At 48.6% G+C, this 68,245-nt stretch overlaps 4 protein-coding genes and 1 long non-coding RNA gene across 19 annotated transcripts in view; 3 read left to right on the top strand and 2 right to left on the bottom strand.

Moving 5' to 3' along the window:
* The window catches only part of SELENBP1 (selenium binding protein 1), a 9,819-nt gene extending 5,927 nt beyond the window's left edge, over positions 1-3,892 (top strand). For 2 of the 3 annotated variants that reach the window (XM_049880464.1, XM_049880465.1), the window contains 7 exons: positions 644-826; positions 1,101-1,279; positions 1,759-1,837; positions 1,929-2,050; positions 2,316-2,408; positions 2,592-2,710; positions 2,928-3,891. In XM_049880464.1, coding sequence (XP_049736421.1) covers positions 644-826; positions 1,101-1,279; positions 1,759-1,837; positions 1,929-2,050; positions 2,316-2,408; positions 2,592-2,710; positions 2,928-3,090 — 938 coding nt within the window. In that variant the 3' untranslated portion in view covers positions 3,091-3,891. Of the gene's footprint in view, positions 1-643; positions 827-1,100; positions 1,280-1,758; positions 1,838-1,928; positions 2,051-2,315; positions 2,409-2,591; positions 2,711-2,927 lie in introns of all 3 variants that reach the window. The other variant, XM_049880466.1, reaches the window with a different exon arrangement.
* Positions 3,893-17,625: 13,733 nt separating this feature from the next.
* Positions 17,626-23,916, top strand: RFX5 (regulatory factor X5). 4 transcript variants are annotated; one of them, XM_049880459.1, is made up of 10 exons: positions 17,626-17,731; positions 18,604-18,732; positions 18,977-19,010; positions 19,395-19,477; positions 19,734-19,853; positions 20,033-20,152; positions 20,289-20,370; positions 20,671-20,872; positions 21,121-21,221; positions 21,371-23,915. In XM_049880459.1, the coding sequence occupies exons 2-10, from the start codon at positions 18,617-18,619 to the stop codon at positions 22,346-22,348; spliced, it is 1,836 nt and encodes a 611-aa protein (XP_049736416.1). In that variant the 5' UTR covers positions 17,626-17,731; positions 18,604-18,616; the 3' UTR covers positions 22,349-23,915. The 4 variants fall into 4 exon arrangements, with proteins under 4 accessions (XP_049736416.1, XP_049736418.1, XP_049736420.1 ...); XM_049880461.1 differs by having other exon boundaries at positions 17,720-17,791; positions 21,371-23,916; XM_049880463.1 differs by lacking the exon at positions 17,626-17,731 and adding an exon at positions 18,075-18,087 and having other exon boundaries at positions 21,371-23,916.
* On the bottom strand, positions 23,833-30,772 carry LOC126073599 (uncharacterized). 3 transcript variants are annotated; one of them, XR_007516792.1, is made up of 4 exons: positions 30,684-30,772; positions 29,879-30,082; positions 27,924-28,022; positions 23,833-23,921 (listed from the first exon to the last, which is right to left on the bottom strand). It is a non-coding gene; the product is annotated as an uncharacterized LOC126073599 (long non-coding RNA). The 3 variants fall into 3 exon arrangements; XR_007516793.1 differs by lacking the exon at positions 30,684-30,772 and adding an exon at positions 30,293-30,382; XR_007516791.1 differs by lacking the exon at positions 27,924-28,022 and having other exon boundaries at positions 23,836-23,921.
* Positions 30,773-30,815: 43 nt separating this feature from the next.
* Positions 30,816-56,019, top strand: PI4KB (phosphatidylinositol 4-kinase beta). Of its 7 annotated transcripts, none has more exons than XM_049880454.1 (14): positions 30,816-30,947; positions 31,837-32,037; positions 33,219-33,406; positions 37,908-38,811; positions 43,329-43,373; positions 45,841-46,068; positions 46,934-47,161; positions 48,792-48,901; positions 49,503-49,607; positions 49,842-49,965; positions 50,741-51,006; positions 53,449-53,581; positions 53,867-53,987; positions 55,125-56,019. In XM_049880454.1, exons 4-14 carry the CDS (start codon positions 37,936-37,938, stop codon positions 55,304-55,306), a joined length of 2,418 nt encoding a protein of 805 aa, XP_049736411.1. In that variant the 5' UTR covers positions 30,816-30,947; positions 31,837-32,037; positions 33,219-33,406; positions 37,908-37,935; the 3' UTR covers positions 55,307-56,019. The 7 variants fall into 7 exon arrangements, with proteins under 7 accessions (XP_049736411.1, XP_049736412.1, XP_049736413.1 ...); XM_049880455.1 differs by having other exon boundaries at positions 33,216-33,406; XM_049880456.1 differs by lacking the exon at positions 31,837-32,037 and having other exon boundaries at positions 33,216-33,406.
* On the bottom strand, positions 56,015-65,245 carry ZNF687 (zinc finger protein 687). Of its 2 annotated transcripts, none has more exons than XM_049880448.1 (9): positions 65,143-65,245; positions 59,740-61,877; positions 59,405-59,583; positions 58,825-59,001; positions 58,534-58,696; positions 58,073-58,405; positions 57,845-57,957; positions 57,502-57,643; positions 56,015-57,362 (listed from the first exon to the last, which is right to left on the bottom strand). In XM_049880448.1, exons 2-9 carry the CDS (start codon positions 61,858-61,860, stop codon positions 56,868-56,870), a joined length of 3,723 nt encoding a protein of 1,240 aa, XP_049736405.1. In that variant the 5' UTR covers positions 61,861-61,877; positions 65,143-65,245; the 3' UTR covers positions 56,015-56,867. The 2 variants fall into 2 exon arrangements, with proteins under 2 accessions (XP_049736405.1, XP_049736406.1); XM_049880449.1 differs by lacking the exon at positions 65,143-65,245 and adding an exon at positions 64,936-65,039.
* Positions 65,246-68,245: the final 3,000 nt, after the last annotated feature.

The raw sequence follows: 68,245 nt of genomic DNA, 5'->3' as shown, positions 1-68,245 counted from the left end.
CACAGCTAATAAATCACAGAGCTAGAACTCAAATCCAGCAATCTGGCTCCAGAGCCTATGTCCCAGTCACCACACACCTCTCTCGGAGCCTTATCTATTTCATCAGACTCCTCCATCCAAGAGCTTGGGGTGGGACATCAGTTAAAGTCATCCAGCTAAGATTCCTGCATAGTCCCATTCGACTGCACCCTTTGTCCAGGTGATGGGAGGAGGTTGACATTCCTAGATTTAATAACGCTTAAGAATCAGCGTTCAGTTGTATTTGCAGGTGTCAAAATGCCACAACATACCCCGTAAGGGACAACATATTGGGCACTGATGTTGAATTACAATTAAATATGTCTGTTCTATTAAAAAAAAAAAATGTGGTGAGCAAAATGGAGCTTAGACTGAGAGCAATGCCATGCTGAAAGTGGGAGACTAGGTAAGAGAACGGCAGAGTGTTGGGTCTCAGGGAAGGATGAAGGTGATGGGAGGCAGGAACATCAGAGTAAGAACCCCCACTTCCCATCCAGCCACCTCTGGGTGGGACCTTTTGGACACCTGAATTTAAGGTGTCCTCATGGCTATGCTTACGGGTGGGGGTGGGTGGGAGTAGTGCCTCTATTCTTCCCCCTGCCATCTTACTCTCTGCCCTGCTTAGGGGGTTTCGTGCTGCTGGATGGAGAGACATTTGAGGTGAAGGGGACGTGGGAGAAGCCTGGGGGTGCTGCACCGATGGGCTATGACTTCTGGTACCAGCCTCGACACAATGTCATGATCAGCACCGAATGGGCGGCTCCCAATGTCCTGTTGGACGGCTTCAACCCTGCTGATGTGGAGGCTGGTGAGAATCCGCCTGGGGGCCAAGCAGGAGCCTTGGGCCCACGCCCCTGCTTGCTTCTCCTAAGCCCCACCTCCAGCCCTCTGACTTCTCTCATGTGGACCCCAAACTCCTGGGGTGAGGGTATTGGGTGTGCGGAATGCTCTGGCCTGCTCAAACATCTTTCTGATCCCCCCAACCTATCTTCAACCTTCTGCTCTGGTCTGTGCCCCTGCCTTTGCCAATGCCATCCCCCTCCCAGATCCTGAGCTCCTCTTCCGCCCACACCCCACCCCAGGGCTGTATGGGAGCCACTTACACGTGTGGGACTGGCAGCGCCATGAGATTGTGCAGACCCTGCCACTGCAGGATGGGCTCATCCCCCTGGAGATCCGCTTCCTGCACAACCCGGACGCTACCCAGGGCTTTGTGGGCTGTGCTCTCAGCACCAACATCCAGCGCTTCTACAAGAATGAGGTGATATGTGCCCTCTGGCCTTCCCCTTCTTGCAGTCCTCTCTGCACCTCTGGCCAAACTTTTGTAAAGAAACAGGGTGCTGCCTCCCCTTTCCCTAGGAGGGGCCCAGGCCACCTTTTCCCGGCTCCACCAGCCCAGGCTTCTCCAGGACAAAAAATGAGGCCACAGGTCCTGCCCCTCTTCTCCCAGTCCCAGGCCAATTTCCACCTGACCCCTAACTATATAATCGTTCAAAAAATATTTAGTGAGCTTCTACTATACATTGGACCCTGTGCAAGGTACTGGGCATACAGTAGTGAAGAAGATACAACCCTTGTGTTAAGGGGCTTGCCTAGGAGTTATACCCTAGTGGCAAGAAGACCCCGTATCTGCTGTCTCCCTTCCCAGATTTTGGGGAGATCCAGATCTAACCCCCCACCCCCCAACTTGGCAAGCTCACCTCTCTGCCTCCTAACACCACCCTTAACCTCTCAATGTAGGGAGGTACTTGGTCCATAGAGAAGGTGATCCAAGTGGCCCCCAAGAAAGTGAAGGGCTGGATGCTGCCCGAAATGCCAGGTGAGTACCCAGGGAAGAGTGGGAATTAAAAGGTCAATCCTTGGCCTGGGGAACAAGAGTCCTTAAGGCCTCTGAACACCTCCACCCCCAGGCCTGATCACCGACATCCTGCTCTCCCTGGATGACCGCTTCCTGTACTTCAGCAACTGGCTACACGGGGATCTGCGGCAGTATGACATCTCTGACCCGAAGAAGCCTCGCCTTGCGGGACAGGTGGGGCCTTAGCAGGATGGGGAGGAAGGAGGTCAAGAGTCTGGGGATGGGGTGGAGGGGACAAAGTGTCTGGGGCATAATAAGGGAGGTACAGGAAAAGCAAAAGAGGGTGCCAAGGGATGGAGCAGGCCCAGGAGGCTGGGGGCTATGGCTAGCCGTGGGGAACCTGTCTGAAAGGAGCGAGGGGGATGAGGCAAGCTGCTTTTCCTGCAATGTGAACACCTCCCACCACCGTCCTCCTGTATCCCCTGCATCTCCAACCCAGCTGTTTCTGGGTGGCAGTATTGTTAAGGGAGGCCCCGTGCAAGTGCTGGAGGACCAGGAGCTGGAATCTCAGCCAGAGCCCCTGGTGGTCAAGGTGAGGCCTTCTCCTACTCATACCCAACCTTGTATCCTTGCTTGAGGGGTATGTGGGGGAGGGGGTTGGGCAGGGTCTGAGCACGCTGTTGGGTAGGAGTAGTGCCTGTGATCCTTCCTAGGGCCTGTGATCCCTCCTAGGGATCTGTGTGTTACCCTGGGGTTTGCCCCTGGTTTTCCCAAGGGGAAGCATGTGGCTGGAGGCCCTCAGATGATCCAGCTTAGCCTAGATGGGAAGCGTCTCTACGTCACCACATCACTGTACAGTGCCTGGGACAAGCAGTTTTACCCTGATCTCATCAGGTGAGAAGAAGACAATCTAGACTCCCCTCCCCAGTCCTACTCTCTCAGAGGTGTCATTTGGTTTTCTGAAGGCTCCTCGGAAGGCCCACCAGCCCACCACATAGACAGAGCCCCAGACCCTGCTTCCTCCTCAGGAGCCCACTCTTGCACTCAGAATCTTGAGGGAAGAGGGCGGCCACTCTGACTTCTCTCTTACCCCCTCCTCCTTGTCCACCAGGGAAGGCTCCGTGATGCTGCAAATCGATGTAAACACAGAACAGGGAGGCCTGAAATTGAACCCCAACTTCCTGGTGGACTTTGGGAAGGAGCCTCATGGCCCAGCCTTGGCCCATGAGCTCCGCTACCCTGGGGGAGACTGCAGCTCTGACATCTGGATCTGAAGTCTACCCCTCATTGCCTGTCACACGTTCTGAGCCTTTACTTCCAGGTCTCTGCGGGGACCTGGCCTCACTCTGCTCTCTCTTAGCCCCCAACTCTTCATAGCTTGTTCCAGCAAAGCCAAGCTGAGGTTGTTTTAGCATATTGAGAAGTGTCTGCTTTTACCAACCCCTGTTGTGTGTTGCTCACTGCACAGTGTCATTCACATGAGCTTTGGAAGCACTAAGAAATAAACAGTGAACCTGGGCCTCCGATCCTCTGGCTTTGGGGATATGGGGCCTGTTACTCCACTTCTGCTGGCCCTTTGTGTCTTGCATGGGAAAGGGCTGAGGAGGGCTCCAGGGAGGTTGTGGTAACTAGTTCCCGACAGTGATTACAACATGATGGTAATGATGCCAAACTTCACTTTTATGGCCAAATGTACCCTGAAGGCTTTTCTTTTCAAAAAGCTAGGTCAGCTTGAAAACATTATGCTGGGTGAAATAAATCAATCACAAAGAGACAAATATTATATGATTCCACTTTATATGAAATATCTAGGATAGGCAAGTGTATGGAGACCAAAGTTGACTAGTGGTTACCAGGGGTAGGTGGGAAGGAGGGGAAAGAGGTACTTTTAACTTAGGGGACACTGAGCTGTTAAGGGTGACGGGAAAAATTGAAATGGATAATGGTGATGGTTGAACAACGTAATAAACATAACTAATGTCACTGAATTGTACACATGAAGGATGTTGAAAAGGCAAATGATTTTGTTGTGTACATATTTACCACCAAAAACAAAGAATCAGTAGAGGATTCTTCCACTGCATTGCAAAACATACAATTGAATTGTTCTATAAACAATAGTAAATAAAGCCTATCATATTTTTTAAAAAAAAGAAACTAGTTTGGTGGTCACCAGGAGACCTGAGGAGGGGGAATATCAATCAATGTTTTTAAACTTTTTTTAAGACTCATGCTACCTTTGATAAACATAAATCTCACCCACCACTCTTAGGAGAATGTAATGTGTCCCCTCCTACACAGGAGACACCCTGAACCCCAATGTAGATAGTGTAACCTATTTCCACTGCTGGTGAGACTACTGGGGGAACATCCTGTTGTTGGAAGGTTAGGTGTGTCACCTCCTATCTGGAATACAGGAACATGACCATGTGGAGGGCTGGGAACACCCAGGTGGGCCAAGGTGGCACTCTTGTCTCCTCCCCTGGATGGTGTTTTAGAACCTTGCCCAAATCAGAGATTTCTCCCTTCTCTGTGTCAGGTCTCTAATTCTTTATAAAAGGAACAAGATGGAGTCTCAAGAACCTAAGAGAAAGCAGCCAAGTCATAATTCTATTGACTCATTTATTCTCTACCCAAGACAATACCAAGCAATATTCGGGTATCTTCCTGTACTGTTTTCAGTCTTTTGCAGTGGTGTTTTTTGTTCAAAACATTAGAGCAATATAGGCCCCCTGAGATGGCCTGGCCACCCCAAGAATGTACCACACTTTCTTTCCATTTGAGGTCTTTAAACATGCTGCCACCTCAGCTTGAGTCTGGATCCACTTCCCCTGCCTTACTTGCCATCTGGGCCAGGGTATCATGTCCTCTGGAAAGCCTCCTTCCCTGACCCCTCCAGGTTAGGGGCGCTTCTTAATGCCCACAAGTCTCCTACACTTATCCTTATCATAAATACACGTCACATTGAATTGAAACCCTTCATTTATTCCCAGCCTCCAGCTTGGATAATAGCACATAGTACAGTTTAATGAATAAATGAATATAAAGGAGGTGCTCAGGATGATTAAGGAGTTACAGAGAGTCTTGGAATTTACCAGGTCTTACCAGAAGTTCCTTTCTTAGGTCTCTGCCCTGTACTCTTCAGTAACCAAACTTCTTCAGAAAGAGAAAGGATCATACAACTCTACATCTTTTCTGCATACGTCTAAAAGGTTACAATTCTATTCAACAAGAGGAACCTGAAGCACTTGTCATGCCAGAAAGCAAGGAAACTACTGAAGGCTACTGGGATCGTGTCTAAAGGACACGTGATGTATCTGGCAAAGGATTTGTATCTAGATGTCCTGGACTGAATTCTGTCTCCCAAAAACATGTCTACTTGGCTAGGCCATGATTCTCAGTATTGTGGGATTGTCCACCATTTTTGTGGGATTGTCCACCATTTTGTCATCTGATGTGATTTTCCTATGTGTTGTAAATCCTCTATGATGTTAATGAGGCAGTATAAGAGGCAGTTATGTTAATGAGGCAGGAGTCAAATCTACAAGATTAGGTTGTGTCTTAAATTAATCTCTTTTGAGATAAAAAAGAGAGAAGTGAGCAGAAAGACAATGGGGATCTCATACAACCAAGAAAGTAGAGCCAGGAGCACACATCCTTTGGATGCAGGGTCCCTGCTCTGAGAAGCTCCTAGTCCAGGGAAAGACTGAAGACAAGGACCTTCCTTCAGAGCTGACAGAGAGAGAAAGCCTTCCTCCGGAGCCGATGCCCTGAATTTATGTTTCTAGCCTACTAGACTGTAAGAGAATACACTTCTGTTTGTTGAAGCCATCTACTGTGGTATTTCTGTTAGAGCACCACTAGACTAACTAAGACACTTCTAAGACACTAGAATGTATTAAAAACTCTCAAACTCAACAATGAAAAAAACAAACAATCCAATTAGAAAATGGGCAAAAAACATGAACAATCATTTCACCAAAGAGGATATACAGATGAGAAATAAGCACATGAAAAGGTGTATAACATTTTAGCCATTAAGAACTGCAAATTAAAACCATAATGTGATATTACTACGCACCTATCAGGATGGCTAAAAAAAAAAATTGTTAACGTCAAATGTTGGTAAGAACGCAGAGAAAATGTATCATTCATACATTGCTGATAAGAAGGTAAAGCAGTACAGCCATTTAGAGAATAGATTGGCAGTTTCTTATAAAACTAAACATACACTTATCATAAAACCCAGCAATTGCATTCTGGGGCATTTATCCTAGAGAAATGAAAACTTATGCTCACACAAAAACATGTTTATGGATCTTCATAGCAGCTTTATTCATAATAGCTAAAAATTGGAAGTAACTCAGATGTCCTTCAGTGGGTGAATGGTTAAACAAACTGTGGTATATCCATACCATGGAATACTATTTAGTAATAAAAAGAATGAACTATTAATATACTCAACAACTTGGATAGATCTTAAAAGAATTATACTGAGTGGGAAAAAGCCAATCTCAATGGTTGCATATGGTAAGATTCCCTTTACATAATATTCTTGAAGTGACAAAATTATAGAATTGGAGAAAAGTTAGTGGTTGCTAAGAGACATGGGAGTGGAAGAGAGGTGGGTGTGGCTATAAAAGGATGGCAAAAGCAATTCTAGTGGTGATGAAACTGTTCTATATCTTTGACTATGGTGGTGGTTACACATATCTACAATATGATAAAATTGTCCAGAACTAAATACACATACACACATATAAGTGTATATAAAACTGGTGAAATCTGAATGTTTTGTGGGTTATAGCAAAGTCAATTTCCTGGTTGCGATATTGACTATAGTTATGGGATATGTACCAGAGAGGGAAACTGAATGAAGGGTACATGAGATCTCTGTATTATTTCTTGCAACTGCTTGTAAATCTATAATTATCTCAAAATACATAATTTAATTAAAAAAATAAGTAACACAGGAATCAACTTGAAGAAACTTCTACTGGCCAAAGATGGAACAACTTGAGTATCAAAAAGAACAGTAATGCATCGATAAAGAGCAGTGAGGAATCTGTGAAACATTTCATAACATGGAGGAACCTGGAAGGCGTTATGCTGAGTGAAATTAGTCAGTTGAAAAAGGACAAATATTGTATAAGACCACTATTATAAGAACTTGAGAAATAGTTTAAACTGAAAAGAAAACAGTCTTTTGTGGTTACGAGAAGGGGAGGGAGGAAGGGTGGGAGAGGGGTATTCACTAATTAGATAGTAGATAAGAACTATTTTAGGTGAAGGGAAAGACAGCACACAATACGGGGAGGTCAGCACAATTGGACTAAACCAAAAGCAAAGAAGTTTCCTGAATAAACTGAATGCTTCGAAGGGCAGCGTAGCAGGGGCAGGGGTCTGGGGACCATGGTTTCAGGGGACATCTAAGTCAGTTGGCATAATAAAATCTGTTAAGAAAACATTCTGCATCCCACTTTGAAGAGTGTCGTCTGGGGTCTTAAACGCTAGCAAGCAGCCATCTAAGAAGCATCCCTTGGTCTCAACCCACCTGGATCAAAGGAAAATGAAGAACACCAAGGACATAAGGTGATTACAAGCCCAAGAGACAGAGAGGGCCACATGAACCAGTGACTACATCATCCTGAGACGAGAAGAACTAGATGGTGCCTGGCTACAACCTATGACTGCCCTGACAGGGAACACAACAGAGAACCCCTGAGGGGGCAGGAGAGCAGTGGGATGCAGACCCCAAGTTCTCATAAGACCAGACTTAAATGGTCTGACTGAGACTAGAAGGACCCTGGTGGTCATGGCCCCCAGACCTTCTGTTGGCCCAGGACAGGAACCATTCCCGAAGGCAACTCTTCAGACATGGATTGGACTGGACAATGGTTTGGAGAGGGATGCTGGTGAGGAGGGAGCTTCTTGGATCAGGTGGACACTTGAGACTATGTTGGCATCTCCTGCCTGGAGGGGAGATGAGAGGGTGGAGGGGGTTAGAAGCTGGCAAAATGGACACAAAAAGAGAGAGTGGAGGGAGAAAGCAGGCTGTCTCATTAGGGGAAGAGTAATTGGGAGTGTGTAGCAAGGTGTATATGGGTTTTTGTGTGAGAGACTGGCTTGATTTGTAAACTTTCACTTAAAGCACAATAAAAATTATTTAAAAAAAAAAGAAAGAACAGTAACTGCAATGGATTGAAATACATCAAATAGATCAAAATATATAAGTTCATAATAACACACACACACACATACAAAAAAGCAAAACTATTATTGATCATATTTAAAAGATGCTAAGGAACCATATCCTTACTCTGAAAACTTGAAAATGAACGGAAAGAATCAGGTATTTATCTTGCTTTCCTGAGGAACTCACCTTATGATAACCAAATAGTTGATGAGAAAAAGTTCTTTATAGAATTCCAGATAGTTATTTCAGAAGGAATAATAGAATTAGACTAGCAGGAAATTTTAATCTCTAATGAAAAATGGATCTAGGTAATGATCACCAACGGATTCTAAAGCCACTGAATAAGAGACTGACATGGAATTTTATAATGGATCCATCAGGCTGACAAATCCTAGCCAGTAATCAATCTCTACATTACAAACAGAGAGACTACCAGACATTATGTGCCTACTAGTCAGGGCCCTGATGGCAAAGTGGTTAAGTGTTTGGCTGCTAACCGAAAGGTCGGCAGTTCCAGTTCAAATCACCAGCCACTCCTTGGAAACCCTATGGGACAGTACTACTCTGTCCTATAGGGTTGCTATGAGTCAGAATCAACTCGATGGCCACGGGTTTGGGTGTTTTTTAATGTGATATAGTAGGAAGAACACAGCCTGCCCTATGACGTTTTCTTGTCAGAAAATCAAACTGAACCTGATCAAGCCTCCAGACCTAACAATCAGTGTACAGGAAATATGGGAGACAGAAGAACAAGTTTTAAAACAGTTTAGAAATGTAATATTAAAAATCCAGAATGTGGTGAAGTCTACAGAGCAAAGGACCTGTTTCCTTCAACAAATAATTTGCAAGACAGAGAAGACAGCACCTGCAGATTTGAAAGATTTAGGAAACACATCAACTAAATGCAATGTGTGGTGTTGATCCTGCTTGCTGCGCCAAACTGTCAAGCCAAAGTTCATGGTCGCCAGAAAAAAAACATGATTTACACACAGGCACTGGTTGGAACAGTACTTTACTCACGTAGAGAAGAGACACAGCAAAATCAATTTCAATAAAGGGCACTGGTCCCTCTTGGCCAGCTGGTCAGTCTCCACAGCTGATGCAAGGCTAGTGTTCTACACACTTCCCTTTCGTGCTGCCATTGAAGTATCCCATTCCCTCTGCACTGGGAATAGACACAGAAATGGAGTTGGCCAGGTGCCGTATAACACATACACATGGACAGGGTACAGAGAAAGTTTACTGTATACCCAGAACAGACAGGGAGGCTCCCAATAAAGAGAAGAGTCTGGGACAGAGGGAGAGAGGATCAGTTCCCAGCCTCCATTATCAGAGAATGTTCCAGGCCCAAGGCTTCTGATTAGGCTGCCCAGGTGAGAGATGCAGGGGCCATGTCAGACAATCCTCCCAGCATGTGTGCCTTGTTGATCCTAATTTGAATATACCAGTGGGAAAAAAAAATTTTTTTTTTAGGATATTGGGGAAATTTGAACACTGATTGAATGTTTGATAATACTTAGGCATTGTTTTTTAACATTTTAGGTATGGTAGTGGCATTGAGGTTATGTTAAAAAAAAAAAAAGAGTATCTTTTACTCGAACTGAAGTATTTACAGATGAAATGATAGAATGAGTCCCTGCATTAAAATAGTCTAGATGGGTGAACTGGAGAGCAGGGAAGGTAGAGTTAAAATAAGATTGATCAAGTGTTGATAATTGTTCAAGCAAGATGATGGGTATGCATACCTGGGGGGTTATCATGCTATTCTACCTCATTTTATATGTTTGAAATATTGTTATAATAAAAACTTTTTTAAACCCCTATTTACATTCATTGTGATCCTGATCTCTTCTCACTATAACCCTACATCATTGAAACACACTCCAAAAACAAAAGAGACCCTCCTGTCACAGACAACTCAGGCACCAGGAATCAGTGACCCAATCATCACCAAAAAACAAAAAGAACCCATTGCTGTCAAGTTGATTCCAACTCATAGCAACCCTATAGGACAGAGTAGAACTACACCATAGGGTTTCCAAGGAGCAGCTGGTGGATTCGAACTGCCGACCTTTTGGTTAGCAGCCAAGCTCTTAACCACTATGCCACCAAGGCTCCCAATCATCACAACACCTGTTAAACCCACCCTGACAAGATCTCTCTCTGCTATATTCATGAAGATTCTACCCCACTTCCTAGTACCAGGCTAAAAAAATGAGCAAAAATAGCAAAGGTGACTGTGTCACTGGAAAAGTCTAGCCTACCACCTATGATCTTTTGCCAGCACCATGGCCAGCTCCACAAGTTGGTTCACTAGGCCATCTAGAAGGTTCTGGAGTTTGCCAAGCTCAGGGAAACCCTCAGAGAAGATGTAGTACCTTTCCTTAAAAAGATAGAAATACCATACGATTCAGCTATACCCCTCCTAGAAAAATAAGAACCATTACAAGAATAGACATATGCACACCCATGTTCATTGCAGCATTATTCAAAATAGCAAAAAGATGGAAACAACCCAAGTTCTCATCAACAGATGAATGGATAAACAAACTATGGTACACACACATAATGGAATACCACACAACAATAAAGAACAATGATGAATCTGTGAAACATCTCACAACACGAATGAGTCTGGAGGGCACCATGCTGACTGAAATAAGTCAGTCACAAAAAGACAAATACTGTTATGAGACCACTATCATAAAAACTCATGAAAGGCTGACTCACAGAAAGAAACAACCTTTGATGATTATGAGGGAGGGGAGGGGTGGGGATAGAAAAACACTAAATAGACAGTAGATAAATGATAACTTTGGTGAAGGGTAAGACAGTACACAATTCTGGGGAAGTCAGCACAACCTGATCAAAGCAATGTCATGGAAACTTCCAAGACACATCCAAACTCCCCGAGGGACCAAATAACTAAGCAGAGGGCTGTGGGAACCGTGGTCTTGGGGGACATCTAGCTCAATCAGCGTAATGTAATTTACAAAGAAAATGTTCTACATCCTGCTTTAGTGAGAAGCTTCTGAGGTCTTAAAAGCTTGTGAGCAGCCATCTCACAAGATATTCCAGTGGTCCCACCCCATCTGGAACAAGGCAGAATGAAGAAAACCAAAGACATAAGGGAAAGATTAGTGCATAGGACTAATGGACCACAACTACCACACCCCCCCCACCAGACTGAGTCCAGCGCAACTAGATGGTGCCCAGCTTCTGTGTTTTACCTTCACTGGGTTTCTGAATTTCATCCATGTGGATGTTTGTAGCTATAGCATGTTCATTTCCACTGCTCTGTAACATTCCATCATATTAACATACACAATTTATTATTCTACTGTTGATGGATGTTTGAGTTGCTTCCAGTTTTTTGCTAATGTAAGTAGTGAGAGTATAAACACCACTGCCTGTGTCTTCAGGGCATATATCTGGGAGTAGAATTGTCAAATCCTAAGATATGCACATATTCAACTTCACCAAGTAATACCAAATGATTTTCCAAAATGGTTACACCAAATTACACTCCCACTTACAGTGATCCCATCCCTCAATATTGCCAGGCTTTAAATGTTTGCCAATCCAGTGGATGTGAAATGGTATCTTATTGTGGTTTCATTTGCATTTCCCTGATTACTACAGAGACCAAACAACTTTTCATTGTTTATAGCCATTTCTGCTTCTTTTATAAAATTCCTGTTCATGTCTTCTACCTGTTTTTCTACTTGGCTGTTTATCTTTTTATTTGTAGGAGAACTTTATAAATTCCAGATAACAATCCTTTGTTAGTTACATGTCTTGAAAATATTTTTTCCCAATTTGTAGTTTGTCTTTTTACTCTTTTTAAAGTAGTATATAAAATTTAAAATAAAGTTTTTAATATTAACTTATCTAAAAATTATCAATCTTTTCCTTTACGGTTCGCATTTTTGTGTTTGTTTAAAAAATCCACGGTCAGGGGATCCAGACTTTCTGGAGCCACTGAGGCCAGATGAACCCCTGAAACTATTTCCCTGAGATAATCTTTAAACTTGAAACCAAAAATATACCCTGAAGCCTTCTTTAAGCCAAGCAATAAGAAACCCATTGCCATCGAGTCAATTCTGATTCATAGCAACCCTATAGGACAGAGTAGAACTAACCTATACTATTTCCAAAGAGCACCTGGTGGATTTGAACTGCCAACTTTTTGGTTAGCAGCCAGAGCTCTTAACCACTACGCCACCAGTTTCCAACCAAACAATAAAAACCAAAAAAACAAACCTAGTGCAGTCGAGTTGATTCCGACTCATAGTGATCCCATAAGACAGAGTAGAACTGCCCCATAGAGTTTCCAAGGAGCGCCTGGCGGATTCCAACCACCGACCCTTTGGTTAGCACCCATAGCACTTAACCACTACACCACCAGGGTTTCCAAGTTTAGCTTAATTAGTAAAGAATGTCTGCCTTAAGCATTGTGCTCTTTTAAAGCTCTATCTTTGTTGTGTTGTTGTGTGCTATCAAGTCCATTCTGACTCAAAGTGACACTATGTGACAGAGTAGAACTGCCCCATATGTAGGATTTACTAGGCTCTAACTTTTTTACTGGAAACAGATCATCTGGTTTTCTTTCCCACAGAGCAGCTGGTGGGTTCAAACCACCTATCTTTTGGTTGGCAGCCAAGCATTTAACCATTCCACCACCAGGGTTCCTGTATAGGATCAAATTGACTACAGCAACTTGAAAGTTTAGATAGGAAGCTGAGAGGGCAGTGAGTCATGTTAATGGGCGGGGGGGGGGGGGGGAATCATTCAGAAAAGGAGGGTGAGAACAATTGCACAGCTTGAAGAATGCAATCAATGTCAATGAATTGTACATGCAGAAATTATTGAATTGGTGTATGTTGAAAACATACAGCAACAACAAAAAAAGATAAATCCATGATCAGAAACGTATTTTTTTCTGTATGAATAACCAATTGTCCCAACATCATTTATTGATAAGCGTATCTATTTTCTGTTGATTTGCGATGTTGATTGTCATAAATCAATTTTCCATATATGTAAGGGTTTATTTCTGGGATCCCTATTTTGTTTCATTAGTTAATTTGTTCCTGCAACTAATACAAAAAAACATTGCTTTAATTACAAAGCTTTATAAAAACCCTTAATAACTGGAATGGCAAGTTCTCCCACTCTAGTTTAGCTGTGAGGATATCTTGTTTATTCTTGGCCCTTTGTTGTTCCATTATCAATCTTAGCTTCAGGTTTTAAGTTCCACAAACTAAAAAAAAAAAAAAAGCTTGTTGAGATTTTGACTTGAATTGTATTGATTCTAAATTCAGATATCCTAGATCCAGATCCTGGCTCCATCACCTACTAACTGTGTAGCCTTGGTCAGATTATTAACCTCTCAATGTCTCAGTCAGTCACCTCATCTGTAAAATGGGGATACTAATAGGACCTCTACTTCTGTGAGCGTAACATAAGATGTTTAGCATTTAGTGGAGTCCCTGGGTGGTGCAAACAGTTAACACACTTGGCTGCTAACCAAAAGGTTGGAGGTTCTAGTCCACTCAAAGGCGCCTTGGAAGAAAGGTCTAGTGATCTATTTCAGAAACATCAACCATTGAAAACCTGGTGGAGCACAGTTCTACTCTGACACACATGGGGTCACCATGAGTCAGAATTAACTCCATAACAACTGGCTTGGTGGTTTTTTATTTGTTTAGCATTTCGTATGGTATGGGGCTGTTCTACTCTGCCCTATAGGGCTGCTATGAGTTAGAATCGCCTCAGTGGCAAAGAGTTTGGTTTTGGTTTTTTTATGGTTCCTGGCACACAGTAAACACCATATAAATTTTAGCTGTTACTAGAAAACCTTCTTACCAGCATATCCTTATTCCTCCAACTCCATGAGCCCCTCAGTACCCATAGAAGCTGGTAGTAGGTATATGGGGGCTGTAGAGGGCAATGGTGATGAGATCAGACTGTACTGCTGTCCTCTTTACAAAAGCATCGTGCCTGTCCCGACCAAAGGAGAATGATGAAAACCAAAGACACAAGGAAAAGATTAGTCCAAAGGACTAATGGACCACATGAACCACAGCCTCCACCAGCCTGAGCCCAGAAGAACTAGATGATGCCCAGTTACCACCACCAACTACTCTGACAGGGATACAATAGAGGGTTCCAGACAGAGCGGGAGAAAAATGTAGAATAAAATTCAAATTTACAAAAAAAAAAAAAAAAAGATCGGACTTACTGGTCTGACAGAGACTGGAGGAACCCCTGAACTGGGCACCCTGCTAACTCAGAACTAAAGGCACTCCCCTTTGGTGAAGGGTAACACAGTACACAATACTGGGGAAGCCAGCACAACTTATACAAGGCAAAGTCACGGAAGCTCCATAGAGAGACACATCCAAACTCCCTGAGGGACCAAATTGCCGGGCTGAGGGCAATGGGGACCATGGTCTTGGGGAATATCTAGCTCGACTGGCATAACATAGTTTATAAAGAAAATGTTCTATATTCTGCTTTGGTGAGTAGCATCTGGGGTCTTAAAAGCCTGTGGGCAGCCATCTAGGATATTCCACTGGTCTCACCCGGTTGGGAACAAGAAAGAACGAAGAAAACTAAAGGTACAAGGGAAAGATTAGTCCAAAGGACTAATAGACCACATCTGCCACAGCCTCCACCAGACTGAGTCCAGTAGAACTAGATGGTGCGTGGCTACCACCAATGACTGCTCTGACAGGGATCACAAGAAAGGGTCCCGGGTAGAGCTGGAGGAAAACACAGAACAAAATTCTAACTCAGAAAGAAAGACCAGACTTACTGGCCTGACAGAGACTAAAGAAACCCTGAGAGTATGGCCCCCAAACACCATTTCAGCTCAGGAATAAAGTCACTCCTGAGGTTCACCCTTCAGCCAAAAACTGAATAGGCCCATAAAAGAAATCGAGACTAAAAGGGCACACCAGCCCTGGGACAAGGACTAGAAGGCAGGAGCGGACAGGAAAGCTGATAATAGGGAACCCAAGGTTGAGAAGGTAGAGTGTTGACATGTCGTGGGGTTGTTAACTAATGTCATAAAACAATATATGTACTAACTGTTCAATGAGAAACTTCGTTCTGTAAGCCTTCATCTAAAGTACAACAAAAAATAAACAAAGGCACTCCCGAAGTCCACCTTTCTGCCAAATATTAGACAGGCTATAAAACAATAACACGGGGGAGGAATATGTTTCTTAGTTCAATCAACTATATGAAACCAAATCGGCAACACCTGCCCAAAAGCAAAGACAGAAGGCAGGAAGGGATGGGAAAACTGGACAAATGGACTCAGGGAACCCAGGGTGGAAAGGGGGAGAGTGTTGATGACACATTGTGAGGACTGCAAACAATGTCACAAACTAATTTGTGTATAATTTTTTAATGAAAAAACTAACTTTCACCAAAAGCACAGTAATTTTTTTTTTTTTTAAAGTACTAAGATGATAAGACTGGAGGCCATATTAGAAGTCAGGACTGCAAACATGGTTTTGGTTGTAATCAGGGGCAGATTGCAGCCCTGGTGGCACAGTAGTTAAAAGCTCGGTCGCTAACCAAAATGCTGGCAGTTCAAATCCACCAGCAGCTCCTTGGAAACCCTCACGGGCAGTTCTACTCTGTGTATACAGTCACTATGAGTAGGAATGGATTAGATGGCAATAGGTTTTTTTTTTTTTTTAGGGGTGGATTAACCAGTAAGCACAGAACAGGCTTGCATTGAGCAAGGTACACATAGGCTTAATGTATTTACTTGCTAATCTGTGGTAAGCGATTTCACATGGGCTTTTTTTCACCGTATCTTTGCTGTGGTGGGGGACAGGTGAAACTCCACTGCAGATTGGAGAGATGGCACAATTGGGTCTTTGCATACCTTGCTTATTGGGTAATTGGGCCCTGGATGTAAATACATCTGCTGTGCAAACAAAATATATCCACTCAAGAGGCTGCTAACCTGGAGTCTGTGACTTCTCTGAAATTAGACTCAAAATTTGGAGGTTGTGTGTACATATGTGCATTTTTCATGTCCATTGCTTTCACCTGATTTGCAAAGAGATTCCTGACCTAAAACAGTCTTAATTAACAGGGTTAAGAACCCACGATCTATCCAGTACAACATTCTCTAATGGTAAAACACTTGTGTGGGCATCCAGCACCCCCTGTGTGAGTTGGTCAAAATTCCAGTGTTCACAGATGGCAGAACAATGTGAATGTAAAAGTTTAGCAACTCCCTGGAAGGAAATAAAGTTCACACCGGAAACCAAAGCTTACTAAGGGGAAGGGGGGCGAGGGGGGAGCACTTCAGTTTAATGTGGTACAGCTGCTGAGGTTTTGGAGAACTCCATCAACGGGAAACAAGAGCCTGTGTCTGTAGGTTTGTTTGTGTTTGGATGCGTGTGTTTGGGAAAGGAGGGAGGAATGGTTCAACTTGTTTTTCATCAAATTGGGGTTGTATGAGCTTAGAGCAAACATCCATCACTCTAAAAAAAAAAAAAAAAACCAACCAAACTGTCATGGATTGAAATATGTTCCCCCAAAATATGTGTCAATTCAGTTAGGCCATGATTCCTATTATTGTGTGGTTGTCCTCCATTTTGTGATTTCCTATGTGTTATAAATCATAATCTCTGCATAAATCATAATCTCTGCCTGTGGTTGAAAAGGGTTAAGGTGGGATGTAACACTGTTGCTCAGGCTACATCCCTGATCCAGTGTAAAGGGAGTTTCCCTGGGGTGTGGCCTGCACTACCTTTTATTTTACAAGAGAGAAAAGGGAGGCAAGCAGACAGTTGGGGACTTCATGCCACCAAGAAAGACGCACCAGGAGCAATGCGCTTTAGACCCGGGGTTCCTGCTTGGAGAAGCTCCTAGTCCAGGGGAAGATTGATGAGAAGGACCTTCCTCCAGAGTCAATAGAGACAGAAAGCCTTTCCCTGGAGCTGACCCCTGAATTTGGACTTCGATTACTAGACTGTGAGAAAATAAATTTCTCTTTGTTAAAGCCATCCACTTGTGTTGTTACAGTCGTGCTAGGTGATTAAGACAAAAACCCACTGCGTGGAGTCCGTTCCTATTCATAGCCACCCTATAGGGACAGACTAGAACTGCCTCATAGGGTTTCTTTCCAAGCTGTCATCTTTAGGAAAGCAGACTGCCACATCTTTCTCCCGCAGAGCGACTGGCTGGTGCTTTAACCACTACGCCACCAGGGCTATTTAATCATTTATTGATGCTTTTCTTTCCGTAGTTCTGATCACCGAAGGCAAAATGGAAACACAGAAGGGGAGGGAAAAGAAAATAAAGCTCCAAAGGGAACCAAGCTCCAGGTCTTTCCTCCTGCGGTCCCTTTAAGAGAAGACTCTTGGGACAGGCAGTCCCAACCGACCCCAGTTTTAACCGAAACCTAACCCGGACTTCCCCTTCTTGACTCAAATAAGACCAATTTTGGATTTTCCCTCTCCTATTGACCAATCAGATTCTGTTGCCAGGCAGACTTTTGCTGCCGCTAGTGCGAGCCGGGCGCCTTCTGTCTCCGGGTGGCAGCAACGACCAATGATAGAGCAGGCTGCCCGTGTATCTAGGCAGATTGGGGCTGTTACAACCATTCAGAAAAAAGAAAATAAAGCAACGCACGAGCCCGCGGGGCCAGGACCGTGGGGCTGGGCTGGAGTGAAGGTGGCTACGAGGTAGTTTTTCTTTCTCCCTTACCTTTATTGTTGCTTGTGTTGGGAGGCGACTATTCAAAGGTAGGGAGGGGGCAATATGAGTTGGGAGGAGAGCAGAAAAAGATTTGGCCTGTATTTTCAACAGCTTTTTCGCCCATGTCCACGTGCCCCGAATCTGGGACCCATTCCCCCAACCGGGTTTCCTTCGCCCAGCCCGAGTTCCGCTACCCTGAGCCCCCCACTTGGCAGCAGCCGAGGATTGAAGGGAGGGGGAAGAGAGGGAGACGGGAGCGCGCCCGAGGATGGGATGTTGAGGGAGATGACGTAGGGGCCGGCGACGTGGGGAGGGGGAAGCAGCGGGGGAGAGCCGTGGCGAGGTTAAGTAATGAGAACTTGGGCCCAGGTTTCTTCAAGCCTGGAAGGGCGGAATTTGTTCGTATTATTTCTGACCTCCCAGGGAAATTCAATGGCGAGGGGTATAATAGAGAATTAGAGAACTTTGTTTTATGGTCGTTATCGTTGTTTGGGGGTGGGGTCAGAGGCAGAAATGTAGATTTCTTTCTAACGTGAATTCCCAATCCCCCTGTCTCTTCTTTACAGTTTTCCAGATTTAGGAGACTTTAGAAAGGTGGGGCAGTTAGAATGGAGATAGCAAAGATCTCTTTGGGTATATATGGGCCTGGATAAGTAATGGGATGGTTCTAATTTTTGGAGAAGGCAAGTGATGAGAAAAAGACCACCAGGGAAATTCAAAGCCTTTGTTTCTGTTTCTCGTCTTTCTGGGTGGAGAGTTGAGGCGTGCCCTGGGGTCGGGGCGGGGGGTGGGGGGGGGTGGGGGGGAGGGAAGGCCGGTGCGAATTCAGTCTTCATGCCCTGCCTCCTTTCAACTCTAGCCCTCATGCTGGGATGGCAGAAGATGAGCCTGATGCTAAGAGCCCAAAGACTGGGGGAAGGGCCCCCCCGGGTCATGCCGAGGCTGGCGAACCCACCACCCTTCTTCAGAGGCTCGGAGGCACCATTTCGTAAGTACTCATCACCATCTCCACATCTTGTTCCAGACCTAGGGGTAGATCCCTGTAGCGCTTCCTGTGCAGGTGAACTGCCTCTCCTGACCAAGTACATCTGACCAAGGGGAAATTTTTCCTTCATGGAAGCGATTCTTGAGCACCTGCTAGGAATTTCAGTCCTCTCCCCCTCCCTAACAATCAGATAAAGGGATGGGGAAAAACCTGTGTGTGATTGCCACGTTTCTCCTTTTCCCTACAGCAAGGCCGTGCAAAACAAAGTGGAGGGAATTCTGGTAAGTGTTTTGGGGAAGGGAGCAGTAGAGAGATGGAATTGGGGGATGAGGGTGGTGAGGGTAATACAGGGGATATGAAAGGTCAGTGTGGGAGAGGATAATTAGCTTTGACCTTGAACATCTCACTTTCTCTCTATATGATCTATTGTATGGAAGACCAGTACAGGTAAATCAGAGGTGATCCCCTCTGCTCCCTCTCCCACATGGTAGATCATAGGGGTCCTCAGAGCACAGTGAGCATCCAGGCTCAGATCATTCCTGAGGTCCTTTTTTCAGTCTGACAATCCCTAAGTTAACTAGATTTTATGGTAAGGCTCAGAGGGTCCTACCTTGGGCTCTTCTTGGCCTTACTATTTCTCCTGCCTGTGTCCCCTGCCACCTCAGCAAGATGTACAGAAATTCTCAGACAACGACAAGCTGTATCTCTACCTTCAGCTCCCCTCAGGGCCCAGCACTGGAGACAAAAGGTAGGTTTGATGCTAGAGTTCTAGGTGTCAAGGGTTCAGATTCTTGGAGAAAGGCTCATAGGGCTGGGTGAATAGGAAGACTCATAACTACTGTCCTTGATCAAGAACAAAGGTCCCTACCCCAGTTTAGTTTACCAGGGACAGGTGGATGCTGGGTGAACTCATTTGGTCCAGCATCTACTGAAGTGGTAGTTTGGGTAGAACCAGGACAACTGTTTGGTCTTAGTAAGCCTGTGCCTTTCACTTCCCTCTGCAGCTCAGAGCCAAGTACACTCAGCAATGAGGAGTACATGTACGCCTATAGGTGGATCCGCAACCACCTAGAAGAGCACACCGACACCTGTCTGCCAAAGCAAAGCGTTTATGATGCCTATCGGTGGGTGGGTGGGTGGGCATAGGATTACCCCACTCCCCACCCCCACCCCTGGAGAGCTCTTTGCCTTGATAAAGCCTGATTTCCTAAAGGGTTTCCCAAGCTTGATCCCTAGGGACCTTCTGAAGCCACCCCTGGCCTCCTTCTCTGAATATCTCCCCATCCTGTCCTCATTCATTCAGGAAGTACTGTGAGAGCCTCGCCTGTTGCCGCCCACTCAGCACAGCCAACTTTGGCAAAATTATCAGAGAGATTTTCCCTGACATCAAGGCCCGAAGGCTTGGTGGCCGGGGCCAGTCCAAGTATCCTTGATTGGAGAAGTTGGGGAGTAGGGACCTAGGGAGAAAAACTTGGGATGTAGAGAGCCAGGAGTAGAAAGAGCATAACCTTCCTCAGAGTCTTGGAGATCCCCACGTACCGCCCCTTAACTTGCATCAGATACTGCTACAGTGGCATACGAAGAAAGACCTTGGTATCTATGCCACCCCTGCCTGGACTTGACCTGAAAGATTCTGAGAGTGTAAGTAACAACACTTTAATTCCACCCTTCTCTCCCAGAGGTCTTTGGGATATGTTTTGAGGGCTAACAGAGCTTAGGTCATTATAGGCATAGCTTCTGAGTATGTAGGATATGCCCTTCTGCCTACCCTATGGCCAAGGCAGAGAGTGAGGAGAACTTGTGAGTTTCTGGAATGGGATGGGTAGAGTCACTCCTATCCCAGATCTGGTCTGGTCTCAGCTCTGGCCAATATTGGTGTCTGAGAGGGGGCAGAGGTTCTTTGGTTGGGAGTGTAATTGGGCATGTCCTTTACCACTGCAGCCAGAAATGGGCCCAGAAGTAACCCCGGCACCTCGGGATGAACTGGTGGAGGCAGCCTGCGCCTTGACCTGTGACTGGGCAGAGCGAATTCTGAAACGGTCCTTCAGTTCCATCGTAGAGGTCGCCCGTTTCCTACTACAGCAGCATCTCATCTCTGCCCGATCTGCACACGCCCATGTGCTCAAGGCCATGGGGCTTGCTGGTGGGTGCACACACTCTTATGTTCTGGGAAACTCTCAGCCACTCTTGACTTTAAAGGCCTTCCCACATAAAGAGTAGAGACACCTTGGATTTCCCTTTTATTCCTGTAGACCATTCTAGGATGAGCCTCAGGCCACCACCTTTTCTCTGTCTCTATTAGTCAGCCAGTCAGTCAGAAATCACCTCCCTCCTGCATTCCTCAGTTTGCTCCACACTCTCAGTTTATTACCTTTTCTGGTACCTCTGCAGAAGAGGATGAACATGGTCCTCGGGAACGATCATCTAAATCCAAGAATGGTGTAGAGAACCTGGAGGGTGGAGCCCATAAGAAACCTGAGAGACCAACCCAGGTAAGGAGGTTGATTCCCTGGCCTTTACCGCGTGGGCTAGGGAGCTTGCTGTATCCTTCCCCATACTTTTTTTTTTTTTAGCCTACTGTCCCTGTGTTCCCTCCAGTATCCAGTTTTCACCCCTTACTGTGTTCCTCTCTACTTTTTAGCCTCCCAAGGAGCTAGAACCCCGGGCTGGGGCTGGCACCTCAGTGCGTGGAGAGCGGAAGAAGAATGTAGTAGAGACCCCGGCCCCAGCAGCCAATAACCCACAGGTTAACGCCCTGGTGGCCCGGCTACCGCTGCTCCTCCCCCGGACCCCTCGCTCACATCTTCAGCCAGTCCAAGTCTCTCCACCCATCCTGGCCCCCAAGCTTTCTTCAGGCCCCTTGAAAGTGACTACGCTGCCTCTGCCCAGTAGGGGTGGGGGACCTCAGACAACTGTGCCCATCATTAACATGATCTTACCAACTGTTCCTGCTTTGCCTGGGCCTGGGCGAGCTCCATCTGTGGGTCTCACTCAGCCCCGGCGCACAGAGAACAGGGAGGTAGGTATAGGGGGTGACCCGGGACCCCAGCACAAGGGTGTCAAGAGGACAGCTGAAACACCTGTGAGTGAGGCCAGTGGGCAGAACCCGCCAGCTAAAGCAGCAAAGCAGGATATAGAGGATACAGGAACTGATGCTAAAAGAAAACGGGGGCGCCCTCGAAAGAAATCAGGCGGAAGCAGGGAAAGGAATTCTGCCCCTGAGAAATCGGCAGCTGCCATGGACTCTGCTCAGCCCTCAAGGTTAACCCTGGAGACTTGGGGCTCTGGAAGGGAAAGCAACTCAGCTGGATGGTCAGAGAGGCCAGGGCTGATGGGAGAGGCTGAGAAGGGGACAGTGCTCGCCCAGGGTCAGGAAGATGGTGCTGTTTCCAAAGGAGTAAGGGGCTCCAGTTCTCGGCATGCCAAAGAAGCAGAAGATAAAATTCTTGTCACCCCTAAAGTGAGTGTCATCAAGGGCAGTAGAAACCAAAAGGAGGCTGTTCAGTTGGTAAAAGGAGAGGTAGCAACTACAGCACAGGGTAATAAAGACTTCAAGGGGCTTGTGCTTCAAAGTTCTTCACCCCATGAGCATAAAGATCCCAAAGCAGTACCCCCGTGATCAGTGGGGAAGAGTGTTTCTATACGTAACGTCACTTCTGTCTGCCTAGTAGAGCCCTTGTTGCACTTGCTTCTCATTTAGCTAATCTTTCCTTAAGGGAGTCTGTTCTCTGGATAGACAGCTGAGTCGCCTAGTCTTACCTACTGCCTAGTTCCTGCCTCTGACCCTTCCAGCTTGATATCCTTGCCTTTAGCATCACCAATAAATCTGTAGTGACCTTACCTGGATCCCTGTGCTATCCTGTGGGAAGATAGGGATAGGGTAAGTATGATGAATTAGGAATAATTTGGTTTTAAATCATAGAAAACCTAACTGAGACTGGCTTAAAAAATAAAAAGGATTTATTGGCTTAAGTAACTGTAAAGTGCAGAGGTACGGCTAGCTTCAGGTAAAGCTTGATCCAGTGGCTCAGTATGTCTTTAAACACCGGATTTATTTTATTCCCTCTGTTCCACCTTCTGTAGGATCATCTTAAGGCTGGGTCACCTCATGGCTGCCAGCACTCCTAGAGTTACATGTTTCTTCATTTATGTCTAACCAGAAAGAGTGGGCATCTTTTTGCCAGGAACCCTAGCAAAAGCCCAAAGATTCTCTCTCATCAGGCTAGCCTGGGTCACAAGTCCATCCCTAACCAATCACTGTGGCCTGAGAATGGCACATGGTAATTTGCTTACTCTACATTGTCCAAAAAAACCCAAACCCAAACCCAGTGCTGTCGAGTCAATTCTGACTCATAGCAACCCTGTAGGACAGGGTAGAACTGCCCCATAGAGTTTCCAAGGAGCGCCTGGTGGATTCGAACTGCCGACACTTTGGTTAGCAGCCGTAGCACTTAACCACTATGCCACCAGGGTGTCCCTCTACATCATAGACTACGCCTTTCTTAAAAAAGACCAGCCTCTTCAGAATCACGTAGATCCCCAAATGGCAACTGTGAGGGGGAGTTGCTGAGGAGGCTACTACTATGAGTACATGTGACCAGCCAGACCTGCCTCCTTTTTTCATCATAGTGTTCTATTCCCCTTAGTACAGTTGTGACCTCTTTCCTCATTATAGTCTCAGAAGGAACAGAAGGGAATTCATTCTCCTTTAGGGACTTTCTCTTCACCTTATTAAGATGACAATCCTTTTTTTCACCTACATTCTCAGAGATGGAGCTGCTTCCTTTTCCTGTTTCTTAATTTTAGTTTTCTCATTACTGTTATCCCCTACCCTACGGCCACTTTCACCAAGAAAAGCAAAAGATTGCCTGGTTGTTTCATTAAATTCATTCTGTATCCACCAGATGTCAGTCTCTTGTCATCCATGTGTCAGGATTTAGGATTGTGGGGTTTAGGCTAGAATCTGGATGTATGGAAGGAAGCAGCTCCACGTATCAGGGAGCTCCAATGGGGAAAGAATACAGACCTTGGAAATTTGTCCTTGAGAAATGCAGTAAACCAATATTTATTGAGGATCTACTTTGTCTTCTGCATAGAGTAGTTTCTGTCAGGGAATCTTGGTTTTACCAAGAAATAGAGATTTTCTTTCAGGGAGACTTCATTTGTTCACTTATTTCCACTTCAGCAGATTTCTAAAAAATATAACATTTGATATATATAAAGAATATATGTGACATAAATTATGAAGCCTAATGATAAAATGAATACCTATGACTTATCACCCAACTTACACATTAAAACATTTAAAAATACCCCATTGAATTTATTTGTGTTCCTCCCCATCCTGTCCCCCTGCCTCTTCCCTAGAGTTACTGTCCTTAATTTTGTGTGTATTACCTGATACATATTTAGCCATATATGTATATATTAAATATTGTTCTTTGCTTTACAAAAATGTCACATTATTCTAAAGTTCATGTTGTAGATACCTATGATTTCTTTTCATCTGTATAATATTCCATCAAGTACATAAACCACAAGGTGTTTATCCATTTGCTTACCAATTGATACCTGGGTTGTTTCCAGTTTTTTGCTATTACAAACAATGCTGCTATGAACATTCTTGTACATTAGTGCCTTTGTTTTTAGTAATATTTCTAAAAAGGTTTCTAAGATGGTTCTTTTGGTGTGTTTACACTCTGAATTGGGGCCTATTCCCTCTTACTCTCTGAAGAGTTTATATCAGATGGAAATGAAGTATTCCTTCAAAGTTTGGTAAAAGTCACCTGTAAAGCTGTCTGAGCCTGGTATTTCTTTGTGGAAAAAAATTATAAATAGTCAACTTATTTATTATAGGCTATTTGTGTTTTCTTCTGGAGTCAGTTTATGTAAAATCTTTTTCTAATATATTGTGCATTTCATGTCTTCTTTTTTTGCAGGCAGTTCATACACGTTCTGTTTTTTGCCTCTGTTTCCTCGGTAGTCATGTCCTTTTTTCATTTCTAATGTTTGTGTTTTTTTTTTTTTCCTTGATCAATTGTACCAAGATTTGTTTACTTGTCTGTCTCAGATACTACTTTGGACTTTGCTGATCCTCTTCCTTGTGTGTGTGTGTGTTTCCCATTTCATTAATTATTGGTCTTACTATAACTATATATCTCCTGCTTTCTTTAGGTTTAATTTTATGACATCTTAATTTGGACACTTGGCTAATTTTCTGGCTGGCTTCTTTGCTATCATAAGTCTCAAGAACCTGTTTCTCTACACCCCACAAGTTCTTCTGTGTTGCACACTATTGTCATCGTTATTTAGTTCTAAGAATATTTAAATTTCTTTTATGACTTCTTTTGACTCGTGACTTATTTCGAAAAAAGTTTTATAAGTTTCCAAACGTCTGGAGAGTTAAAAACCTCATTTTTTTATATTGATTTCAGCGTAATCACGTGCTTAGAGAATGTGGTGTCTATGATATTCTTTGAAGTTGTTGGGATTGTTATTTTATATTCTGTAACTGATCTTGAATGTCTAAATCTGTTGATTTCTGCTGACACCTGCTCATAGTAATTTGTTTCCTCATATATTTTGTATTTTGGGGTTATGATCTCAAATTTTGTTAAACTTAATCTATGGGAATTCTGAGGGTCTAAATTGGGGGTACTTTCTTCCAGAGAGGATTTGTGTTTGCATCTGCCAAAAAGGGGTGCTCCTGACCTGGCATGGTGTTAGCCCCTTCAAGAATCCAAATTTAATTCAGGAGTCCTAGGTTTTCTCTCCTTCCTTGGCTAGACCCGAGGCTTAAATGCTGTTCCTAGTGCTGATACTGGCATTTGACCCTAGCGCAAACCTGCTTTTTCTACTGCGTGTTACTCACGTTTCATTGAGGTTTCAGGAGAATTTTTTTTTCTTTAGTGATTCCCCATACTTTTTAATGAACCTGACAATATGCTAAAATTATATTTGTTGTAATTCACTCAGGATCTAGTTGTATTTTAATGGGCCCTTTCTCTTATGCATGCTGCCAGAAGTAGGAAGGAGTCTGTCACTGTGGTTTTGAAATTTTCCCTCTTGTTTTTTCAGTGCTAAGCACTGTGTTAGAAGCTGGGCATGAAAAGTTGGTAAGACTTAGACTGTCTTCAAACATTTTAGTTGGGAAGACACACAAGTAAATAATGATCATAGCACAGTGTAAATTATGTTTTAAAAAAGCACAGTGCGCTATGGGAGCCAGAGGAATAACACGTCGGTCAGGCAGGGATCAGGGACAGCTTCCCAGTACAGGTGAGTAGAAGTTAGCTGGACAAGTCTAACTCATAAAGCAATGAAAGAACAGCACAAAAGAGCTAAGTTATGCTACTCACTACTGCATAAGAGCTATAAGCAGAGAGATCAATTTGAGCTGAATAACTTGGGATGGCTTCATGGAAAAGGTAAGCTTGAGTTTAATGTCAGCAGGACTTGGATAGGTGAAAAAGGGGGGGCATTCCAGGAGAAGCAGGGAATAGGGGCATGGGGTGTGAATAAAGGCACAGCAGTACAAACACATTAAAGAGGCCTGTCAGAAGAGATGTGTAGGAAGAATAGTGAGAAATGCACCAGAAGAAAAAACAACACACAACCATTAGAGGTATTTGTCAAGTGAATGAATGAGTGGTATGAGGTTTCCATTAGAGGATGGAAGAACTGGAGTCAAAGGAACCAGCCAGGCCACTGTTAAGTTACTTTTATCCATGTGGGAAGAGATGTGGGACTGGACCAGGCTGCTGACAGGTGAAAAGTATATGGAAAAATAAAGCACTAGTGATGGAAGCATCCAAGAAAATACTATCCTCACTATGATTGGGGTTGAGGATATAGCCATTCCCTTTGGGAGACCAGGACGCTGGATGATTCTGAGATTTGCATGAGTGTTGTGGGGTTCTAAAATAGCTTCTTCCACCATATTTTTTAAATCTGCCGTGAAACAAATGAGCCTGCAGTTTGAGGAATCTTCAGTTTATGAGATGAAGGGCTAAACTGGGATTTGGGGAGCTACCTACTACTTCCCTGCTACCATTCCTCCTCCTCCTCCTCCTCTGCAATTCCCTGTTCCCCACACCCCCCTCTCCCCCCAGTATCATCTTTTCCTATTTTAGCTGTCACAAATACTAAAGATAATTTATAATTTGCTAAAATTTTGAAATAATCTTTTACTACTAATTAAACCAAGACAAATTCTACATCTCTAGTCTGTGGTCCCAAATAATTTGTTTATATTTATGGTTAATAATTGGCTTTCTTTAGAAATCAAAGCAAATGCCACATTCACTTACATACCAAATGGGGAAATTTATGTCATTGGCTATTTGTCTAAGTGTTTTGCTTCATGGTTTGCCAAAAGGCCTACCCCTTCATCTAAGATTAACTTGCTGACTCTATCCAGGGGGATAAAGCTAAGTATAAACATATATAATGTAGTATTTCTTAAGACATGTTCTTCGGGAGGCAATTGTTTACTGGGAAGAACATAAGTTAGGCTCAAATCTTAGCTTTACCACTTACCAGATAATTTTGAACATTTTATTGAGCTCAGTTTTTTCAAACTGCATTCACAGTTTGATCGCAACCCCTTCACGGGTTGTGAAATCCATTTAGCAGGTTGCAAACAGCACTTCAAAAAAATGAAATAGAACAGAAAACACTGGGTTCATGGCACATAGTAAGGGTAAGTATTCTTTCCAGAAACTTTTATTTCAGTTAACACATATGTGTTTTTCAGTGGTCATAATATAAAATGTATTTCTTATCATGGGTTGAAGTAAAACAATTTTGAAAAAAAAAAAATGACAACTATTCTGAAGCTCAGTTTCCATAAAATAGGATAAAATCTATTTCACAGGGTTGTAATGAAGAATAAATGAGGTAATATTTGTACTCAGACACAGTAAGGACTCAAGCAATACCTGCTGCTTTTTCTTTTCCTTGAAAAAAAAGCTCCTAATGTCTATGATTCAGGGGAAAAATTCAGTCTATAATTCCTTTAACCTGTATTATGACATGGATCTGGTATTTTTTTTAACCAACTTTTGAATAATAAGCCAACATCTTTCCCCCATTTGATGCAATTTAAATAAGACAAGTAAATGACATGATCCTGCTCTGTTGGCACTTTCCTGCCCCACCCCTCACCCTAATGTGCCACACATACATACACTTACCCACCAAGAGACTTCACATGCACTCAAAACAGTGTGGGTTCCCCCAGGGGCACATGTCATCCGTGTGAAACCATCTACACGCCTGCAGTGACATCCTACCTAACAGAGGAGAGTGATATTTTTTCTGTCAAAAACCAACTTAAAAAAAAAAAGAAAAAGTTCGGTGGGGTGAGTAGTTATCAGATGCTGTGCTTTTAAATTTAAAATGTAAAACAAAAAGTAACCTTCAGTTTAAAATTTTGACAGTTAAGGACTGAGAAGAAAGGAAGAAAGGTGGAGACTGATGGAAACAGGGCAACGAAAAAAACTCCAGAAAAAGGCAGAAAGACAGTCATAAAGAGATGCAAAGAAACATACATATATAAACCCTTAGAGATATAAATACAGAAAACTTGAAACAAACTCTTCTACTTAATACTCAATGCTTTGGGGGGCGGGGTCTCACTTGGTTAATAAAGGACTTAAAACTGCCTGGACTTATAAAAAGTTCCTCCCTCCCTTGGAACAGATGTTCCTGAAATCTTGTTTTTGTCACTGGAAAATGAAAAGCTTCGTACTATAAAAAAAGTAGGGCTGCCCATCTCTTTGTGCAATGTTTCAAAAGGCTAGTCTTGTAGCCCTTCAGAACCCTACCCCCTAAGGTGTTGTAATATTTTAAACTCTAGGCTAAAGCAGGCTCATCACCTCTTGGTACTTGCCTGACAGCTGGTTGAAAGCTGGGCAAGGGCTGGGCCTGACAGGTGGACTGGTGATTCCCCCCACTCCAGACCAGTGGTGACAAATTTAAACTATCTTTGGCACTCTATGCCTCTTACTCAGCTTATCTTTCATTACTGTACTCCTTCTTTAAACTAGCTAATATCTGCTCACCCTAGCCTCAGGATTTCAGCAAATTTCCATTTCTATTCTTCAACACTTTTTTTGCCTTAGAATCCTCTCTCCTTTTTGTTCTGCTGGATCATATCCAACATCTAAGAAGTGGCTCACAATATTTCTGAGAAGCCTTCCATTCATTAATTCTTTTTATAGTGAGTGGCTAGGCCCTCTGTATTAACTAAAGTCTTCCACGTTCCTTCAGCAATTAGGTACTCCATTTGTTCTACTTTTGTATATGTTACATGTTTTTCATATGTATTTTCAAGCTATTACTCTATTCTGCCTTCCAATTAAACACTGAAGCAGTGGCCCTCTTTCCTTTTTTCGTTCATCATCTTAAAAAAAAAAAAAGAGGCCTGTTGCCATCAGTGATTCTGACTCATAGCAACCCTACAGGACAGAGTAGAACTGCCCCATAGGATTTCCAAGCAGCAGCTGGTGAATTTGAACTGCCAACCTTTTGGTTAGCAGCCAAACTGTGCCACCAGGGCTCCTTCATCATCTTACTGTCCCAGTAATAGTAATATACTAGTAATATGCGCTCTCTTAACCATCACAAAACTCTGTAAAGTATAAATATTACTGCAGCCTCTTTACAGTCATGGAAACTGAGGTTCAAAAAGGTTAAATCAGTCATCTGAAATCACTCAGCCTGTAAATGCCAGGGAAGCATCCAAGATCTGGGTTCAAACAAACAACTAGTCTCAATTTAAATATTAAGTAAAGTTCTACAAGGAGCTGGGATACAGGCTCTGAAGGACAGCTTTCAATCAATGACGCTAACCCGCATTTACAGGTTGTGTTTTTGTTTAGTCTTATTTTAACAGGAGCCCTGGTGGTGCAGTGGTTAAGTGCTGGGATGTTAACCGAAAAGTCCGCAGTTCGAACCCACCAGCCGCTCTGCAGGGGAAAGATGTGGCAGTCCGCTTCCGTAAAGATTACAGCCTTGGAAACAGTTCTCCTCTGTCCTATAGGGTCGCTGTGAGTCGGAATCCACTCGACAGCAAGGGGTTTGGTTTTTGGTTTATTTTGTTTTGAAGGAAGGGTTGTGTCCTCCAAGTCTTTGACATTTCACTCACCTCTCCCAACCTTGCCCTGGCCAGCCCCAGGCCAGCTCCTCCCTGGAGGGCTCGGCGTCCGAGGCTGGAGGCCAAAAGCTGCCTAGGCGGGAGGACCTCGGAGGCAGAACCACGGCCTCGAGTCTGGCCGCTAACGGCGTTAAGACTGACGTGGTTGGACCGCGCCATTCCCGAAGTGATAAGGGGCGTAATCTTGGCACCGTCCTTAAAGATGAGTAGGAAAAGGGTAGTGAGGGTAACTATCTTCCCTTTTTCTCCCCTCCCCTTTTCCATCCCACAACCTGATTTGCTCAGGGAGTCCGTGTAGGACAGGGGAGGGGAGAATGCTACTGTCTGAAGTTACGGTAACTCGGTGGCTAACTAAAACGGGCTCATTTACATATAACTTGCAAGTTCATGTACTCATGGAAGTACCCGATATGTCTGTACGTCTCCTCTAACAGGGGCACGCACTCCCGTTTGTCCACCCGGCCTCTGTCTGCTCACGGCCGGGAGCGCGGGAACCTTACCCTACAAATTTACTTCCCTCTCGGCTTCCTTAGTCTCGGAACCCCTCCCTTAGGGCCGCCTCTCAAAGATTGGCCCCTCCTTCCATCCATAGGCTCCTCCCTTCGCCCGCCTCCCTCTTTAGCTTCCAACTATCTCGTCTCCTCCCCCTTTTAAATTTCTGAACAGGCATGTTCCGGGCAGCTCACCCGACTCTTTAGGTTACTATGGGATCGGTAGGGTCCTGAGCGTCGGGGAAGCAAGGAAGCCGACCTCGGGAAGAAGGACTGGGACTCGGGAGAGGAATCTACATCAGTACCTGCTGGGAATTTTTTTTTTTTCCTTGGTTGTACGAGGCGAGGAAGAGGAGGTTGCGCGGCCCGGTCGAACTTGGGGCTGCGCGAAGGCCCCTTCAGGCAGCGCCGAGGGCAGCCCCGCAGCCAGGGCCTGGTGCAGCCGCCGCGGCCGCTGTCAGGAAAGCGGAGGCGGCCAATGGAGCCCGGGAGCGGCCGCTGCTGCTGAGGCGGGGTGCCGGCAGCCCGACCCCGACCGCCCGCACCCCCTCCGCGGGGGTCCCCCGGAGGTAGGCGACTCCACCCCCGTGAGTTACCCTTGCCCTCTCGGGGGGCTCTCTCACCCTGTCCCGCACAGCCTACCCACCCTCCCCCTCAAAACCTGGATTCGACTACAGAATTGCCCCCCCGGTGGCAGCTGCACCCCGGGTTCCTTCTCCACCCTTTCTTTTTAGGCCTGGGATCCTCCTCTGCTTTTTGGCTTCCTCTTTTAACTCCTCCCCTTGCCCCGGGGATTCCTCCTCCCTCACTTTTATCCCTGTTGCCTCCGTCCCGAAATTATTTTCTTAAACCCTTCCGTATCAGGATGCCTTCTGTAATGTCCATCCTTGCTTGTCCTTCCTCGTTGCCTGTGCCCCTGCCTCAAACCTTTCCCATAGACCCCTCCTTTATCCTTTTTCCTCTTTTACCCCTTTGCTCCGAGGTCTCTGTGCAACCCTAGCACTGGGTTCCCATTTCCCTCAGCTAAAGATGTGGCCCTTTCTTCTTCTGCTTCTTCTGATTCTATTACTTTACTGCCACCCACCCACCCAGCGACTCTTGGTTTCCAAAAGTTACCTATCCCCCTCTCCTTAAGGGATTTAATGCTCTCAGCATCATTCCCACAGTACTGTTAGCATTCTGCTTTGACCATAATCCTCACCCTTCTTCTCCGGAATGCTATCTGATCCCTGTAACTTTATTTAGTTTCTCTTCCCCCTTTTCAATCCCCCAGCCTCTGGAGGTTTGTTTCTGAGGGGAATAAAAGATCTGACAGTGCCCCTGCCCATTCAGGATTTCTAACTTTTGACACCTTCTCCCTAGAGTTTCAGAGATTTTGCCTGATCTTGTGACATTTGGTTCTGTTTTCCCTTTGGTCTCTATGTCTTCTCTTTCACACTCTTTATCTCCACATACCAGTTATTTCAGGATCAGCTAAACCTTGAACTAAGAAGAAAATGTATTGGGAAGAGGGGGAGCCTCAGCTGTCTCAGGCTTTTCTGGACAGAAGGGTGATTCTGAAGGATGGAGCAAATTTTGAAGAAGTCTATCAGATTACACTTTGTTGACTACTCAGGAGCAACCACTGGCAGGGATGAACAGGCCTGGAAACTGAATGAGGTTGTGAGAAATTTTGTTTCGGATTATTTAATTTTAGGCTTGTTTTAAAGGGATCACAGACTAGAGTGCCTTCCCACCCCGTCCAGAGCCAAGAGGAGTCAGTTTACGTGCCTGTGGCTTAGTAGAATAGTTTTGGTTGATTCCCTGAGAGCACAGGCCTGGGGTGGGATGGGGGGGGGGTGGTAACTGGGAAAAGGAACATGGGACAATGGAAAGAGCTTATACATTTGGAATTAGGACTCCTGGGTTCAGCATGTGACTTCCTCACTTGACCTTTAGAATGACCTTTTTGGGAAAATGGCCCACTCTAAAGGCATCACTGCAGTAATAGACTAACAGTAGAATGAGGGTTGGGAGAAAAATTAGACTTGGTTTTTTTGTTTACAAAACATCCTCTGGGTTCATCAGACAAAAGGTATTTGATAGGAGTGGTTTAGTCGCCCTGAGAATTTTCTTTCATCTTGATCTCCGTTGGGTCTTTCTAATCTACAGCCATGAAAGTAAGTCAGTTTGAAAGACAAGCTCTAAGTCTGCTTCTCTCATCTGTCTTTTTTTCCTGTCACATTAGGTTGCTGACCTCCTGAGCTGTCAGCTTAATCCACAATTCCAGATTCAATAGGTAGAAAGTATGTTTGTGGGAAAGCCCTTTGAGGAAGCTGTCTGGAAAAGAGAACTTGGAGTGATCTGGGACTTAGGAGACTAGTTGCTGCCTTGTATGTATGCCATGTCTCTGACTTGGCCCATGATAGTGAAGAGGACATGTGAAGCTCCATTCATCTTTAACTCTAGGCCTGTCTGAAGTATGAAGCAGTCCTACTACCTTGTCCCGCTTCTGCCTTGTCTTCCTCCTCTTTATCAGAGTGCAGTCTCCTCATAATACCCCTTTTTAGAAGCAATTTGGAAAACATCCCCAACCAGAAGTCATACTTCCCCTAGTTTCCCTGCTTCCTTCTCAGAGTTGAGGTCACATTGCATGGAGAGAACATGTTTGCTGAACACCATCCAAAGTAGTGAATTGAGATTCTTTGATTTGGGAAAGAGGCTGGGAGGACCCTTTCAATAATTGGCAGGGGATAAGAGAGAGCCTAGTCAAGGTGCATTTGGGGCTTGGTAGGGGGGGAACAGTTCAGAGAGAGGTGAATGTGCAAGTTGCTTCCTTTACCATCTGTCTGTTTCAGCAGGGGCTCCCAGAGCTGGCTTGGGCTGTCTGGCTGGAATCTGCTTATACCAGCTCCATGGCCCTGTGCAGAGAGCTCTCAGCCTGATTCAATATTGATTTAACTACCCTGAGACCACTGCCCTCCCTACCCTTCTGCTGGCAGCTTGAGAATGCCCTCTCCCTTGATGCCGCCACCCCCTGGGGCCTCGGGTAAGCATTTACCTAGTTCCTGGTGGGGCTTGAGCCTGCTCGACAGCTTGGCCCTAAGTTTCTGCAAGGAAAGAGAAGTACACTATCTCCACCTTGACATTGAGGTCAAAGAGGAGATGAGCTGAAGCATCCTTAAAGAAAGGTTTGTGTTAGACCTTAAGACATGACGAGGAACTTCTTAACAGAAGGACAAGTAGCCTAAGGTGATAGAGGGTCTCTTTTGAAAATCAACTTCTTTTAGAGAAATTATTATTGAAGAAATACATGCACTTGGTAACAAATTCAGGAGTTTATGATGAAAAGTCTCTTTCCACTCGTCCCTATTCCTAGTCCTCAGATTTAACCTCTTTTAATTATCTCAGTGTTTAGCTCTGAAGGTTATTGCCGTCACTGTACGTAGAATGCTTATGCCGCTGTTTCTTGATGTATTAATTGTTATAAAAGAGGATTTAGCTTTAGGGGATTTATACTCCGTGTTTATATAATTATGTCATTATTTTTATTTCTTCTACTGGACATTTATATACCTTTAATATAATTTAGCCTATTTTTTCTTTTTCATTGGAGCTCTGGGACGCAGTGGTTAATAGTGTGGCTGCTAAGCAAAAGGTTAGCAGTTCGAATCCACCAGCCACTCCTTGGAAACCCTTTGGGACAGTTCTACTCTGTCCTATAAGGTTGTTATGAGTTGGAATCGACTGCAACCGATTTTAACTGTTAAAAAAGTATTTTTTTCTTTTCCATTAACTTTAAACAGTCTCTTAACTACCCACTTTGTACAATGAGGATACTAGTTCCCTTACCCTTTTTCCACTTCACATGATCCATCTCAAAGGGATCTTTTCAAAGGAAGAGGAAAATTGAGCTCCCCTCCCTGCTGGGAGGCAGAGCAGTAGATCGGATGATCTCTCAAAGGCCGTTCTAGGCACGTATAAAACGTCAAGGTTTGTCTGAACCAATTCATATTTGTCTAATCCATGGAGAAAGATGTGAAGAAGGGAATGGTGATTAACTGGGTAAGGGGATTTGGGGCCTTTACCATCCTGTCCTAGCAGAGACCAATCCAGTAAGTCCTTTAACGGAAGCCAGGGGAAGGTTGTTTGCCTATAATCTTTTGCAGCCTTGAGAAGTGGGGAGCCAGGTTAAGTGATAACATCCCCTCCCTGCAGAGACCTTCTCCACAGACATGTACTTAAATGCTCGGTCACACAAAATGCATGTATACCTTCTGTCCTCTACAGCTGACCTGTAATAATCCCCTGGTGCTCAGACCAGGATTCCCTGTATTGCTCAGACATGAACTATGGAGTCCAGGCAGTTGTCAGCATTCCTTCCACCTCCTCCCTCCTTCTTAGGAGCCAGCTGCTAGGCTGGGGAAATTCTTCAGTTTCCCTTGCAGTCTGAGTAGAAGGCCAGTTTAGTGTGGGTACAGTTGTCTGAACTTCCTTGTTAGATGATGAATGGAGGGTAGTATTAACCCTGAAAACCATAGGAGTCGTTTGATATTAAGGGCTCGGATTTTCTTTCCTTGCTTTTTTCTTATTTCTCTGACTTAAAAGGGGAAAGGTAATGAATATTGGATCTGTTCTTTATTTCTTTGGCCTTCTACTCCGTTCATTTTCTTTAGAATGGTTACCCATTGAATTCATATTTTCTTTGCATTTGAAAATAAATGAGTTGATTTTGAGGACATTTGAGTTTAGGTTTTAAAAAATCCCTTATTGTCTAAATTGATAAAACCCTATTCTCTTCAATATACCCTTCCACCCCATGACTTGCTTCAGTGTAGGCAGGCCCTGAGGCTGCGAGAGGCCAGGAGGCAGGTCCACCTACAGTTTGGTGGCTTCTAGTGGCAAAGTTCCTATACAAAGAGGAGCTTATAGAGGAGTTTAGTTTTCCCACACCTCTTGGCATGTCTGCTTCCTTGGAAAGTAAAGGCTGTAAAACGGGGGAGTCTATTCTGGGGGAAAATCCTCTGAATACTGTGAAAGTGAGTTCCCAGCTGAATCCTGGGAGTTTTTCTTCCTTTGCCTGTAGGATAAAAGAGGTGATGATATCCTTACCTCCTTTCCTGGTGCCAGTAATAATCCCAGTTGTGATCAGTTAGGGTGACTGTGTTCTGAATTTCCAAGTAAGGTCAGAGATTGTATGTGGGAAAATGTCTAGGTTTCATTTTCCTTGGCAACTTTGAAAAGAGGACTTTTAGGAGCTGTCAGTGACTTAGAAGTCTCTGAAATAGAGGAACAGGAAAGGATATGTCAAGCATAGAGAAATTGAGGAAAAAAGTCGGTTGTATAGGACAATTTTTCTAGGCTACCATGTGAGTTTCTAAGCAGATCTAAAAGATTGGGTGTCCCAGTCGAAGCACAGTGACCCTCTGATGCAGAGTGCCCTGCAGAGGTGTAGCAGGAATGATTAAACCTTCCTCTTCTTATTCCTGTACAGCCCATAGATATGGGTAGAGACAGATCCACATAGGCAGCCATGCTGGTTCTGCTGCTCAGAGGGCACCATTTAATTTCAAGGAGAGCGTAATGAAAGAGTTGCCACCTTACTGATTCCAAGCCCAAACTGCATCAGGCGAATTAAATTCAGGAATGAACTTCTTGCTTGACAGAGTTAGGAGAAAGAGAAACTGAAGTGCCCCCTTTTTAGTGACCTCTGAGAACAGAAGAGTTCCACATCTGTCTTTCAGGCAAGTCTTAGGTGGTAAGTAGTGGGAGGCAGGGAGCTGGACTCTATGATGGTGGGCAGATCAAAGTAGCCTTGCCACTTAACATTTCAGAGATGTAAGAAGAGGCCCTGGAAGGGTGGCAGTGTAAAGGGGGGCTTCCAAGAGATGATGAGTGGCAGGAGAATTGGTAGCTCCAGCCTCCTTCTGCCTACTCACGGTACATGCACCCAGAATCACCAGAGTCAAAAGGTAAGGTCACTAATCATTGAAAATGACTTTCAATCCAGCTCTACAAAAGCTGCTGAGTGTGTCTTAGACTTAACCGTATTTGCATTTCTGTGAAGAGGCCTCTGAGACCATTGTTGGCTACGGCCAGACTGGGAGCTGAGGTTGATCTGTTGTTAATAATGTGCCTCTCCCAGCCCCCGCTTTAAAATTTCCTCCTGTGTCCACATTGATTCTCCTGATCTGGACTTGGTGAGGCTCTGAAGAATTGCTCTTAGAGGGCAGCGGCTGTTGTCAGCAGTGTTCTCTCACTGAATTCCCTCCCAGAGCTCCTCCAGAGAGGTATCCTTAATTACATGATTCCTGTTCCTCCGTGTCCCTTGGAAGTTCTAGACCCACGAGTCCCAGCCTGATCTCCTCATGCCATCCCAGAGCCCCTCCGGTGCTTAGAGTGTGTGTATGATAGGGGTGCAAGTAGTGTTGGGGTAGGTGGGGGCTGTATGAATGTTTTGGAAGATTCTCAAACAAGTGTAACTCTTAATTCACTGCCTTATAAAACAATATTTGTATGTGTGTGCACATGTGCACACACAGAGTATACTAACCTTTTAGGTGATTGGGATTCAACATTTATTGAATTTATTGAATACTACTATGTGCCAGGGACTGTGCTAGGTCCTTTCACATGCAGCTATTTATTCCACACAGTAGCAGCTGAGAAAATGGAAACTCAGAAGATAAGTGGCTTGCATAAGTTTTCAAAAACCAAACCAAACCCGTTGCTGTGGAGTCAAGTCTGACTCATAGCAACCATATAGTTTACTCCATAAGATGTGTAAGTTTACACATCTCAATAATGGCAGGGCCAGCCCCCCAGCCTATTTGACTCTGAGTCCGGGCTCTTTCCGCTGGAGTGGAGGGTTGTGATGTCATGAAGACAGATGAGCAGAGAAATAGCACAACTTCAGCAGGGTTGGTGATGGGTATTTTAGAGCAGTTTCTTCTAAATGAAGCTTGGCATTATGTTTGCTGGCCTTTATTCCCTGGGAGCTTTGTGTCTGAAAGGGAAGGTAAGAACGTGCCTATAACTAGGAAAAATACATCAAGACTTTAATACAAAATAGAGGTGAGATGTGAGGGCCTGTGTATGGAATGTTATATGAGTAAGGAAATAGCTTAAATGGGAGAAGAAAAAGGTGATGGCAGGCATTTAAAGGAAGACATGGGAAGGGCAAGGCTATAGAAAAGTATTTGAAGGCTTAGGCACAAGTGAATAAGACCAGCATGTCCCTGCAGTCCACCTGAAGAATTTGTAAATCTTTATAAGCGTAACATACATTAAAGCAGCATTTTGCAAATACAAGTTAAGAACAGAGGCTAAGCACAGAAGGAACGAAAAGTAATGCAGGGGTCAAAAGTGGAGGTAGTCAGGGAAAGTTTTAGGAAACAGTAACTTTTCATCTGATTTTAAGGAGTCCAGGAAGACAAAAAGAGAGGCGGTGCCTGGGAAGGCATCATAGGGAAGGAAAGGAGTGAGGATGGCACCACTAACCAGTATGTATATGTGTCTCCCTTTTCCTTTTTCCCTCCTTTCTCCTGTAGCTTGGAAGCTCGAAGTCTGGCTGTGGCCATGGGAGACAATGAGCCCACTCCTAGCCCACCAGGGAATAATGGGGGCTCCTTGCTAAGTGTCATCACGGAGGGGGTCGGGGAACTATCAGTGATTGACCCTGAGGTGGCCCAGAAGGCCTGCCAGGAAGTGCTGGAGAAAGTGAAGCTTTTGCATGGAGGCGTGGCCGTCTCTAGCAGAGGCACCCCGCTGGAGTTGGTCAATGGGGATGGTGTGGACAGTGAGATCCATTGCCTGGATGAAACACCTACCCAGATAAGGGAGGAGGAAGATGAGATGGGGGCCACTATGGCCTCGGGCACAGCGAAAGGATCAAGAAGGCGGCGACAGAACAACTCAGCCAAACAGTCTTGGCTGCTGAGGCTGTTCGAGTCAAAACTATTTGACATCTCCATGGCCATTTCATACCTGTATAACTCCAAGGAGCCTGGAGTGCAAGCCTACATCGGCAACCGGCTCTTCTGCTTTCGCAATGAGGACGTGGACTTTTATCTGCCCCAGTTGCTTAACATGTACATCCACATGGATGAGGACGTGGGTGATGCCATCAAGCCCTACATAGTCCATCGCTGCCGCCAGAGCATTAACTTTTCCCTCCAGTGTGCCCTGTTGCTCGGGGCTTACTCTTCAGACATGCACATTTCCACTCAACGACACTCCCGTGGGACCAAGCTGCGGAAGCTGATCCTCTCAGATGAGCTGAAGCCAGCTCACCGAAAGAGGGAGCTGCCCTCCCTGAGCCCAGCCCCTGACACAGGGCTGTCTCCTTCTAAAAGGACTCACCAGCGCTCTAAATCAGACGCCACCGCCAGCATAAGTCTCAGCAGCAACCTGAAACGAACAGCCAGCAACCCTAAAGTGGAGAATGAGGATGAGGTAAAATTCTGGGGAGGGTCACGGTGGAAGAGGGCTGCATGGAGACAGGATGTCTGACGTAGGGTTACACCGTCCTTTTCTCTCCTCCCCTCTGTTTCATTTCACTGTGATAAAAGCATGGAAAGTTACACTGGAAAAAGACCTTAGAATTCATGTATCCCAACTGCCTCATTTTACAAAGAAAGAACTTGGAGACCCAGAGAGGTAAAGTGACTTGCCTCAGGTCAGATGGCTGGTTAATGGCAAGGCTGATACTCCAGACTGTCCATTCCATTAACTACTTGCTTACTAAGAACTGTGGCAGAGATCCTCTCTACCCTAATCTGAGACCTGACATACCTACCAGAGCCTCTCAGAGGAGCAGTTGTGGTGGAGGAAAAGGGACTGTGGTGGTCTTTGTACGTGAGTTCTGTGTGTGCTAGAGTTGGGGGATGTTAAATAGGACATAAGCTTCATTCTCTTGGCCACTCCTCCTCATAATCCCTTTCCCCCACCCCCAGAAGACCCTGCTTTTTGTTGGCATTGGGGAAGAGTTCATTCCCTATCACTGAGGCATCTGCAGAATGCCCTCCTGCCTGTCTTTCCTTGGGGGAGGGGTATCTTGGTGGTATCTTTCCTATATCATTTGGAGGAAGTAAAAAGGGAAGAGAGAAGCCATCTTTTGTTAAAGAGTAAATCTTGTCTAGTCAAGGACCTGGAGGCTGGGAAGAAGAGGAAGCTGTAGCAGCGATGGGGGTATTCAATTTAGGGTGCAAAGGAGGGAGGAGATGAGCACGTTAGGAGCCTACACCCATCCTCTACTTCACATCTCGAAATGGGAAGTTGCCCAGTGGATAACCAAGTGTTGGTGACCTGGTGGCCTCACCAGACAATGGTGCCCCAGTCCTCCCCTCTGACTCACCACTGGCCAGGCTCCCATCCTGGCTGCCAGTCTAGGAGGGAAGGGAGAAAAGAACAAGGAATTTGCACTTGTTGGAAATCTCACATAGCCGTGGTCCTGGCATCTGCCTCTGTGGGGCACATACCCCACCCACGTTTCTGGTACAACGGGACTTCTTTCAACCAGGAGGAGGTCAGAGTGACTAGGGAAGGGAAGGGCAGTAGGGAGGGAGACTACAGAACCTGCTCTCTCTGGCAACGAGGTACTTTATGATGATTTGGTCCAGTAATTGGCCTAGAGTGAGAATAACAGTAGAGCTAAAAGAGCTAGCACTTATTGAGCACTTATTATATGCTAGACGTTGTGCCAAGCACTTTACATTTATTCCTCACAACAATCCTAGGAGATAGGTATTATTTTGCCAGTGAGAGCCTTAGAGAGGTAGATGAGTTGCCCAAGACCTCTCAACTAGGGAATGTCAGGCCAGGACTCAGATCCAGAGCTGGAGTTCATAGTTATTCAGCTTGGCCACCTTGGTTATTTCTCCATGGCCACTTCCCCAGGCCCCCTTGCTAGGTTTTTCTGGGCCTCCCAGCTCTAAGAGGCCATTTGGAGAGAATTGGCCCAGGGCCTTGGCCATCTAGGCTTCCACATCCATGCATAGGCAGACCCAAGCTGTTCTCAGAACCACAGTGAACCCTTTTCATTTCTGGTTGAGCTTGCCAGTGGAGCCCAAGGTCAGGAAGGGAAGTTGTTGGAAAGCAGAGAAGAATCATCTAGATTCTAATGGCACTAATGTCATGAAGGGTTTGGGAGCTGCCACCTCTTGGGCCCAAGCCCCTAGCAGTGTGAGTGTGAGCAGCTGGGTGTCCCTCGTCAGGTTTGACTTTTCTCTGTATCCATTTTGTAGTTCTCATCTTAGGGCCAGAGAAGCTGAGGCATCAGGGCATTTCTTACCCTATGCTGGGCCTCGAACCCTCTTTCTTGCATCTAAGTCCTGTTCCAGGATGAGACTGTGGATCGCACCAAGAGGCAGGTATTCTGTGAGTGCTTAGATCCCTAAGATGGGTTCCCCAGCTGCCATTTTTTCCAGCCTGACTATTTCGGGTCACTGCATCCAGGCACTCAAAGGTTACCTGATGCTGGCAGAATGAGACACCTGAATCCACTCTGGCTCCTCAGGAAATGTGATCAAGTGAGAGAGAGAATAAATAGGAATCTAAACATTTCTTCAGCACAAGAGCATTTGTCAAGGCCCCCACGGTCCCCAAAATACCAAGGGGATTGGCTTTCCTTCTTCTGCTCCTCCTCCCCTATGATGCAGCCTTCGTGCATTCAGCAGATAATTACTGAGTGTGTACCCTGTGCAGAGCCCTGCACCAGAGGCAATGGAGCACGGTAAGGTAAATAAAGCACTTCCCTGCCCTCCGGAACGGAGAAGGTGATATGGAAACCCCCGTTGTCTAGGGAACAGTTTAGTACATGACTCTCTTGAAAAGCTGTTTTCTGCCCATAAGCAGGACACTTAGAGCTTGTTAAAACAAAGCACGTAGTTTTCCAAGGTCTGAACAGAGACAGTAGAAGGAGAATCTCTAGGTAGGACCTGACACTGTGCTTCCAGTGTCTTGCTTTCCTCTTGGGTTCTCAGTTTAATCCTGCGCTCCTACAACTAGTAGAGGAGCCAATGAGAGTGAAGAGAGACTTCAGGGGAAGTGGCCCGTATAGCTCTCTTTCTGCCTAGAGCCTCCCTACCGAGAGCTCCTCTCTTCCCACACCTCACAAAGGGAGGGGTCCATTTTCTTTCAGGGAGGAATTCTTTACGCTCGCTCCCCAACAGCGGCTCTAGCACTGATTCTTCCCTCTCCCACCATTTTCCCTTCAAAGCAAAGCAGCCTAGCCAGGCAACTGCTCAGGCAGTTTTCCTTCCCACTTGTAACCAAATGCTGAATATTTGGCATGGCATAGAGCGCAGAGAAAGATTTCAGTACTGCCCCACCCCACATCATGACACTCTTAGTAAATGAGCTTTGTCTGTTCAGAACTGTAACCTTTGCACTGAGAAATCTGCTGCTCGGGTCACACAGAAAGCCTCAGTGGACCTTCTAGCCCCATACGATGTGATGTCAGCTTCTTGGACTCAGCTGTGCTCCCTGGAGCTGACTCAGTCTGAGTGAGTCAAGCCCAGGAGTAGGAGGAGAGGGGCAGGTCATAGTATACCTCCCTTCCCCTAGGCTGTGAGTGAGTCAGACGGTGGACCTGTCTGGGAAAATCAGTGGAACGTTGCTCACGGAGCCCCTGTCCTACCTGCTGTTCTTTCCCCAGCCAGGTCATGGGCATAAATTGAACCACCATGTCATATGACACCCTGGCATCCTCGCTGCCTCAGTTCTCCTTCCCACCTCTACCCTAAGCGGAAGAGTTGTTGCCTTGGGAGATTGTTTCCAGGCTTGACCTCTCCCTCAAAGTGTCCCTCTGCCCAGATCCTTCATGGAAGGACCTGACTGTGGGAACCTTGAGATAGAATGAAACTTAAATCATGGACTTGAGTTAAGTAGATACTGAAACGCTGATTCCAGAGTAGAAGTTCAGTGACTGTGACTGACCGCTGCCCTCCGGGGCCCTGGGAGCTCTCAGGACTTTGAATCCTGAGCCCAGGCCCCGCCCCTTTGGCAGATTTGTGCCGGAGTAGGTCTCCTCGGACCGAGCCCAGGACGCTGAGGGCTGCTGCAGCGCTGCCAATGAGACTTTGAGCACCACCCCTTTCTCCTGTTTTGCTCGGACACCCACCATAAGGCACAGCGGAGGGGTGATAGGTAAAGCCCCTTGGCTCGAACTAGGACAGCAGCTGCCACGCTATTCAGCCTTCTTAATAGATTTAGCTAGGACCTAGCTCCCCACCTTATGTCAAAAAGTTGTAGTTTATTGAGTGTTACGTGAGATAGCCTGATAAGGAAGCCTAAAGAGAGTTCAGTAGATGTGAGATTTGTTCATACTTTGCCCCCACCAGCGTCCAGCCCAGAGGTTTCAAGTTTTGGGTCTGGAGTGCCGTTTGTCACACAGGTTCAAGGCTGAGGTTAGACTTCCCAGGGTGATAATGAGACTGGTAAGAGAGGAGGTATACTGGGTACTGAAAGTTTAGCTCTTCTCCTTTCTCCCTGAGGTTTCCAAGAAGCTGGAGGAACTTGGGGTTTTCAGAATGGGGGCCGTGCAACTTGTTAATTTCAGCCGTCTGTGGTGGTCCCCGCGGAGAAGGGCTTGGTGGAGAGCACGTGAGTGCGTGAAGAGCAGGGAAGCTGGTGGGGCAGAGCTGTTCACCTCCCTGGGACCCAGCTTTAGGGCTGTCGTAGAAGGAAGACGCGGGCAGGCGAGAACAGAAGGGAATAAAGAACAGAGGTTGCTTTCTTATCCTCTTCACCCTCTTGACCTGCTCAGGGTCTGAGCTGGCCTTTTAACATCTCCACAGGTGTTGGGAATCTGGGCAAGTGGCATCTTGGGGCCGACTTTCTTTCATTAAAGTAGAAGGGTAGAGCTACAGGAGGAGCAGTTATGAGCCAAGTTGGAGCTAAATTCTCTGCCTTTGTCTCTCTCCCATCCCTCCCCGCCCCTCCTCCTCCCTTGTCCTCTGGCCCTTTCCCAGGAGCTCTCCTCCAGCACCGAGAGTATTGATAATTCATTCAGTTCCGTAAGTGGGGCCAGGCTGGGGCTGGGTGGCAGGCTCCCCCCACGGCCGCATTTCCTCTCCGTCCCCAGGTCATCTGAGCCCCCAGGCCAAGACTATAGTTCAAAGGCCTCTTTTCCTGGGAGACCAGCCCCTCCCTCTCCAGCCTCCCAGACCGGGAGGAGCCCTCCTGCCCCTAGCTGCCTGTGCACCCAGCCCAGACTGAGTTGGGCTCAGTTGATCCTTCTCTCAGAGACAGCTGCCATGCAGTGATAGTCAGCCCCTGGCCCCCGGCTCCTGGTCTCTGGAGCAAACAACTGGGAGAGAGGTGGAATTTACACCTGGATTGGAATAGGGAACTGCTTGGCAGAAACCCCCAGGATCCTGTTTCTCCCACCCAGAACCCTTTCCCCATGGTTTCTGCCATCAGGCCATCATAAGATACTGAGTCCGTGTCTTCTAAATGCTAGGCCCTGTGTTGAGTGAGCAGACTCCAAAAGAAAACAGGACTTGGCCTGAAGGAAAGTTTTACTTCCCCACAGCCAGTTTTCTTTTGTAACTTCAACCCCATTTCTTCCAGGTCTGAGTTCTTCCCTTTTCCCAGCTCACTGCCCAGGAGGTTCCTTAATCCCTGTTCTCCTTTCTTGCTCCCTCTGGATGACTTCTAGACCGACCCCTGACCCTCTGGTCCCACAGGGTCTTGGACCTTGTTGCTGGGCAGAGACGTGAGAGGAAATGCTGGACCCTCTGGGAGTTTGGATGATTTTTTACATTTTATTTTTGATTTGTCTACCCAATCAGTTTTCCCTGCCCTGTGCTGATTCCCTTTCAATCATGATTCCTATCCGTCCCATGTGGCAGAGCCTCTCTCAAGGCCTAGGGTCACATTTCCAACATGCTCAAGTCATTTGGGGGCCCCTGACCCAAATGCTGATTTGGAGATGGGAAGAAGGGGTCTGACTTTTCTCATCTGAGATGACTACGAATTGGTTGGGATAGAGGGTCCTTGGGACAGTGACCATTTGGCACCTGAGTGGTTGGATTAGGGAATCAGGAGGAAGGAAGGAGTAAGTTTCCAAATTTCCTTGTCCTTTGTTTCTTTCCCCATTAGGCCCCTGTGATATTTCCAGGGGCCACAGAAGCCTCATTCTACTGTCCCTCTTTATCTCTTTTCAATCCTGCCCCCCAAAGCGTCCCTGATTGATTCAGACACCCTATTTCATTACTTGTATGGGGCTCTGAGCCAGCCCTCCTGTGGGATAGAGGCTGAGGGATGAACTGCTCCTCTGGACCCTGGTTCTGTTGCACGTGCAGAGGTGGGCCCAGTACTGCCCAGCTTTCAGAAGAAACTCTTCTTGGCAGTGTGAGGGAGTGGGGGTAGAAATTCTCAATCAGGAAACTAAGCAAGACACAGAAAGGGAGAGAGAAGCTGGTGAGTGAAATGCTGTTTCTACAAGAGGAGGCAATAGCTCTTGTCTAGCTGAGGGGAGATGGGATGGGGATTTGGGTGGCTGTCTTGATAAATGCTCCTTATGGTGGAAGGACTTAAGCTGGAAAAAGAGCCGTTCTTCATGTCGAGCCGAGACCATCATTTTATCCACTGCCCTTATTCCCCAGACTGACTTTGCCCTTTCTGGGCATGACTGGAGTGCCCAGCATGAAGAGCTAAGCTCACAGCAGGAACTAAGAAGGGAAGCCTAGGCCCTGAGATGTTGGGGAAGAGGACCCAAGGAGGAATCCCATAAAGAGACAGGCCTTCAGGGCCATCAGCAAGTGCTAAAAGGGGCCATCACTTTCTCCATCCACCTACCCACACCTACCCCCCTCCATCTACTTTTTTTTCCTCATTGATTGTCCCCTCGTTGATGCAAGGTCTGGTCATCCCCTTCTCATCCCCTGCATGTGCATTGATCCCTTGTAAGAGACTGTGGGGTGGTCAGGGGAATGCAATGAAAAGCAACCAAAGTCATTTGAATGAAGAGTTTTCCTTCTTTGAGAGGGGAGGTGTTGACTTGGAGCTCCCATCCCTAGCCGTGTGGGCCCTGGTAGATCCCCCTGGCAGAGACCTACCCCAAGGATCCAAACAAGGAGAGGGACAACCCTGTTCTTGAGATGAGTGAAACCCTTCAGGTGTGAGCAGCTCTTCTTTCTGGGGCTCTGACTGACCTCCCTGGGTGCTGTCCTCTGCCCACCCTGAAGCCTTGGGACAGCCCCTGAGACTCTCAAGTCTAAGAGAAGAGGGTGCCTCCCCATGACTTAGCACAGCTGGATTCATGGCCCCCTTACTCTCCAGGAACAGCCTGTTCTACCTGTTCCTGACTCTAGCTGACAGGGTTGGGATGGATCTACTAGGGCCAAAAGGTAGCTCCTTCTCTGGACGTCTCCAAACACTGGGATATCTGGCCCGCATGGCCAGGAGTAACTAAGTGGGTGGATCATTTTTTTCCTATGGTTTCTTCACTTTCCTCTCTTTCACCTCAACCTCTTATAGCCCGTCAGACTGGCTCCTGAGCGAGAGTTCATCAAGTCACTGATGGCGATCGGCAAGCGGCTGGCCACGCTCCCCACCAAGGAGCAGAAGACACAGCGGCTGATCTCAGAGCTCTCCCTGCTGAACCATAAGCTCCCTGCCCGAGTCTGGCTGCCCACGGCCGGCTTTGACCACCACGTGGTCCGCGTGCCCCACACCCAGGCTGTTGTCCTCAACTCCAAGGACAAGGTAGGTGGACACTCACCAGAACCCTACTCCTGACCTGACTGTACTCCCCCGATTGTCCTAGCGATGCCTCTGCCAACATCCTAGGCTGCCTAGAACTTCATAGTTCATGGTGTCTATGTCAACCATGACTTTACCTCAGTGCTCGTGTGATTGAGGACCCACCTGACCCCCTTGCTGGGCTTTGCTTTTCTGGACCAGAGAAGCCTAATCTTTGCAGCTCACCTCTTGCCACATCTCAAGAAAAGTCACTCTCCAGCCCTTCTTTATGGGCATTTTGGTAGCTCTCCCCCGGCCCTTCTGTAATGCCTAGGCTTTCCAGGTACAGCAGCAATGAAGGTAGAGAAATAGTTTCTAAAACCTTTTCTGATTAGAGTGGCGGGAGAAAGGGAGAAGGATGCCTGATTCATACCGGAGAGAGCTAGTTGAATTTGTCAGTTGGATGGAAAGTTACTGGTTCAGATTCTTCTTTCAGAATCCTCCTCAGGATTGTGCCAAAGCTTTTTTCTGTCTTTGTTTGCAGCCACTTTCTGGCCCCTGTCTTTAGGACAAGCCCACAGAAGCTTCCAGGCCCCTCTAGTGGGCTGTCGTTGGTATTTAGAATTGGTTTTGCTCAAGTGCATCATCTATACATTTTGAAGCTCAGCTGAAATATTTTGAAGGCTTGTGTACTTTCTCGCCCAAATTCCTCTTATGGGTGTTCATAGGACAGGTTCCCTGCCCTTGTGGTGTTCATAGCGTCAGGTGGCTGAGGGATGAGGGTGGGAGGTAGAAGTGGGTAGGTAGCAGGAAGAAGTGTGTTAACAGAGTTGAGATTTGGGGGATAGTGGTGGAGATAAGTTATAAATACTATTCCCCTTCCCCCCAGGCTCCCTACCTGATCTATGTGGAAGTCCTTGAATGTGAAAACTTTGACACCACCAGTGTCCCCGCCCGGATCCCCGAGAACCGAATTCGGAGCACACGCTCTGTGGAGAACCTACCCGAATGTGGTATCACCCATGAGCAACGGGCAGGGAGCTTCAGCACCGTACCCAACTATGACAACGATGATGAGGCCTGGTCAGTGGACGACATAGGCGAGCTGCAGGTGGAGGTGAGGGAGCTCAAGGAGGTAATGACTGGGACGCAGGACCTATTCTTCAGGAGCTTTCAATGTATTTGAGACAAGACCACACACCCTGAGGCAGGCCGAGGCAAGTGTCCAAATGAGTGGTGTGGATAGTAAGTGTTATGATAGGGCAAAGCTCTAAACAGTTCTCGTCTGGAATAGATTCAGATGAACTTGTTTTCCACAGGAGGAATTCAAGTTAAACATAAGGAAGAAGTTCTAGATGTGGGGAATGAGAGAATCAAAATATCTACTGAACACCCGCTATATAAAATTCTCTTAGGATAAGAGAATGTGATTAAGTTATACATTCATTCATTCAGAAATTTTTATTAAGGGCCTTCTTTGTGCCAGAACTGAGTGCAGTGTGCTAGTGACCAAGACTTGGCCCCTGTCTGCAAGGAGTTTGTGACCTAATAGGGGAGAGAACGAGACCAGGAGACAGGTAGTTGTAGTATGATGTGATCCAGGTTGTGGTGGAGAGGACGGGGCCCCTGGGAGCACCTGAGGGTGGGGGTAGCACCTAGGCCAGACTTGGGGTGGGAGTCAGAGAGTTCCTGGAGAAGGAACATCTCAGCTGAGGCCTGAGGGATGGGTAGGATTAGCTGGGCAAACCACATTCCAGGCAGAGGGAATAGCACATACTAAGACCAGAAGGCAAGAGTTTGGTCCGTTTTAGGAACTGGGAGAAATTTTTATGGCTACGATGCTATGTGGGTGAGATGGGAAGTGATGAAGAAATGAGGCTGGAGAGGCCACATGGGCCAGATCGTAGGAGGGATCCTGTAAACTGTAGAAAGTGACTTGGACTTCATCCTGAGGGCAGCAGGAAGCCAGAGCAGGATCATACGTAAGGCCATGCCAGAGCCAGATTTCACTTTGTGAAAAGACAGAATCTCTGTCCTTGAGCTTACATCTAATTGAGGAGATTGGACACAGAGATTAAGAAAAAAAGAGATATAGCAAGGCCGGCAGGATGTGCTAAGTGACAGTTGAGTGGATCTGAAGAGAAATGCTCTGTTACAAAGAGAAGAAGGGATTGGGGTTTCATGGAATGTTCTGTAGTAGAGAAAGACCGGGGGCGGTAGGACTGGACGGCTCAGAGTGAGGAAATGGCCAGAGGAATCTAGCCCGGAGACGCCTGGTCTGTACTCTAGAGAAAAAACATTCCCGACCTTGGGGAGCTGTCAGTATGAGGAGGTGCAGGCTTCCGTGATAGCTGTGATAGTGGTTTGCAGATATTGGTGTGTTTGGAGGCTTTTGGGAAACTAGTTAAAAATTCAGATTCCCAGATCCCATTCCTAGGAATTTTGAGAATGCAGGTGGGGCCTGGGAAGCTGCATTTTAGCAAGCATCCCAGATAATACTGATGGAGGTAGTTTGCACTCTGAGAAACACTGCCAGCAGGGTCTGTGTGAGCGCCTCAGCTGTTTCGGTCCAGGTGGTCAGGATGGTGTGGCAGCAGGGGAGGCTTTTTGGAGCAGACTTTGGAAGGGAGGGGCTGAACACAGCATGGAGATGGCACACAGACAAGCAGGACGTGATCTGAGGAAGAAGGGAAAGAAGCGAGACCTGTGCTTGGCCCTTCTGACCTGCCCTGCCCCCTCCCCCCCAGCTCCCTGAAGTTCACACCAACAGCTGTGACAACATCTCCCAGTTCTCTGTGGACAGCATCACCAGCCAGGAGAGCAAAGAGCCCGTGTTCATTGCAGCAGGGGACATCCGGTATGGCCAGATCACATTGTCTCTCATTTTTCATCCCTCTTTCGGGCACTGTCTCTCTCTCTGTCCCCTTCATCTCTGTCTGAACCATCTGCTCTGTTGTCAGCCTGCATCTTTCTCTTTTCTCTCTTCTTGTCCTGAAGGCCAGCAGACTGGAGGCAGCCAGGGTGCAGGCTGAGAAACTGCATGGGCTGCTGCAGAAGGCAGTTCCATTTGAAAGGGCTTCAGAGTGCTGAGGGCACCAGAGAAAGGAGTCAGAGCAGTGTTTCTCAAAGTGAGGTCTGAGAAGCAGGTGTCTCAGAGCCAAGGAGGAGGAGACCTTGTTTAAAATGCAGATTCTGGATTCAGGCTTCATTCTCAATCAGAATCTTAGTGGAGGAATGGGGGAGGGCCTGGTAATCTGCATTTTAACACAGTTGCAAACCACCAGGTTAGCAAAAGGTGCCACTGGTATGTTTCCTTCCATGAGTCTCTCTCAGCGCAGGTTCCTATCTTTGTGCCCAGAATCAAGGAAACGGCTCAGGAATTGCCAGCAGCGTAGACATAGGGGTGTCAGACTCTGGGGTAACTCCTCCAGGCAAATGATGTGTTTCCTTCCTGCTAGACGGCGCCTTTCAGAACAGCTGGCTCACACCCCCACGGCCTTCAGACGAGACCCAGAAGACCCCTCTGCAGTTGCTCTCAAAGAGCCCTGGCAGGAGAAAGTGCGGTGAGTTGGACGGGGGTCTCTGCACCCTTCACGAAGCCCAGTGACAATCGGTATTGTCCATCAGCCGCCCAAAGTCCCTGTACACAGGGACAACCCAAAGGACAAACAATGGCCTACACTGGAACTCAGGCAGTCTGAGTTCTTGCCTTGTGAGGCGTTTGATTTGGATTTTTGGTAGACACTCTGTTCTCACCATGGATTCACCCTATGGCACCCTTCCCTTCTCCTTCACAGGCGGATCCGAGAGGGATCCCCCTATGGTCATCTCCCTAATTGGCGGCTCCTGTCAGTCATCGTCAAGTGTGGGGATGACCTTCGGCAGGAACTGCTGGCCTTCCAGGTGTTGAAGCAACTGCAGGTAAGAGAAAGGAGGGAGAAAGAAGAAGAACTCAGCCCAGCTCCAGCCCACCTCATGAGATGACCACATACATGGTTGTGCAGGGAGTTCTGCTGGGGATCCCTTTCCTGCCCAAGTCTCAACTGGATACACAACTGAATACACTAAACCTGGAACTACTTTCCCCTGGGCGACACAGCCACAGGAGCAGCCCCACAGTGACCTCTTTTGGCCATTTTATGAACTGCACCTGCGCTGTTCTGATGACTGCCACTTCAGGGTGCTGCTGGGTTTGTCCTTTAGATCAGAACTCCCAGCTGCTCTGCAGCAAGTGGGTTACAGATGTGCTGAGACACTGATCTCCTGAGTGCCCTGGGCTGGGCACCTATAAGCAACTTCAGCTGTTTAATCCACTTGGTTATATAAACATGTTCATTTTCTTGAGATGCTTTTTCTGGACCTAGATCCTTTTCTTGTTGTTCTTGGAACTAGTCTTAATGGTTCCCATTCTCCTTGCTGGTGAGGCGACCACAGGTTTCCTGTTCTTCCTGCTATTTTTGGACTTTCTGTGTATATGATACCTTTCCCACGTACCTCTGAGTGTGCTTGCCTGTGTCTCCGTCCTGGACTTTCTTTCAGAACTCCCTGGTCTTCAGTAAGATCAGTAGGTCTCACTTACATGGTGGCCTAGAATTTCAGGCCACTAGGGAGAGAGGTTGGGGCCAGAGGGAATTTTAGCCTTCTCCCCCAGTATGGAGAAAAATGATAGTCCCAACACCTCCCTATCTCCTCACAGTCCATTTGGGAACAGGAGCGAGTACCCCTTTGGATCAAGCCATACAAGATTCTTGTGATTTCGGCCGACAGCGGCATGATTGAACCAGTGGTCAACGCTGTGTCCATCCACCAGGTGAAGAAACAGTCGCAGCTCTCCCTGCTTGATTACTTCCTACAGGAGCACGGCAGCTACACCACCGAGGCCTTCCTCAGTGCCCAGCGCAATTTCGTACAAAGCTGCGCTGGCTACTGCTTAGTCTGCTACCTGCTGCAAGTCAAGGACAGGTAAGTGACTTCCTGCCCTTGTCCTAACCATTTTTCCAGGTTCACTCACGTGTCATTCTCCTTAACTCATTACCACCTTGCTGAGACATAAAGATGAAGCCAGCAACATTTTAAGCAGAGACAGATGTGTTCATGTGACAGGAAGCCAAAGAGGCAGATGGACAGAGGCTAAAGGGACAAAGAAGGGAAGGGTTCAAAGGAGGAGTAGGGGTTTGAGCGAGCAGGGCCTTGAAGGACGAGGGACAGTGAGGACAGAGAAGGCTGGGGGAGTATGTTCCACGTGAGGAAACAGCTCATGTGATGAAAGCTTGGGATGTACCGCCTGTCAGAAAGGGAAGTTGAGGCCAGCTTAGAAGGGCCTTTGTTGTGAGCTGAGTTTATTTTGTAGGGAGCAGGGTGATGTGATACAGTCTGTGGTCAGCGAGTATACCTCTGTGCCGTGGGTGAGGGTGGATGGAATCAGGCCTTTGTTTGGCAACAGTCAACCCAAGAGGTAAGGGAATCTGGCACGAGGATAATGGTAGTGACCGCGAACAGAAACGGAAAGATGAAAATGAAGAACATGGTGGAGATCAAGTTGAAACTCCCTGCCCTGAATTCTTCGTTCTTCTCATTCCGACATACAATTTCCAAAAACTTAAGTATCTGTTGTTATACCCAGACCTGTCATTTATTTCAATATCAAACGACCTTTAAGAGGCATACCTATGCACATGGGTGAACATGTTGTCCATATTGCCCTGCCTTCTAAGAGTGTCTCTGGACAGTGACTCAGGGCCTAGGGCAGCTGCCCTGGGAAGGCAGAACTGTAGTGGCCTGTGCTTCCAGGCCTTACCCAGCCCCATAGCAACCTAGTGGCAGCAGCTTATCAGAAACCTTGCATCTGTTAGGTGCCTGCCATGGCTTGCCATGTCCTAAGTAAATCACAAGAAAACCCTGTTAGACAGGTGTTTTCTTCATCCCTATTGACAGATGAGGGAAATAAAGGTCAGAGAGCTTTCAGAACCTGTGCTTACTCCATCCTGCCAGCCCTGTCCATGAACCTGGCTGTGCACTGGAGGGCTGGAGGGAAATGGAATGATTTAAAGGGAATTTGGTTGCAAGCTTCAGACTAATCCTGAAGAGTCAGGATTTTGAACCTAAGGACCAAAGAACCTGGAGCTGAACCTTGGGATTGAGTAAATGGATCGGAGGGAAGTTGATGTTAGGCAGGGGCCTCAGGGCATTCGTTTAGGAGACTCAAGTATGTTTGAAAAATGAGTGAGAGTCCATCCGTTAAAAAAAAAAAAGGTGTCGGGGGGCAGCTGATAAACCTTTTGTAATAACTCAAAAAATAGATGTAGTCAAGCTATGAATGGAAACAGTCACTGAAAAGAAGTGGCAGCAGTGACTGGGGCTCCAAACTGGAAGCAGGTCCCTTTAACGCTTCAGAATGAGCCCCAAACAGTTTCCCAGCTGGAGCTAACTCCAGTAGAGAAGAGAGAGAAACTGCCCCTTACTAGCCTTGGAACCTTGGGCAAGGTCACTTCCTCTTTCTGGGCCTCAGTTTCCTCACCTATAAAATGAGAGGTTGGACTAGGACATCTCCTCGAGCCTTTTTGGCTCTCAGGATTGTGCTACCTTTGCTAAGCCTTTAATGCTTTCCCAGAAGGGAAAGAGTCAGGCGAGCCTCCCTTCTCCCTCTGTCCTCCTCTCTAGGTCCAGAGAAGGTGGCCTTCAGACCATGAGCTCTTGGCCCAACAAAGCCTCTGTTGACACTGTGGAGGTCCGTTATGCTGAATAGGCCAGGCCTCGAGTGCCTAGCATGCTAATTGTTCCTACTTCCACAGGCCATTCATGTGGGACTCAGAGACCAGGGATTTATCTTCCTTTGACTCTTTTAACTCTACTTCCTACACCTGTCCTGCAGTAATTGCCTCCTGAGATTTTTTACAGATGTGATTTTATCAGAGAGTTACAATGTACCCCCTGAGGCTCCCACACCGTTTTACATTTAAACTCCCAATCTGCTTGCCTCTGGTTGTGGCTCCCTCTGGTGGGGCCTCTGATGTGCAGTGAGCTGATAGGAATTACAGAGAAACCACAGGTAAACAGTGAAGGCCTCCCACTGAGCAAAGCCCCTGTGACAGGGGCTGCAGCCTCAGACACCTTCTACCCTTGCTTTTGGGTTCTTTAGAAGATTGGGATCAGTTTGAGTGCTAGAAGTACGATTTCAGGAAAATTGGGATAATCTTAAACTATCTTTATTAAATTGTTAACAATAGTAATTTCAGAACCCACAGCCTTTGTTAGCGATTTTCTTATACTGCTAGCTTTAGGTCCTAGGTGGTTAAGTTACAGGCAGCAGGAAACATGGCAGGGGGCTCTTGCCTGGTGTCATGTGGCCAGTGTGTCATGGCCTCAGTCAGCCTTACTGCTTTCCCTTCCTCTCCCCCTCCTCAGACACAATGGGAACATCCTTTTGGACGCAGAAGGCCACATCATCCACATCGACTTTGGCTTTATCCTGTCCAGCTCACCCCGAAACCTGGGGTTTGAGACGTCAGCCTTTAAGCTGACCACAGAGTTTGTGGACGTGAGTCAGGAGGGAGAGATGCCTCCAGGTCACTGTGCTCTTTCTCTGTCATGGGAGGGGGAGCTGAGGGGGCTTTCCCAAATTAGGGAAGAAGAGAACAGAAACGGTAGTAAGTCAGGATGAAGGGAGGCTTCCTGCCAGCTAAGGCAGTGGGGGAATAAAGGAATTTGGTGAGCTTGCCCCAGGTACAAGGAGGACCACCCAGTCTGAGAGGTATGCCTATTAGGACAGGGACAATTCCTACTCTAAGCCACTTATGCATACAATGCTCTCCTCTCTCCACAGGTGATGGGTGGCCTGGATGGGGACATGTTCAACTACTACAAGATGCTGATGCTGCAGGGGCTGATTGCTGCTCGAAAACACATGGATAAAGTGGTGCAGATTGTGGAGATCATGCAGCAAGGTGGGGCTAGGGGGAGGCAAGGGGCTTGGGGCTAGAGCAGTGCTCGTGGTACCTTAGGATTCCCTTTGACGCTGGAGCCCAGGACCATGGAACTTCCAGAAAGTTGATTCCATTCCAAGACTGGGGAGGGAGGTCCCCAGAGGGTTTCCAGCTCTGGTCCAGTGACTTGTTTCTCTTTCAAGACCTTCCTCCTGACTCCTGGCACAGCTAGGTCCTGGTGGCAGATGCTACCTGTTGGGTGTACTCGGGGCGAGCAGTTCCCATCTCCAGCCTCCTGACCCCTTTTAACCTCCCTATCCCTTGTACCTCTCAGTTTTTCAGCCTCCTCCTCCCATCTCTCACCTCCCTTCTCTTTGTCCCTTGGGTGCTTCAGTCACCACTTGCCTCCCCATTTCACTTTGACCTGGACTGCCCTGTCCTCAGGCACCTTTCCCTTCCCCACTGCTCGCCCCTCCTGCTGGGAGCTGAGGATTCTTTCGCTCATCTTGGTCTTTCACTAGGCTGTTTCCTCACTGCCCTGCCACCTCCTAGGCTTTGATCCAGGATCCTATCCTCTCCAGCTCCTCTGGGCCCTTGTCCCCATTCCTCTCCTTAAGGCTCAGGTGTGCACAGGGTCTGAGCTGCCAGTCTCCTCCTCCTCCTCCTCCCCACCCCTGCCCCCACCCTGCAGGTTGTCGCCGGTGCTCAGGAGCATCCCCGTCTGGCCCCGTGATGACGGTGGCCCAGGTCATCTGTGAGTGTCAGACGTAGCATAGGCAGAGGCCTGCAACCAGATAAGTGCCCAGCTCAGGGCCCATTGCCCAGAACCTCTTCCCAGCTCTCTCTCCAGGTCCTAAGACCCTGTCCCCTCAGCCCTTAGCAGGGGAGATGTGGTACTGGCCCTGTCCCTCCTCCCCAGGCATGCCCTCACCTACAGAAGGGCTTAGGAGTGTGGGAGAAAGACGGGCTCAAGACAGGGTCTCCTACCAGTCTTCTCTTCTCTCTGCCCAAACCAAACTACATCCACTCTCAGGGCTCTTCCTGAGGTGGGGAGGGGAAGGGGCACTTCAAATACCCCTGGCTGTATTTACTGTGGCTGTTACTACCACCGCTCCCTCCTACTCATCCATGACCCTCTACCCCCACTGTTTCCCCCAGGTTCTCAGCTTCCTTGCTTCCATGGCTCCAGCACCATCCGTAACCTCAAAGAGAGGTTCCACATGAGCATGACCGAGGAGCAGCTCCAGCTGCTAGTAGAGCAGATGGTGGATGGCAGCATGCGGTCTATCACCACCAAACTCTACGATGGCTTCCAGTACCTCACCAATGGCATCATGTGACACTCTCCTTCTTGGGCCCAGGAGTGGTGGGAGATCCAAGGGACCCTCCGTAGGAGGGCCCTTGTCTGATAAACTCCAAACCAGGAAACCCCACTCACCCAACCATCCACCCAAGGGAAACGGAAGGCAAGAGATACAAAGGATCATGTGGTAACTGCAAGAGCTTGCGGGGGCGGGGGGAGGTGGGGGTGGGAGAGCCAGCCGTGGAGGTCCAGAGTGCTGGGACTCCCTGCCCCCCAGCTGTGTCAGTATTACCACCTGACAGACTCTACGACTTACTGTCCGCCGAGAACAGAGGTGATGACGGTGGGGGACACTGGGGCCTTTTCCCTCACCAGGGTCTGAGGGGTTCTATCCACAGGCCATCCTCTTAATCTGCTCTGGGTCCCAGGAAGTGAGGGAAAGAGAGCAGGTTCTTGGTACTTAGGACTTGATCCTGTGGTTGGCCTTTGGCCATGCTGCTGCCCGACTGTGCCCTCCCAGGGACTGATTCCTAGCTCATGTTCCCCTTGCTAGGTGGGCTCTGGCATGGAGTTGTGCACTTGCTGAGGTTTCCCATCCCGGGGGCGAGGAAGGGAAGACCATAGCCCCTCCAACGTGAGGGTCTGGCCTAGCCACGGGGAATCCCTTCTCTGATCCCTTCCCCATACCCAGGGAAATAGCTCTCAATTTTTTATTTTTAATTTTTGTTTGAAATAAAGTCCTTAGTTAGCCATCTGTGTCACTGGAGTTATTTGGGGGGGGCGGGGGGAAGTGAACAGATGCCTCAGTGTCCAAGACACAAAAGGCAAAAACAGAGGTGGAGAAAGACTGCTTTTCCTGCCCCCCACCCCCCCACCAATCTTGGCCCTAACCACCCCCTGCCTGTCAAGTCCACATTGTCCAGGTCATATAAAAAGAAGAGCCTGAATGGGGATTAAACCACGAGCAGTTTTAATGGTCTGGTTTTCTCCCTCCCGTTTCCCCCACTGTTAGTATTATTATTACTACAAGAATAAAGGATTCCTGAGAGTGTGCCCCTCCTCTCCCTGGGCCCTCCTCAACAGGACTCATTCCCGCCACCCCCCCCTGTGGATTCCTGGGGAAAAATACAAGTGAAAGGCACTGCAGGGGTGGGGGCTCGAGCGCCCAGGGAGTCTGGGGTGGGGCCAGGCCAGAGGACAGTCCCTGCCTGTGCCTGAAGAAGTTAAGGAGTGTGTCCAGGATGCTCCCCAGCATTGGTCCTTCCCTGTTCCTGTCTAGCAGGGTAAGAAAGTCCCTTCCTCCCACCCCAGTCCCACATGGGTCTGCAGCAGAGGGGGATTAGTGTTGGGCTCAAAAAGAAGGAATGGAGGGCCCACTCTACTAGGACCCAAGTGCCAAACCCAAAGGGGGGAGGGGGCCCGCCAAGAATTATAACCCTCAAAAGCCTTTTTTTACCCTTGGAGGGGAGGGAGAAGTTGAACAGAATGTGAATCGTAACAAAACTCCCCAGCCCAGGGACCAGGCAGCAGCAGTGAAACCCAGGTTCCTGGGAGGAGTGAGGCGGGAGGGTGGGGGTTGGCCAGTCCCCAGCTGGGGCCTAGTTGTCCCCACTGCCCCCCTGCCGAGCCCTGATGAAGGCCATGCCATGCGTACGGAAATGGGTCTTAAGGTTGAGAGGGCTGTCACAGCTCTTGCCACAGACCTTACAGGTCAGTGGGCCCCCAGAAGTAGGCAAAGGTGAATCTCCACCTTCTGGGTCGGACTTTGGATGGGGGGCCTCTTCCTCCCCCTCCCCCAGCCCCAGGGCACTGGCATTACCCACACCCCGCCTCTTCTTATGGCTGATGAAACGGTGCCGGCTTAAGGAGCCAGGGGAGGCAAAGCACAGGCCGCAGTCGAGGCACTGCTGGGTACCGCCGTCCACCCTCAACCCCGCCATGAGGCTCTGCTCTGCTGAGCCACTGCTCCGATAGCGCAGGGGGCCGTGGCCTCCGGACCTGGGTCCGCCTCTGGGGGACTTGGCCGGCGGTGTCGTGCTGTCAGGCTCCTCGCTGCAAGAATCAGAAGACTGGCGGCGTTTCCGTCCTGGGCCCTGGAGAAGAAGGAACGTGGGCCTCTCCATCACTCCCTACTGTCCCTGGCCCCCCTGCCCTGGCTTTTTGAGGCCAGGGTCCACCCCCTGCAGTTTCCCACTCCGTGACCCCAATACAGCAGACTGGGCCTCTGCCTACCTGGGCTCTGGCACCGGGGCCCCGTGACAGGGCACTCCCCCGCCCAGGGGACTGAGCCCCAAGCTGCAAGCCGTGCCGGACCTGGACGTGCTTCTCCAGGATCAGGCGGCTGCTGAAGGTGCGCTTTCCCTCTGTGCAATACCTAGAAGGGGACAGCGGGTGGCATGGGCACCACAGGCACAACTCACAGACCAGGGCCCGTGGCTGCTGAGAGGAAGGCAGTTGCCAGAGCAAGGGGAGCCCTCAACCTTCAAGCCACTGAGACAAGAGACAGGTGGGAAGGTACTTTCGGGGGGTTTCCCTGCAGGGCAGAAAGAGGAAGGGGCGAGGGGACCAGGGTTACCTGCATGGGTAAACTCGCTTGATACCCTCATGATTGACCCTGACGTGGCGCCTCAGGCTGGGGGCGGAGCAGAAGGAGCGTTCACACAGGCGACAGGGAAACTTCTTCACTGACTAGGAGAGCAGGGGTGGGAAACTTCAGAGCTGGACTCCAGAACCCCGCGCTTCTACCAGGTAGGCCAGTCCCCAGGCGGCCCTCCAACCTTGCTGCCCTCGGGACTCTGCTCACCTTGCCGTGCTCCTTCTTCATATGAGCCACATACTCGTCACGCTCAGGGAACCAGGAGTGACAAAGGCCACAGGTCCAGCCTCCAGGCCCCCCGCCCCCACCCTTGATGCCTTTGCTCCCGAGTTCCCGCCGGGGCCGCTTGGTTGGGCGGGGGGGCTCTGGGGAGCTGGGGAGCTCCTCTTCTTCTGAAGATGACGATGATTCCTCAGTAGCAGGGGCTGCCCCTCCCCGAGATACAGCCAGCTCCTCAGGCTCAGTCTTAGGGCTCAGAAAGGTACCCCCGGCCCCTTTCCCAGCAGTCTCCTCCCCCAAGCGTCCAGACTGATGGGTGTTCTGTGAAAGGAAGATAAGGGGGGTTCCTGTTGGGGGGGGGACCTACCCTTTCCCATCCTGAAGGTTGTGTGACCCCAGGCCCAGGTCAATGGCGGCTGAGCCCCGCCCCCCACCCCTTGCCGCCTTACCTTGAGATGTTCCAGCATGGTCTTCTTTTGGGCAAAGAGCAAAGGACAAGATGGGCACTTAAAGACACTGACGCGCTGGGGCAGCAAGTGCTGGTCGAAGTGTGAGGAGAGAAGGGGCTTGTGAGTGAAGACGGTGTCACACATGGCACACTTGTAGATCAGCCTATGGCGTGCAAAGGACAGTGTGGCCATCAGGCAGGGATGGGGAGCCCCACCCCCACCCGGCCCCCTTCAAGGCCCAAACCCTGCCCCAGCCCATTCTCCTCCTTGGGCTCCCTCCCCAGGTCTCACTTGGCCTGCTGCGTGTGGAAGCTAGGATGCTGGGTGTAGAGGTGGGCATGGGCGCTGGGTGCAGACTTGAAGGCCATGGGGCAGATGGGGCACTTGTGGAAAACCTCGCAGTGTGACGTCTGGATGTGGGACTTAATGGAGTTCACACCCCCAAATACCACTGAACAGCTGGGGCACCTGGGAGAAGAAGTGGGAGGCGCTGAGGTGAGGTAGGGGCATCTCCATGTCCACCCCCGCACCCCACACTCATTCTCAGGGACTGCGGGTTCTGAGGTCTATCGGGAAGTCGGCGGCGGAGCATGTGCAACATGGAGAAAGGAAGGAGCTATAGAGCCCCAGTGCCCCAAGGGGGCCCGCCAAGGCAGAGCCTGAGCTCCAAAGGGGCCCTGCTCTCCCCGGGGAAGACAGACGGCAGGGTATGATACCTCAGGCTGAGATTCCCAACAGGGCTGGGGGATATGGCGGAGAGGTGGGGGCTCTCCTTGGGAGGCCATCTCCAAGGCTGGTGCTAAGATACATGAACCATAAAGTACGTGGGGAAAGTGTCGAGACAGTACGTGGCAGGAGGGGTGCGAGGCACCTGTATCCTACTCTGCGAGAGAAATGCAGACAGGCCTCTCGGAGATGGGTCTGAAAATTGGCTTGCAGGAAGTTGCCCCCACACTCAGGACAGACGTGGGGGGGCCGGTTCTTATGCATGCGCTGGTGGGCACTGAAGCTGCAGCGATTGGGGAGCATCATGGGGCAGGTCGGGCACACCTGTGGGGGGGGGGTGAAACGAGGTTAAGCTAGTGAACAGTGGCCTGTCCCCCATGACTTCTCCTAATCAAATCCCCCAACACCTTCCTAGGTTCTATCCCCACAGCATCTGCTGGTCCTCCTCCCCCCAGGGAAGGGCTGTGAAAGACAACTCACATTGCTGGTGGCCCCAGGGGCAGGGGGTCCGAGCTGCTGGAAGTGGGCAGCCATGCCAGCCTTGTCCCGACACTGCTCCTTGCACTCCAGACAGCGGAAGCACGTGTAAGCAGAGGAGGCGGGGGCAGCAGGCGGCTCGGCCGAGAGCGGTAGCACAGGGGCTTCGGCAGCAACCGTAGCAATGGCAGAGGAGGTGACAGCTCCCTCACCCTTGCCCAAGGCAGGCAGGGCTGGAGGTCCAGGGACAGGTGGGACAGCCACAGGAAGCAGGGGTGTGATGTCCGGCTGCCCCACCATCTGGTCAAGGGCGACAGGCCTCATGACCAGATGCGAGCACTGCATAACGAGCCCCTTATCCTTGTGCTCGCGCGCGTGCAACAGCAGGCTGCACTTGTTGAAGAAAACCAGGCGGCGGGCACAGTGGTTGCAGGTGACCTCAATGCGCATGCTCCGGCGGTCATAGTGCCGGGCCAGGCTCTTCTCCAGGGAGAAGGCATCCCCACACTCAAGACAGCGGTAGCCCAAGGGAGGCAGGGCCAGGCCCGCCTCAGCGGGAGGACTCAGGTTCGGCCTGTAGGCAGGCAGTAGGTTCTTGCTGTTGAGGATCTTGTTGAAGGCCTCCACCAGGCTGGACTGGGTCCGTGAGATCACTGTGCCACCCCCTGCCCCTGGCCCAGTGGCCGGCTTTGAAGGCTGCACCATCACCACCGAAGCCCCGTTCACCTTCTGCCCCCCCGTCCCCAGCCCAGCCCGCCCCTCAGCTTTGGGCAAGGCTTGGGGCACCAGGCCTAGCACATTCTTAGCCATTGTCTTAGGGCTGGTGGCAGTCCCCCCTGGCAGAACCACAGCTTTGCGGGCCACACTGGCTGCCATCAGCATGGCTGTACTGGCGTTCTGGATGGTGGCCACAGGCAGCACGGTGCCCTTTAGCCTCGTGCCATCACCCAACTGGACGCTCACTACCTTTGGGCCCTCAGGAGTTGGGGGTGCAGGTGACAGCTTTAGAAGGCTAGCCTCAGCCAGGAAGGCCCCCTCAGCCGGGGGCGCAGGAGGATCAGGGTCTGAGGGGACCCGGGTTACAGTCCTCGTGATATTCCCACAAGACGTTTTAATGGTCTTGATCCGCACCTTGAGCGGCCTAGAGGAGCTGGAGGAGGCGGGGGAGTCATTGCTGTCCTCATCTGCAGCCTCAGCTCCACTAGAGGGACTCTGGGGGCTTCCTGGGGGAGACTTGTCCACTGGGCCCTCTTCGTCCTCCTCCTCTTCCTTTATAGGCTGACAGCTGGGCACTTTAGGGGAGGCAAGAGGGCTCTGGTGCCCAGGAGACTGCTTGAAGAAGGGCACCCCGGCAACATGGGGAGGCGAGGCGCTGGCAGGCATGTCTGTGGCCTCAGGGCTGGAGCCTGAGCCTCCAAGAGCAAGGCCCTGAGGACAAAGGGGGCTGCAGCTTTCCTGCTTCAAGGCCCCCAGCGGTGGGGAAGACCCAGGTGGCGACAGAGCTGGGCCATTCTCCTGAGCCAGCTCAAAGGGTGAGGGGAAAGGAGGTGGGGTCATGGCCCCTTCATGAGGTGGGGAGGATGCAGAGGGAGGCAGCGGATCAGGGTCCTCCCCTGGCTCAGGCCCAAAATGAGCAAAGAGGTCCAAGGGTGCTTTGCCTTCCATGGTCTTTTCTTTCCAGGAGCCACCACTGGGAGGAGCTGGAGAGTGTGGGGTTCCTGGGAGGGATGGCTCAGGGCTCCCAAAACCATTTTGCATCAGACGGGGCCCCACAGGCTCTTCCTTAGTCACTCCCCCAGCCCGGGCCCCTTCCCCTCCTGAACCCCCAGCCGGGCTCTCAGGCTGCTCAGGACACACAGTGTTCTTGACAATGACGCTGACTGCCGAGATGTCTGGTGGTGGCAGGCCGTGGTCAGAGGCCTGGGCTGGAGCCCCAGGGCCATCTCCAGCAGTTGCTGCTGTTGCATCTCCAGATTCACCCCCTACGTTGGGTTCTGGCTTCCCCGGGCCTCCTGGCCCCTCATTCTCTTCTGGCCCAGAGTGGATGGCTTCATTCGCATCAATGTCGGGAATGTCGAAGGCAGCAAGAAGGTCGTCAAAATCAGGGGTCTTCATGTCCCCCATAGTGGCAGGTCCCAGACCTGATAAAAATAGAGAGAAACTGAGACCCCTGGAAGCAAGCACCTTGAATCCCCTCTCAGAACCCAAGAGTACAGCCCTGCCATAGTGCAAACTGGTGCACTATGAGAGAGCTGGTGGAGGTGGTTGGTTTGCCAAACCCTAAAATTGCTAAGAGGGTAGTGTGCACATACCAGGGCAGACAGCAAAATCCAAAGGAGCAGAGGAAAAGAAACGTCTCAGAAACACAAACCAGAGTACTAAGACAGAACAAGTTCAGTGAGCATCTTGGATGAAACCACCTCGCCTATCCTGTGTCCAGCACAGAATCAGTTAATCAATACTATTACCAAGGAAGATGATATACAAGATGCCCTAGGTTTAAGGGTTCATTCATGCCAGCATGAACGATATTTTTTTTTGGATCTTTTGGGGTCTACAGAGATCTGAAAAGCCATATGTACAAGGGGGCAGTGACTTAAGCAAGCCACTAAACCCACTGCCGTCGAGTTGATTCCAGTGCATAGCGACCCTACAGGACAGAGCAGAACTGCCCCACGGAGTTTCCAAGGAGCGCCTGGCTGATCTGAACTGCCGACCTGCTGGTTAGCAACCGTAGCACTTAACCACTACGCCACCAGGGTTTCCGACTTAACCAAAGATGTAAGCAACTCCTTGTTACAATTTTATCACCGGTATGCTGTATAAGCATGTTCCTTCACTATCTTACTCTCGCTGTTTGAAAGAAGGGACAAGTAATCCATACACCATAGGGTCATTTTGAGCATGATATGAAATTGTAAATGTTAAGCATTAGAACCCCGAGAGTGGTTTATTATTACAGCAGCTGGGTCAGATTAGAACATGTCAGGTCAAGGAAGAGCTGAGAAGGAACAGGCACTGGAAATCCACGGCCAGGGTCACAGACAACAGCCAAGGGTCATTTAAGGTCAAGTCTAGGGCAGCTGGGGTCTTCACTGACACCTAGAGATCTAGATTGATCAACAGACCAACTGGAGAAATGGACTCAGGGAAATCACTCAAGAGACCAAGAAGGAAATAAGACAAAGAAAGAGAAAGAGACAAAGAGGAGACAGAGGGGAAAATGGTGACAGCAGCCTGGTCACAAGGGCCCCAGCCTGTGCCTCTCCAGTCACAAACACCTGCTGCTCGCTCACGGACCTTCCCCAGAGTACCTTGACTCTCCCTAGCCCGCCCTCCCTGCCTCCCCACCCTGCTCTCTCAGGGCTAAAACTCCAGGGTGCAGCCTTATCCAGCAATCACAACGGAGAAATCCAGGCTCCTTTGCTCCTCTAATTTCAGCTCTGAGCTCCTCACCCCAGTTTATCTCCTAACTCAAACTCCTCACCCTTTTAATTTTCCTTTGGCAACGGTTGCCCAGTAAGTCTCACCCAACCCCAACCTAGCCCAATACAAAAAAAAAAAAAAAAAAATCCCACAAGACTTATGAGGCACTAAACTCCTACAAGAGTTTCTATACCAAAAACCACCAAACCCAGTGCCATCAAGTCTTTTCCAACTCATAGCGACCCTATAGGACAGAGTAGAACTGCCCCCGTAGAGTTTCCAAGCAGCGCCTGGTGGATTCAACTGCCAACCCTTTGGTTAGCAGCCGTAGCACTTAACCACTACGCCACCAGGGTTTCCAGAGTTTCTATAGCCAGGAAAAAGTAACTGAAGAAGTCCCTCTCCTTATATATTCCCTGCCCAAGAGAGCCATTTCCCAGGGCCAATTCTCTCACCTTTTTCCAGCCTTTAGACTGTAACTGGAGAAAGTCCCAGCAGGTGGCAGCTGGCACTGCCAGGACCAAGGTGGGGGTGGGAGGAGGGGGTACCAACTAGAGGCAGAAAGAGGAATCCTCCCTCCACCCCACCTCCACCCCCACTCCAATTCTGCAGACTTTGGGTTTAAACAAAGCCCTTCATCCCTTACCTCTACCCTGAAGGGCCTCCAAGGCCCTGCTCTGCCTGGCTCTCTCCAGACCTGGAGAGGCCTGTACAAGCTTCCACTCAGGCCTTCAGAAAAGTGGGCTGGTGAGCACAGACCAGTGGGGACTATGCGAAAACACCTGCTAACTTGCCTCCCCTGATCACCTCCTCCTTTGGCGTCCAAGCAACTTAGAGGTCATCCGATGGCCACCCACAGCGGACAGACAACCAAGCAGCCCAGCTCAAGGCCAAGGAGGCTACCTCACCCCGAGGCCCAGGCTCAGGCCAGGCCTTTCTGCGACTGCTGAGCCCTATCTTTTGGGCTCCTGCCCCCCACCCCCTTTCCCTATGTTCTTCCCCAAAAACCAAAGGAAGAAGCTGAACAGGAAGAGGGTGAACTGGCTCGGGTCCGGTGGGGGCTCCAAAGCCCTCTGCCCGGGCCTGGGGCCTACGCTGACAGGGGAGGGCGAGGGGCCGGCGGCCAGGGGGCGATTAGGCTGCAGCCACGCTGGGCAGCGGGCGGAATTAAGTCCCTGCCATCTGCCGAGGGCCGACGCCGTGAGCACGCCTGGGGTGGTGAGGAGGGGGCGGGTTGTGTGCAGAAAAAGCTACAGGAGAAACTGAGGCGCGCAGCGTTTCACCCCCACCGACGTGCGAAAGGACGGGCCGCAGACAAGCCAGGCCCGTTGGGAGTTGCGGCGCAGCACCCCCGAGCCCAGGACGACGGGTGGGAGGGTGAGGAAAGGAAACCGGGAGGGGACCCTCTGCGGGACCCGCCGCTCTCCGGCCGGGGTCCGTCCCAACTCCCACCTCCTGCCCTCCCCACCCTGCGCAGCGCAGCTCCGCGCCGCCCGGGCTCCTGGAGGCTTTCCCGAAAGTGGGGAGTGATCAGAGGCGCGCGGCGGGCCCGGGGCGCGAGCCTGACTCCTGCCTGGGCCGGGGCGCTAACCCGCGCCCAGTCGGGGTGCAGCTCGGCTCCGGCCTGGCCCAGCTCCCCGCCCCCACCCGCAGGCACGGACACCATTTTAGGTCGCGACATCCCGCAGCCTCCAGTCCCCGGGCCGCGCTCCGGGCGCCGCTCGGGCCGGGGGCTCCAGGACTTGGGGTCCCCAACCCTCCCTCCATGTTTACCCGGCTAGGGGCTGTGCTTTCAACAGGCTGGGAGTTTCGCCCATCCGCCCCAAAGGATGGAGGCGGCGCCAGGGCCTTCCTACAGGGCGCCCCAGGGGGGCGGTGCGGGGAAGGGGGCAGTTAACTAGGTGGGGGAGGGGCGGGGGCATTTACCCGCCCCCCCAGGGGGCGGGACCAAGAGCGGGTATCTACCCCAGGCAAGCTTACTTGCTCCGCTCCTAGTGCGGGCCGAGACCCGGCGGTCTCTGCCCTGCTCCAGCCGCAGCCACCGCCGCCGCCGCCGCCGCCCTCCCCGCGGCCGCCGCTACTTCCTGCTTCTCTCCGGTTCAGCCGCCCCCCTCCCTCAGCTCCCTCCGCGCTCCGGGTCTGGGCTGCCCGTTTCCACACTCGCCATTGGGTAGCACCTCCGTCGATCAGTGCTGCGTCCCGCCCAGCCCCGGGCAGGATTGGCCTTAAGTACTGCCGCTCGTAACCAGAGCCGCACAGTCCGCTCATCCTCATTGGGCAAGGTGCCTAGTCCCTCTGAAGATGCCGCTCCCCATTGGTTGTTCCGAGGCCCAACTGCCCCATCCGTGCACCTCAAAAACTATTGGTAGCTGCCGCTGTCGCTTAGAAAAAGCCAACCTGATTCCCTGCTTTCCTACTGGAGGAGGTGACTATCCCAGATGCATCTCCGCCCCCTCACTCCCCATTGGTGGCGATCCTTTAAGCCTGCAGTTCACTTATCCATATTGAGAAAACTCTCAGCTTCGATTTGGTGGGCACTTTGAGGAGAGCCTTGTCGACTCTGAGTGGGGCCCGGATGTGTAGATCTGTTTGCACAGTTTTCTCAATCGTGCCGCTCATGAAATCACAGACTGAGACGTCACCCAAAACATTACGTCATCTGGTTGACCATTTCCTCGCGGTTTTCCACTGTCTAAACTATCCTACAGTCCGGAAAGACATGGGTGTTCATGCCCCTAGCCCCGCGCGCGCCGGTTCCCGGGGATGGCATCACCCATAGCTCCGCCCCCTGCGGGAGGGCATGGATTGAGGGCGGGATTGGAGTGTGGAAGGAGAGAGGACCTGAAACCTGGGACCAGTGCGGAGACCGGAAGTGGGGAAGAGGTGACGTTGGAGTGCTGGCGTGGCCTGGGCCATTTCCAAAGGGGCATACTTAAAGTGACGTACTGACAGACCTCCTAAGCATGGAACGGGGGACCCCCCACACGCACACATCCATTTCCCGTTTAAGAGCTCTCTTTTCCCCACCTCTAGCACGGGAGGGAGGGGTCCGAGGCAGAGTTTTCCCGCGCTTTGTTGCCCCGCCTCCTGGAGGCGGGGGAAGGGGCGGAGTTACTCCGAAAATGAATCGCCTTGACTGTCTCTATGGAGAAGTCACTGAATTCATCTGCAAGCCCAGTCTACCCTGCCTACCAGCCTCCGCAGCCAGCCGCGAAGGTAGTGGCTCACACCCCCGGGCCTGGGGATTCAAGGTGGTTTTGTTGCCCCGCTTGTGGACCGGGGCGGGGGGGTCCCCAGGACCACTGCACCCAGGACTCTTAGGCGCGCCCTGAAAGTTTACGTGGGTAATGGAGACTGCATTGAGGTGTGAATCAGAGCTCCTGGATCAGACTCTTGGGGCCACCGAGCAAGTCGCTGAACCTCCCTGAACTTATTTTCTCATGAGTAAAATGGGGATTATAATACCCACTTGACAATTGTTTTTGTAAGGATTAAAAGAGTTTAAATGTAAAAGAGCTTTATAAAATGATTGGCAAATGAGATTAGCAGCCCCCCATGCCCACGCCGCTGCCTTCTTTCGTGAGGTTGGCTGCGGTTGTTCCAGATTACAGACTTTTGCCCCTGAACAAGGAACTAGAGCCCCTTACTGGCTATAGCCGACCAGCATTCCATTCCCACCTCCTCCTCTGGGTGTTCCTGTATGGAATAATAATGATTACTCCTCATATACTACTCAGATAATGCAGGAATCAAATGGACTATATCTGTGGAGAGAAGCAATGGAAAAGCTCAATATAATCAGTCAGAACAAGGCCGGGGCCAATTGCAGAACAGACCATCAATTACTCATATGCAAGTTTAAGTTGAAGCTGAAGAAAATTAAAACAAGTCCACAAGAATGAAAATATGACCTGGAGTATATTCCATCTGAAATTGGAGACCATCTCAAGAGTAGATTTGACACCCTGCAAGCGACCATCTAAGATACATCTACCGATCCCATCCTAGCTGGAGCAAATGAATGAAGAAAGCCAAAGACACAAGGGAAAGATTAGTACAAAGGACTACTGGACCACAACTACCACAACCTCTGCCAGACTGAGCCCAGAACAACTGGTGCCCAGCGTCCACCACTGACCACTCTGACAGCGATCACAATAGAAGGTCACTAACAAAGTAGGAGAAAAATGTAGAACAAAATTCAAATTCACACACACACAAAAAGACCAGACCTTGTATGCACACACATGTTTATTGCAGCACTGTTTACAATAGCAAAAAGATGGAAGCAACCAAGGTACCCATCAATGGATGAATGGATAAATAAATTATGGTATATTCACACAATGGAATACTACGCTTCGATAAAGAACAATGAGGAATCTGTGAAACATTTCATAACATGGAGGAACCTGGAAGGCATTATGCTGAGTGAAATCAGTCAGTTGCAAAAGGACAAATATTGTATAAGACCACTATTATAAGAACTTGAGAAATAGTTTAAACTGAGAAGAAAACATTCTTTTGTGGTTACAAGAAAGGGGATGGAGGGAGGGTGGGAGAGGGGCATTCACTAACTAGATAGTAGATAAGAACTACTTTAGGTGAAGAGAGAGACAGCACATAATACAGGAAAGGTCAGCACAACTGGACTAAACCAAAAGGAAAGAAGTTTCCTGAATAAACTGAATGCTTCAAAGGCCAGCGTAGCAGGGCCAGGGACTGGGGACCATGGTTTCAGGGGACATCTAAGTCAATTGACATAATAAAATCTATTAACAAAACATTCTGCATCCGACTTTGAAGAGTGGCTTCTGGGGTCTTAAACACTAGCAAGCAGCCATCTAAGATGCATCAATTGGTCTCAAACCACCTGGAACAAAGGAGAATGAAGAACACCAAGGACACAAGGTGATTACGAGCCCAAGAGGCAGAAAGGGCCGCAAGAACCAGTGACTACATCATCCTGAGACCAGAAGAACTAGATGGTGCCTGGCTACAACCAAGGACTGCCCTGACACGGAACACAACAGAGAACCCCTGAGGGAGCAGGAGAGCAGTGGGATGCAGACCCCAAATTCTC

This window comes from Elephas maximus, chromosome 3, assembly GCF_024166365.1.
Source record: "Elephas maximus indicus isolate mEleMax1 chromosome 3, mEleMax1 primary haplotype, whole genome shotgun sequence".
In the NCBI taxonomy this organism is placed as follows: domain Eukaryota; kingdom Metazoa; phylum Chordata; class Mammalia; order Proboscidea; family Elephantidae; genus Elephas; species Elephas maximus.
Note: the sequence above shows the minus strand (reverse complement) of the source record. Positions and strands in the feature narration are given on the sequence as shown.

Bases quoted from the DNA above. Each gene is read 5' to 3' on its own strand.
- ZNF687 (XM_049880448.1), bottom strand. From the start codon at position 61,860: ATGGGGGACATGAAGACCCCTGATTTTGACGACCTTCTTGCTGCCTTC. The intron at 59,584-59,739 runs GTGAGTTGTCTT...CCCCCCCCACAG, and splicing joins CCCCTGGGGCCACCAGCAAT to GTGTGCCCGACCTGCCCCAT. The intron at 57,644-57,844 runs GTAACCCTGGTC...GTCCCCTTCTAG, and splicing joins AAGCGAGTTTACCCATGCAG to GTATTGCACAGAGGGAAAGC.
- PI4KB (XM_049880452.1), top strand. The intron at 43,374-45,840 runs GTAAGTGGGGCC...AACCTCTTATAG, and splicing joins TTGATAATTCATTCAGTTCC to CCCGTCAGACTGGCTCCTGA. The intron at 49,608-49,841 runs GTGAGTTGGACG...TCTCCTTCACAG, and splicing joins CCCTGGCAGGAGAAAGTGCG to GCGGATCCGAGAGGGATCCC.
- RFX5 (XM_049880461.1), top strand. From the start codon at position 18,617: ATGGCAGAAGATGAGCCTGATGCTAAGAGCCCAAAGACTGGGGGAAGG. The intron at 20,371-20,670 runs GTAAGTAACAAC...TTACCACTGCAG, and splicing joins ACCTGAAAGATTCTGAGAGT to CCAGAAATGGGCCCAGAAGT. The intron at 20,873-21,120 runs GTGGGTGCACAC...GTACCTCTGCAG, and splicing joins CAAGGCCATGGGGCTTGCTG to AAGAGGATGAACATGGTCCT.